General features: G+C 35.3%; 3 protein-coding genes across 3 annotated transcripts; 2 read left to right on the plus strand and 1 right to left on the minus strand.

Annotated features, from left to right (window-relative positions):
- The first annotated feature begins 18,726 nt into the window (after positions 1-18,726).
- On the plus strand, positions 18,727-21,070 carry LOC115227719 (leucine-rich repeat-containing protein 51-like). The gene is made up of 3 exons (XM_029798466.1): positions 18,727-18,762; positions 20,499-20,924; positions 20,957-21,070. The coding sequence occupies exons 1-3, from the start codon at positions 18,727-18,729 to the stop codon at positions 21,068-21,070; spliced, it is 576 nt and encodes a 191-aa protein (XP_029654326.1).
- Positions 21,071-25,167: 4,097 nt separating this feature from the next.
- On the plus strand, positions 25,168-26,290 carry LOC115227720 (kinesin-associated protein 3-like). The gene is made up of 2 exons (XM_036498717.1): positions 25,168-25,315; positions 26,073-26,290. Exons 1-2 carry the CDS (start codon positions 25,168-25,170, stop codon positions 26,288-26,290), a joined length of 366 nt encoding a protein of 121 aa, XP_036354610.1.
- A 5,013-nt stretch (positions 26,291-31,303) lies between these two features.
- Positions 31,304-32,729, minus strand: LOC115227721. The gene is made up of 3 exons (XM_029798467.1): positions 32,622-32,729; positions 32,175-32,590; positions 31,304-31,432 (listed from the first exon to the last, which is right to left on the minus strand). The coding sequence occupies exons 1-3, from the start codon at positions 32,677-32,679 to the stop codon at positions 31,304-31,306; spliced, it is 603 nt and encodes a 200-aa protein (XP_029654327.1). The 5' UTR covers positions 32,680-32,729.
- Positions 32,730-72,089: the final 39,360 nt, after the last annotated feature.

Consider the following 72,089-nt stretch of genomic DNA (forward strand, 5'->3'; position numbering starts at 1 on the left):
GGTGGTAAATTGTGTTAATGATTGTGCTAATGTGGTTTCAACTATCAAAGTGTTTTTCAAAATCTGTTAATTGCACACTCTATTCAAGGTCGGGCAATCTGTAATTGCACATTCTGTCAAAGTCAAATATGATAATAGCTTTAATTTTTATTCATGGTCGATAATGATATATGCATTTAATTTTAAAGAGAAAATCATAGGATGAATTGAATTTCTTTATCGCGAATAATTGGGAGTTCATCATTGTTAATATTCTCGCTGTCGTTTTCATCAAGGATATTCTTAATACGTGAGATTTTTGCCTCGAAGGTTTTAATGGACCTCATCATGAATGTCGAGGACATTAACGTTGTTCATTTTAATCAAATGCAGAAAATAATTTTTTGATTTTTTGGCGGGAAGGTTTTAAGGACCTCATCATGTAAGTCGAGGACATCGTAGTTGTTCATTTTAAACAAAATGCAGAAAATTTTTTTTTAATTTTTTTTGGGGGGAAGGTTTTAAGGACTTCATCATGTAAGTCGAGGACATTGTAGTTGTTCATTTTAACCAAAATGCAGAAAATTTTTTTTTAATTTTTTTTGGGGGGAAGGTTTTAAGGACTTCATCATGTAAGTCGAGGACATTGTAGTTGTTCATTTTAACCAAAATGCAGAAAATTTTTTTTTAATTTTTTTTGGGGGGAAGGTTTTAAGGACTTCATCATGTAAGTCGAGGACATTGTAGTTGTTCATTTTAAACAAAATGCAGAAAATTTTTTTTTAATTTTTTTGGGGGGAAGGTTTTAAGGACCTCATCATGTAAGTCGAGGACATTGTAGTTGTTCATTTTACCAAAATGCAGAAAATTTTTTTTTAATTTTTTTTGGGGGGAAGGTTTTAAGGACCTCATCATGTAAGTCGAGGACATCGTATTGCCAATTTGAAGTTGGTGTGCACACACAGACAGACAGACAGACACACACCATACCATTTTATTATTAAGATTTTGGTACATGACAATATATTTTTAGCATGTAATATATTTTTTTTAGAATTAATTTATTTAAGAATACAGTCCGACCCCAAAATGGGGCAGACCCCAGGGGTGGGGCACCCTCGGATTTTGGGGCACCCCCGCAATTTGGGGCACTTTATTCCAAAAGTACATTTTGGCAGAAAAAAAATAAAAATCGATAAAAAATTATGGAATTTTTGGGGCACCATAAAATCATTTATAAGGAATTAAAAATAAAATAAAATTATAATAAATTAATTATTTTTTGTTTTATTTTCAATTTGACACATTTAAAGCCGATAAAGATAAATTTGATGATCAAGTCTTTGAAATATTTCAAAGACTACGCGTAGATAAAATTCCGATTTCAGGCCCTATTTTGAAAAAAATTGCCTTAGTTACAGCTTCAAAAATTGGATTTACTTCTTTTAAAGCTTCCAATGGGTGGCTTGATAGATTTAAATTGCGGCATGAACTTCAATTCAAGTCAATATGTGGTGAAAAAGCTTCATGTGATTTATCTTATGTGAAAAATTATTTTGAAAAATATGACCAGAAAGTATTAAATATGGACCTGAGAATATATTTAATTGTGATGAAACTGCGCTTTTTATAAAAAGAACTCCTCAAAAATCATTTGTTGAACAAGGCGAACCGTGTTTTGGTTATAAACAAGGGAAAGAAAGACTCACTGTTCTTCTATGCTGCAGTTTAATCGGGGAAAAACTTAATCCATTGATTATTGGAAAATATAAAAAACCTCGGTGTCTAAAATATGGGAATAATCAAGATTTTTAAAGATTATTATTCCTCTTTCTTAATGGAATTTTTATGTTTTCAAGATTTCGAAAACGATTTTACACATTCTATTGGTAAATTAAATTTGCGTCAGGTTATGATGCTAATTTCAAAAGGATGGGAGAAAATAGATGCTAAAAGTATTGTTAATTGTTGGAAGAAAATCGACAGAACCGTGATTCTTATGCAACAAAAAACTGTCTAACAGATGAACATTTAGATCAAGTTGTTAACGAAACAATTGATGGAGAATGCGAAGACATGAACAATAATGTTTATGATACATATTCAGAAACCGAAAATAGTGAAAATGTCGTAGCAAAAACAAAAGATCTGCTTAACAATTTAGAAGAAAAAATTTCTAATGTTGCACCAAGTATGCTCCGAGATTTTTTTGATTTTCGGCTGAAATTGACGAACAATATCAGACAAAACTCTACAAATAAAAGAAAATAACTGAATATTTTAGTAAAAATGTTTTTTGATGTTTATTAATGGTTTAATTTTTAAAAAAATAACAAACCCTGTTTTTGGGGCACCCCCGCATTTTGGGGCACTTGGTGCCCCATTTGGGGGTCGGACTGTAGTTAGATAAGTCAATTTAGAAATTACATGCTAAAAATTAACACTTAAAAATTGATATAAGTAGAGATACAAATGATTTATTGATAAATTTTCCAATATTATAATGTTTTGGTACAGACTGTACAGTGGGCCCAAAAAGTCATTGCACCACTTAATAAATTTTAGTATTTTACGTTTTTACCCATAAAATATGAAGTATTTTGACTTTTAATTATTTTTTATTGATATTACGAAAACAGCCGTTTTTAGCACTACTTTATGGAAAATCGGAAGGAATATTCTTTTGAGCTAAAAAAGATGATCGTCAAGTCCCACCAAGAAAAAAAAAGTTACAACCAAATTTCCAGACAATTCAATATTCCGAAAAGTTCAGTAAGGAATATAATAGTCCGTTGGAAAGAACGAGGAAATGTTTGCAATAAATCGAGGTCTGGTGCACCTAAAAAGATATCGAGCCGTTCTCTTTCAATGATAAAAAGGAGTGTGGCAAATGATCCCAGAATTATTAGAAGCAAGCTGGTAGATGATTTAGAGACCGTGGGAATCAAAGTTGGTTGATCTACGATAACTAATACATTGCGCAAACAAGGAATTCATAAAAGGAGGGCACGACATATTCCTCTACTAAGAAAAGTCCATATATCAGCGCGACTAAAATTCGCTCAGAATTTTTTAAATAAAGATTCAAAGTCATTGTCGAATGAAACCAAAATTGAACTTTTTGGCCTCAGGAAAAAAAATCAAGAATATGACAAAAAATGAACCATACCGACAGTTAAGTACGGAGGAGGCAGCCTAGTGTTATGGGCGTGTTTTTCGTCTCAAGGAGTGGGTGAACTATTTTTCATAGATGGAATATTGAATGCCAAGATGTACGTCGAAATTTTGGAAAATTGTTTAGTTCCGTTCATCAATAAATTAAAGCTAAGAAGCAATTGGACGTTTCAACACGACAACGATCCCAAACATAAAGCTAAAATAACTACTGAATGGCTTAATAATAATGGAATAAATGTTCTGAAATGGCCTAGTCAATCTCCTGACTTAAACCCAATTGAAAATTTATGGAAAACATTGAAAATAAAGGTAGGAAACCGAAGACCTAGAAATATAGTGGAGTTTAAAGCATTCTGCCGTGAGGAGTGGAATAAAATTTCCAAAGAAGAATGCTTTAAATTAATAGATACATACAAAAGAAGATTAGAAGCAGTAATTGTTGCAAAAGGGAATGCAACAAAATATTAATAAGGCATCGTGCCAACACTTATTGACCCTTAAATAACGCTAAAAATTAAAAAAATGTTTTTCTTTGTCAATTATCGCTAATTTTAAAGATTTAAAAATATTTTCTAAATCAGAATCTTTTGAATTTTTCAAAAAAAATAATTAAAAGTCAAAATACTTCATATTTTATGGGTAAAAACGTAAAATACTAAAATTTATTAAGTGGTGCAATGACTTTTTGGGCCCACTGTAAATACCCTCAAATGCTCTCGCTGATTGTTTGTAAGGATAGTGTTGAGGAGAGTTGTGGAATAGTCCACAGAAAACATAATCGCATTATAATAAGAAAGTGGCATTATCCCTTTTCCTACTAATGTGCGGACTCTCACAAAATTGCAACGTGGAATGTAAGAGGACTTAGTACCGGGAAATTGGACATTGTAAAATCTGAAATGCGTCGTTTAAATTTTGACTTACTTGGCATAAGTGAAGTCCACTGGAAGAACAATGGTTGTTTCCAGTCTGATGATTTCGTGATCTATTATTCTGGCAATGAACATCTGAAAAGAAATGGTGTTGCTTTCATTACTTTGAAAAAATTTTCCCATTTCATTGAAAGTCATACAGTACCGCTCAAATGTTTCGGACCACCCTATTTTTCTCAATTTCCAAGTCAATCCTAAATTATTTTTATACGGTTCTTTAGAGAAACTTATTAGATAAGCTTAAATACATTTATTCTATTCTAAAATTTTCTTTAAATATTTTTGTTTGGCGCCAATTGAATATAATTGATTTTTGACTCGATCATATGTTCCGGACCAGTTGCAATCATATGTTTCGAACCAGTTAAATCTCTTTAAATTTAAATAATTTTTGATTCAATTAAAAACAAAAGACTAATAAATAACAAATGCCGCGTGTTTCACTGGTTGATCGGGTCGCTATCATCACTTTTTTTAAAGATGGAGCTTCACAAAGAGAAATTGCCGAAAAATTAAAAATATCCAAAACTGCTGTTCAAAGAACAATTTCCAGATATTCATCCGTTGGACTATATTCCGACAGACCCAAATCTGGTCGACCGAGATTGTTATCCCCAAGATCTGAACGCAAATTAGTGAGAATTTCGAAAGCAGACCCCACAAAAACGGCAAATCAAATTAAATTTGATATGAAATTAAATTCTATTGTAAGCACAAATACAATTAAAAGATGCCTACAAAGAAATAATTTGAATGGGCGAAAGCAATGCCCAAAACCAAGTCTTTCCATATGCCATAAAAAGGCTAGAAAAAATTGGTGCATTGAGAAATTAACTTGGAGCCAAAATGATTGGGGTAAAATTATTTTTAGTGATGAATGCAAAATAAATTTGCATTCAAACACAAAAAATTATGTTAGAAGGCCACCAAACTCTAGATTTGACTCAAAATATTGTTTAAAAACACGAAAATTTTCTCCTAGCATTATGGTCTGGGGAGCTATTGCTGCAAATGGATGGAGAAACATTGTCTTATGCATTAAAAATGTTGATTCCGCAGAGTATCAGAGAATTATAAATGTTGGACTCGAAAATTTTTATGATGAGACCATGTATCTCCAGCAAGACGGCGCTCCTTCCCATCGGTCCATGTCGACAATGAATTTTTTTCAAAGGAAACAAATAAAAATCTTAGAAACTTGGCCGAGCCAGTCACCCGAACTGAATATTATTGAAAATATGTGGTCGGTACTAAAACAAAAACTTTATGATCTGGAACCAAAAGATCTTCCAGAGCTCTGGAATTTGACCAAAAAAATTTGGTACGAGATTGATAATTCGTACATTGAAAAATTATACAATTCACTTCCAGAGCGAATAAATGCTGTTATAACGAACAACGGAGGAAATATTAATTATTAACTTTTTATAAGTTTAATAAATTTTCGGTTTTTTTTAAACTGGTCCGGAACATATGATCGAGTATAAAATCGATAATTTTAAAATTGCGCCAAACATGAATATCTGTCCAAGTTTTTAAAATAGAATAAATGTGTTTAAGCTTATCTAATAAGTTTCTCTAAAGAACCGTATAAAAATAATTTAGGATTGACTTGGAAATTGAGAAAAATAGGGTGGTCCGAAACATTTGAGCGGTACTGTACAATTATCCGCGATCGTATTATTCTTATCCACGTGCGTGGAAAACCACTGCATCTTACATTTATGCATATATTATTTATTTAAGGGACTTAATAATCGGCTATTTAAAAAGTTGTTAAACGAAACCAACAACGAGTATATTGATCTACTTCAATACAACAAAGTTCGCTGGCTTTCGAGAGGGAACGTTCTCAATCGGTTTGCTTCTTGTATACAATAAGTCAAACTTTTTTTAAAAGAGAAAAAAATTCATTATGACGAATTAAGTGATGACCAATGGCTGCAGAAATTCTATTTTATGGGTGACATAACACCAGAATTAAACAAACTTAATTAAGAATTGCAAAAGAGTGGAAATATTGCATTTTTCATGTATGAGAAAGTGATATTATCCTTCTCCCGTTCCGTCAATAAAAGAATTAATGATTCTGAACAACACGGAAAAAATCAAAAAACACTCCATCATGAAAAAAAATCAAACCTTAAACAATCTTTTTGACAGATTTTCTTAATAAATAGAATCTTACTTTAAGTCCTTTTGGTAAGATTATGTTCATAAATTTCAAAAGCCTTATAAACCGGATCTCTCTATAAACCGGCCGACTTTCATGGTCCCATTGGAGTCCGGTTTAGACAAGTTCCACTGTATATGATTATAACACAACGCATCATTCCACAACGAAAAATATTCCACTCAATGTTTTTATGGGAATAATAAAAAAACGAACCCATATTAGAAACAGAAATAGATTCCATGATTGCTTTCGAGGGAGGAGAAAATTCAGAAGAAAATGATAATTTCATAGATCAAAACAGAATTCAAAATATCAGAGAAATGAGAAAATAAGTGTTAGAGAATATAGAAAAAGCTGGAGAAAATATGAAGAGAAAAAGAACAATCGAAATTGACGAAGAAGAGACATCGGTGGTCAGATGATATTGAAACCTGACTTTGATACAAATGTATCCACCAGAAATGTACCAAACAAAATAAAACCTGTGACAATAATCAAGATTTCATTTTCATTATTAATAAAAATTTGGGCATTAAATCACCAATTTTTGTACTTGGTTTTACATATCTTAAAAATTTATTTTTAATGTGTGCCGTGAATTATTTTTTTAAGATTAGTGTGCCGCGAGAATTAATTTTTGAAAAGCTCTGATTTAGCCGTGGGAGAGAATGTCCTACACGATATTGATGCAAATCCGAATAATCGAAAATACCCCTTGTATGATTAGATCGATTCAACTATATACGAAATATCCCAAGTTGATAAAGACACGTGCACACTTAAAAAATGAATGACAATTCATTCGAACATGTACACAAAAAGTCGTTTAAAAAATGGTTCTTCACATACTCAAGGTATTGAGTCTTTATGGTCACGGCGAACTTTTCACTTCATACTTTGCTGAGTTTGTGTGGAAATGGATAAATGATACGTATGGTCATAAACAAGAAAACTTTTCAGAAATTTTTAATTGCTATAAACGAACAATATTCCTTTCAAGAATGCCATTTCAGTAATATCATATTTTTGTAAAATGTTAATAATTTATAAAAAGAATATAACTATAATAATTAAAATTCAAAATTTAGTAGAAATTGATCATTTTAGATTTTAGGGCGCTAAAATACAAGATCGCCCTAAAAAATGTATAATGTAATAAAATATGTTATTGATTCAAAAAATTGGTTATGTGGGTTTTGCCGACTCTTGGTAAAATTCATTCAATCAAAAAATTGATAAAAAATTGAATAAATCGACATAATTCCATTATCAAGTTAAAAAATTAATATAAAAATGTCAAGATAATAAAAGAGATTTTTTTTAAAGACCAAATAAAGTTTTAATTAATAAAACAGATTGACTTTGAAGGAATAAAATCAAACTAAATGATAAAAATGATAAAATTTCAAATTCTGTAATCAGAAAATGAAAGTTCATAATGATTTATTCCTTACAAATCAAATTAAATAAGAATGTAGCAAAATACATACAAAATACTAACCAACTAAGACAACCACGTGTATCAGCGTGTTATAATTTATTAGATTTATTTTTAAAAATAGGTTAACCGGAGTGTAATAATTTAATTTTAATAAATAAATATAAATTTTATTTATATTTTCCATAAGATTCTCCTACCAATGTCAGTGAGAAGTTGAGTCGCTGCCTTGCTAAAGATTCCTGAGATCTCTAAAAATTTTGAACTCTCACTGAATTGTCAATTTCGTGAAGAAACATTCCACAAAATGGAGAATTAAACTAACCCTTAACCAGAACGTAATCGGCGAGGTCAGAATGGAAAGAGGTATACTTCAGCGTGATTTCTTATTGCTCTAAATCTTTGCACTTGTTAAGGACCCTCTCAATGGAAGTCTGGACACAAGTACCCAAAAGTTATGATGGATAACCAAAATTATGGTTTATTACATATACAACAATGACCTAAAAATATTTTTTTAATAAGATACAATGATGATTATGATGAACGAGGTAAATAATTTCTTCCGAGCTGCCGGACTGGAAAAAAGTGTCGAAATATTCGCAACTAATCTGGCTGACCTTGAGCCGGAAGAAAAATCTTTTGATGGGATGGAGGTCACAGATACATTTGAGTGCTAAAAGATGACGCCACGTATTGAAAAGCAAAGTCTTTTTGGAATCAAAAAAAGACAAAATTAAACTCTTAAAAGTTATTTAAAGCCATTAATGTACACGAATTATCTCTCTATAGCTACAACACTGGGTTCGTTGATATTGAGTCACCAAAATTTGAACAAATTGAGAAAAATGTATGCAATATCGTTTTACATCAACGAATTCACTTGAAACCTGCAAACAAAGAAAGGCTTTACCTCCCAAGAAGCCAACTCCAAAGAAGATTTGTATCCACTTCCCATAAAGTGAACTGATACTTCTCCAAATTCTTCCTGATCTTGAGAAAAGTCTCGTTACTGCCTAAGGAAAAAATGGGATTCTGCTGGTAATTAATGCAAAGAAAACACACTTGGCAAAAAACTTCAGGGAAATATAATTAACATATTTTGCAACAAATCTGCAAAAGATCTTGAACATACAGCGGAAGCCTGCGAAGTCTATCTCCAGTTTTACTGAATGGCTTATAAAGACAACTCCCTTCAAAACGCTTGTGAGGACGACGGGGTCTGTGTTCCATGTTAAAACATGCTGGCAACAGCCCAGACCCTTGGATTCTCGTTCAATCAAAAAATGCGTCAGATCTTTGACTGAAGACAGAGAAAAGATGCGTAGATTGATTGGGAATGTCGGGATCACCTAATTATTTCTGGCGTTGACGGTGTTCTTGGTTTAAATAAATTAATAAATGCAGCTCAACCGCAGTATATTTACTTATATCCAATAATCCAACTATTATAGAATTTACGCCATATCTTCATTTTCTTTTATTAATCATTTTTCCCCGACAACAATTATGTTTGTGTAAGTAGTTATCCGTCGTTCACTTTTCATTGCCCGCCTGGTCTCTTTGGCCTACGGTCGCCCCAGTCTCCTTATCACTTGTCCTGCAACGGTGTCCAACAAGGCGACTCTGGGTCCTATTCTTTTTGTCCTGGCAATTGATCCCGTTGCCAGAAGTGTATCCTCCCTTTTTAATGCATGGTATTTGGACGATGCCACTATCGGAGGTACTTTCGAATTCTTTTTTGACGATCTGAGAATTTTAATCCCAGCATCACACGCAATTGGGCTCAAAATCAATTCCCCCAAAAATCTGAAATCTTTAACATCAGTTATGATGTTCGCCGTTTCTCTGTTTCCCGGTCCTGTTTTTATTGAGGAACTGTTTCGCCATTTCTAAATTATTGTTTACTTTTAGAAGCGCACCATGCTTTGCCAATCCAGAGAGCCTCTCCAGATTCGACCATGTCCTCAGGACTTGCCTCGAATCAATATGTAATGCCCATTTTGACGATCTTCGCTGGGAACAGGGAATACTCCCCATCAGTCATGGCGGCATCGATGTGCGCTCAGCCATTGACCTTTCTTTGTCAGCATTCCTTTCTTTTACACATGCAACGAGCACCCTTGTCCAAGAGATTCTCCAACTTGTTACCGAATCTTCTATGGACTCAGAGTCAGTCAGCGCGGAAAGTCACTGGCTTGGGTTGCCTCTTCTGCAAAATACACACGCATAGGACAAATGGAACAGGATCCTTAGTGACCAGAAAATGAATAACCTCAAGCCTAAGCTTAATCAACATCGCTTGGCTTATTTATTGATTGCTTCGTAACCATATTCGGGAGCTTGGTTGACTGCCATCCCAATGGGATCAATTGGAACCTTATTGGACGATGATTGGCTGAGGATCGACGTCTCATTGCGCCTGGGGCTAAACGTATGCCGGGAACACCGGTGCCGCTGCGGATCAACCGTTGACCTCTTTGGATTGCACCGATTATCGTGTCAGAGAAGCTCCCGACGTCTCCCTCGATATACTGCCCTGAACGACATAGTCAAGCGGACTCTCGAAACTGCCGGATTCCCATCACTGTTGGAACCGGTCGCCCTGGTTCGGGAGGATGGTAAACGTCCTGATGGCCTAACAACTTTTCCTTTGGAAAATGTCAAGTCTCTCATCTGGGACGCAACTTGCAAGGACACCTTCTCCTCCGGAAACATCTTTACGTCGGCCGCAGAGCCGGGCTCCGCAGCTAACCTGGCAGGAGCGCTAAAAGTCAAGAAATACAGTGCATTATCGCACCGTTATATCTTTGCCCCGATCGCATTGGAGACATCAGGAGTCTTTGGTCCCAGAACTAAAAAATTCCTTATAAAAATGGTGGACTTGGCAAGCAGAAGGAGAAACGATCATCGAGAACGGACATGACTTTTCCAACGCGTAACAATAGCCATCTTGCGTGGGAATTGCCATTTCATCTTATCCTCTGCTGCTAATTAGTTACTCGTTTTTCCTGCTTTTGAAATCAAAAAAAACTCAATTTATTAAACAAATTATAAATTTACTCGTTTTGCTTTATCTAAAGTGAACAAAGAGGCTAAACTATAATCGGGTAACACCCATATTATAAGTAGATATAGTAGTAAAGCAATCCCCCTTTTGATCAGGTAGTCAAAATTTGTAAAGAAAAAGTACAATCTATATCTATCATTGTTGTCAGGAGAAAATCATGCTTACCAGATTAGGAAATATCCAACTGGAATACAACCACAAAATACCATTGCTAATGAAGGACAGTTCATTCACAATGTCCTCCCTCCCCCAAGAAGGACGCTTTAACAAAATCACTAGATGGTGTTCTTAGACCACAATAATAGCTCAAAAAATGACGTAAAAGTTGAAAAAACCATATTTATTAATTATATATTAACTGACTATTTTTGGTTATTGTAATTAGGCGATGACTTTGATTTATAATTTATTAGAAGTTCTTGGTAGAAGGCACAGGTAGTTCGTGCATCAGTGCGAGATATAATATAGAAATACAATGCTGTCATAACCAGCAAGGGAAATAAGAAAGTTATCATAGGAACGGAGTAATGATTTTCAGGAAATACAAACTGCAAAACGACAAAAAGTCCCATTAATGCGACAATTACAGACACGTCTCGGAAATATAACTTTGGTTTCATATTTTCCTGAAATAACTGTTCGGCGTCTTCAATAGGGCCTTTATTGCAGCCAATATTTGTGTTTACATTTTCTAATTTCTCGTTAAAATCAATCAAAAATGTCGCATAATACCCCACGTGATCAGAATACCAATATTTAGTGGTTCCAATTTCCTTAAAAGTAGTCCCAAATCGCGTAACCGAACACTCTAACTTTACAAAAAATGAAATTACTGTAATTGGAATGGTAAAGCAAATAGTCTATGCGTGATCCGGGATTATTTCCCGAGTAAGGGTTACCCGGAAATCCAAATGTGACCAACTAACAACATTTTATAGTCAAATCCACCTTTGGATCAGAACAAGAATCGTGCAAATCGGTGAGAACATTTAACAATAAGAAATCTTCATTTTGAGAGGAAGAATTGAGGTCCCCCGCAAGAATGGCGACATCGGACGACTGGTGGCACTGATTTATAAAACAGGCCAGCTGATAGAACTGTGTCCTCCTGTCCACAGCAAAGGAATTTGTGTCCGAATAACTGGCAATAGTCTTGAAGTGTCATAAAACACAAAAACGTGGCAATTGAAGATATCAACGGTTTTTCCATAAAAATTGATTCTGACAACTCCGACACCCTTCCCGCCGTACCAATCTCCGTGTGTGATTTGGTGAGGATGTCCATTCATGGTAAATTTGTAAAAAGATATCCACAATATTTCATGTCGAGAAAACACGGCTAATCCTGACCCAGAAAAACCACTTAATGAATGACTAATTTTCCATACCTCCGAAAGTAGTGAGAATAACAAAACCTAGCAGTGTTAGCAATAAGGTGGTAGTCATTAATATCCCACAGCTATTATTAATCAATAATTAGAATACTTCTTGCAGGCAAACTACGTTATAAGGACAGTTTGCAAGTGTCTCCCCAATCGCCTCCATTCGTGTTTTTCTGTCCTTGGAGACGAAGGGTATCGGGATTCCCCTATTCGCTATAACGAATGGCTTTTAACCAAGTGTTGAGAGTGACCACATTTAAGTCCATTATGACCTATTAAATTAATATTTTATTTCCTAGCTAAATTAACAATTAAAAAAATCATTTTTCAAAATTTCAGCCAGTTAAATTTCGTTATCCTTAGTCACTTGCTGTCTGTCGATTTGGTCACCTTCTCGCGGTGGCAGATGATAGTTTTATACTACGAAAAGACCCCCAACTACTCCCCTGTCGGATCGATTCCGCAACGTCGGTGGCAGCAGAGCAGTCGTGAAGCCGTTTCTCCCAAGGACCTCTTTGCTTATCAAACTCGCCCTTCTCCTTTCCGGAGACATTGAACCAAATCCTGGCTCCAGCAAGAAGAACCCATTACGTAGCTTGCAAATCAACATGAATGGGATTGCTCATAAGACTGCTGAACTTTATTCTTTCTTGGAGAAGCACGGCGTGGATATTGCTTTGGTGCAAGAAACGAAGCTCTCGACTAAAAATCGTTTGCTTGATTTCTCGGGTTACTCATACGTCCGTTGGAAGGTCTTTTACGACCTAAATTCTGATCACAACCCGATTATTTTTGAGAATGCCCTAAAATCCAACATCGACATTCAACGGCGTTGTTATACAAATTACAAAAAAGCTTCCTGGGACGACTACCGTCTCGCTCTAGAAAAATCATTGAATGATTTCGATATCATCAACTTTCGTTCGACTGACGCAGCAGTCAATTATGTACTTATCATCTCCATCTCTAAAACATTCATTCTCAAGGAATTATACAAAATTTCTCCCAAAGTTACAGCCACGAAGTAAACGCCCTTATAAAGACCCGTAACAAACTGAAACGGGAAAATCTGCTGTGTCCTTTATAAAACTGAGGAATCTAAACAAACAAATCACTGCTGCCATAAATCGGCATATTGACTCGAAGTGGAGTCAATTTATTGGTTCTATTGATTATAGATCCAATTCCTCCAAAATTTGGTTAACCCTTAAAGGGATGAATGAACTAATGTTCAAAAAGCAAAAATCGCATAAGTCTGTTGTTTCTCGTCCCCGTTCAGATATGTCACTCAATCCGGTTAAACACACTAATGAAATATTGCACTTCATTAAGTCACAAAAAATCTAACAAAAACGACCGGAAAGTAACCAAAGAAGACTTCCCGTCAAAGATTCTATACCGACTTTCACTGCGGAGAAAGTCTCGCAATGCATTAAAAACTTCAAAAACTCCCCTGCAACTGGCCCTGACAACATTTCAATCTATCATCTCAAAAGACTATGCCCTAATGCTATAAAAGCAATAGTCTCTATTTTCAACAATTCTGTTGCGAAAAACGAAATACCATCCCTCTGGGAGAAATCATGTATCATTCCATTGGTCAAACTAAACAAACCGGCTGGCATTCCAAGTTCCTACCGCCCAATATCTCTTCTGTGTACGCTAGCTAAAATCCTTGAAAGACTAATACTCAACATGGTTTTAAACCACTGCACTCAACAACTACTCACTTAAACACTTTCGCAATCTGTCCTGGACGGCTTCAATGAGAAGAGACCCCCAAAACGAACAGTTTCGATCGATGTCTCAAAGGCGTTTGACTCGGTGTGGACTCATCAACAAAATTTTAGACAGACCTAAACCCAAACCTCAAAACCTGGCTTGCAAACTTCTTATCGGGTCGAATGGGATACGTCTCCCTTATGGACCACTGTTAAAAACAACACTATCTTCCAAATGGGGTACCGCAGGGTTCTGTGTTGTCCCCTTCCCTGTTCAACTTATATTTACATGACTTTCTTACGCAGGTGACATTATCATTGCTTCTAAACACGCAGGTTACATATCAGCCTCTCTCAACATCCAGCAAAAACTATACTCCACTGAGAATTGGTTCATTGAAAACAGACTCGAGGCTTCGCCCTCGAAATCATCGGTCACCTTATTTTCTTTCGAGAGAAGACAATCAAACCTTTACCCGAAGTTATCTCTCTTTGGTTCTGACCTCCCACTATGCAAAAACCCTACTATCCTCGGACTTACTTTTGATCCAGCTATGTCCTTCAACAAGCATGTCTCTAACATTTCTGACAAGGCAAACAGACGCAAAAACATACTAAAAGCAATAAGTGGTGACATTACAGGCCCCAAAAAGCCACTCCTCAAACAAGATTACAAACAATACATACGCCCGTACTAAGTTATGCGAGTCCAAGCTGGGCGCCCTGCCTATCAATAAACTCGACAATGACACTTCAATCAGTACAAAACAACGCACAATATCTGGGTGTCTGAAATCAACCCCCATTGATAACCTCCACTGTGAAACAAACCTTTTGCCAATTGAAGATCATCTAAATATGAGAGGAGCGCAATTTTTATTTGCATCTCGAATTCCCTATCATCCATGTTCTGCTCTAGATTTGCTAATTCTCGTTCAGAGAAGAACACTATATTTCCGGATCATTGCTAAAATTGATGGCTTGCACCAATGTCCATATCCAATGAAGAGAATTCACGATTTGATATCTACGTCAGCTATTCTTAAGCTGACGCCTAACTCTGTACTCAATAAACCTCCTCCTGACGTTCTGAATTGGTTCTCGACCGTTCGGCTCAGACAAACTTGGCTCGTTTCCGTTATGGTCATCACTCCTCATTAAACCACTATGCACACAAAATGGACATCTCGATCTCCCCCTTTTGTCCCATTTGCCGTGCTGACGAGCACACAACTGCCCGTCTATTCGTCTTGGTCTTTTTTGGCTCCGTAAAAAATTTGCCATTCACTTCCCGGAGGTCTTATGGGAGCAACCTGGGAGGGCGCTGTTGTTTCTGCAAGCTGCTGGTCTCATAACTTAATGTGAGATCGGGGTTATGCAACAACAACTTCCGTTGCTCTAGCTGTTGTAATTTCCATTATATTTGACAAAGAGAACAGACAGGCGAAACTCATATAAAGTTGGAACACTCCTAGGAGATAACATTACCAGGAGAAAGATGTCGTCGACTATTGCAGTCAAAAGACCACATGAGTACGAAACCGCAAAGTTGGAACACCCCTACGTGCCAAGTTAACAATACTTTTGTTAAGCCTGACCGCAAGGCAGGGACAGAAGAGCATTTGAGTCTGAACTAAAGTCCCTCGACACGACTAGAATTTGGCATTTCACACAAATATAGAAGTCCAAAGGGAAAGTTGATTTAAGTAACGCAAAATAATACGCGTAATTACAGAAACTAAAAAACTCTGATTCCTTAACATTAATTCACATGGCAGTAGTGCTGTTGCATCGCAATTAAAAATATATTAAAAACAAAAACTAAACAGGTCTTAGTCTAAACAATCGAAAATTAGTGGGGGCCAAGCCCATGGAGGTCTCAATGCTGCCAATAACGCAGCGAAGATAATCCTCGACACAACTAAGCAAATTCGACCGACAATCATCCATGATTTCACTAACACTGGACAAATCACACAAAATACAAACTCGACCGTCCCAACTTGAAACTGCAGGCTAAAAGAATCAAAAAACTCATCAGAATCCGGACAAAAATTCAGAACAAGCTTCACCACATTTGTGCGATCATAATCAACAAAAATAACAAAAACTCTAAACATGAGACCAGTAATACTACTCCATAGCATCCGCACAAATGACATTATAGTTAACACCAATATCGATCAGATCGTACAGCAAATGCAGCGCGTAGTTTGCACGCACACAAACTTTGTAGAAAAACTAATAATTACGAGGACAAAACAACCTCATTCATTCGTGACAGTTTTGCAGGCCACGAAATATGCCGACACGAATTAATCAGTAAATTTTGGACAAATATCTCATAATCACAGGGCTCATATTCTACGACGGAATAATCACACCATATACCAAACTGATACCCAAATTCGACCCCTCGGACCTCTGCATTCTTGAACTCCTTCATGTTCTCGTAACAAATCTCGACGGAGAGTGCAATTCGGACAGTCAGGCGTGTGTCGACTAACAATACTGTTAGACTATAGTCAGCCAAATCCACCACCACACAATTATTGACACTGAATATTACAAGCTCTATCACACCTCAGAATTAGTTTAATCCGATCTTTCAGCTCATTTAAATGCCCAGAACACAAAACACGACTTTGTTCCTTCAAATCGGCCAATTCGACGCCGAGCATTTCGTTTTCGGCAATCAAAGTTTGTTCCGCGGAAAGACTCGAATTCACAAGCCTACAAAATCTAATAACAAAAAACTTATCAAGTTCTTCAACTTTTTTCCCCAATTCACAATTTTCTAGAATTTGTTTGAAAACACAAAACCCTTCTCCAACTCGGAATTTCTCTTCTCCCTTTCCTGCAACTGTTTTTGCTCTGATTTTTTTAAATTAACAAAAAGGAACCCTCGGCTTGTTTCTTCATAAAAGCCTTCTCACACTCATCTGCTTTCCTGACAAGGATTTCGAACTATTCCCTCAAAACGATTCCACTAACCTGTTCCCGGTGTAATTTAGCCTGGTCCGCCATTTTCTTTTTATCTACCAGTCTTTGGAGACAGAATTGGCCTCCCCCGCTGTAAATCATTCCAAACAACTTTTTCAGTTTTTTCTAAATATCCCAAGTTTTGACAACCATCGTGGCGGTTCCATAAACACGATACAGCGGCATCACCTCCAACTTCAACACACGTGGAAACCCGTCGAATTCCCTAAAATAATAAAAACACGCCAAAACAAACAAATCCTCCTTGGTTGTCTTTGGCATTTTACCAAAGTGGAGAAAATAGGCAAAACGATCCACAAATTGATTCTACTGGCTAAATCATGACACTCCACCGTAATTTGAACTCCGTGATGATTTCCCAACTGGTCATCAATCTCTCTTAGGTTGAACAAATCGACTAGTTTGTCCACGGAGACATACTCATCCTAACATGTTAGAACACCACCCACCTCTTCTAATAATTTTTTCCAAAATATACGACTTTCTGTCATTGTTTCCACCGGCACTGGATCTGGACATGTTTTGTAAATTTTATCAAACAAGCCTATTTGTTGACGATGGAAAAATACTTTGAATTCGGATTTGTGTTTTTCTTTTATTTCTCTTAGCCAGTTCTTGCCTGGTTACTTCTTTGGTTAAGATATCTGTGGGTTAAGACTGGACATACCTTTTATATCCTCCTCAATTTCCTCTTCTATATTATCAATAAAGTCCAATAACCTTTCCGCATTGCGAGATCTACCAAAATACTCCCCGTTTTCCCAAAATTCCCAAAAGTTGTGGTATCTAGCACTTCTAAACACGGCAAAACCTCCAATCGTTCTATTTCGTCGAAAAATATCGCTGGTTTGATCAATGCTTGCTCGCGTGCTGAACACACGCCTACTCAGTGTCCTCGAATTGTCACCATATGAACAATAATTGCCATATTTAGACACATTTTGAGTGTAATCTCCAATCTTTAGAACATCACATCAAACCATAAATTCGAGTCAAATCCACGTGACCAAAACTCGAGGAATCTGACTAATTCAATAACACAACCACAAACCGACTCTTTTCGAGATTTCAACCTCTTCACTCAATTGCCGGGACATGGAAACCACTGTTTGGTCTTAGAAATGAGAGAATCTACAAAACCACTATTCCGTCCTTCCTCATGGTCTCCTCTTGAGAAATCGAATCTACAAATACCACAATTTGTCGTTTTAAACTGTTTAAATAACTTTGATGTGACTGAATGAGTTCTTTCAGTTATTAAAACGTTAATACCAGAATTCATAGAAGCGATTCTGTCCAATTCCTCAATCAAAACTACGACAAGTTTTGAATCAAAACAAACCACTGGAAGGTGAATCCTCGTCCATAGAAATGTCTGAAATAACTACATTCCGACACATACCCATATCCTCCTGGAAATCCGGCATCACTGGGCTCTTGGTCTGTCCAGTCCTCGCTGTGTCTGAATTTAATATACAAATATAACCAGAGGATGTTGCAGTTCTCATTATCGCAGTATCTCCATAGTCTAAAGTTATAAAAATGTAAAAACTGATAGTTCCACCGTAAGATAGACCGGGATATGTTTTTTTACTGTTAGAATTCTCCTGTTGATTCGCTGTAGACTTGAGACCTTGGAATAAGAAGATGACATACCCCGTCCTTCCGTGGATGAACCATATTCCCCCATTAGGATTGTATTGTTGGACAATTTGTTATTTGATGAAGTCTCGTCAGGGTCACTTCTGTTGTCCTTACTCGAGAGGATAGTGGATGGCATATATTTTGAAGAGTGACTGTTGTTTATTAGGCAATAAAGCACCTCAATTGGTCTTTTACAGGCGTGGAATGTTCATGTTCGGTGAAGTTGAGATCAATTGTTTGGTAGGTGAAGGGTAGTAGATTATTAAAGTCTTTTCTTTCGGGAGATTCCTTAGTGTCGGGATGGAAACTCACTCTTCTTTCAGATTTAAGTACTTTGGTTTTATTTAAATTTTTCTTAAAAATTATTTTAAGTATTTAAACTTGGGTTTCTTTATTCGGATTCATAACAAGAGACTAGTTAACAACAAATAGCGCGTAATTATAATTTATTTTATTAGTAAATTAAATTTATTAATTTTAAAATCACATTATTATAATTAAAGCTCCAAACAATTTAATTTTAATACTATATAAAAAATCAAGAGTCACAAATAGCGTATTCGACAAGTGCAGTAGAGTGATCACCTTCCAGTCTTTGTTTAGACAAATTAAAATGTTCAACAAGACAATAGAATTAATAAAACTTTAATTATTTAAAATAAAAATATTATTAAATATTAAAAAAATAATTAAACACGTTTAAATAATAAATGGTTTGTGGTGCATTTCTATTATATCATAGTCCCTAGTAATCACAGAAGACTTCCAGCACATAATTCGTTTGTGCAACTCAAACATCCAAGGAAAGAGGAAGATCGTCCACGCCCTAATCGGAATAAAAGTACCCCAACCACTCACTCCCAGGGAGTCGGACGTAGAATTGCCTACGCAGTCTGTAGACTGGCCAAAGTGGACATGACTAAGCGTGCAGGGGAAATGAATCCCGACGAGGTCCCCGAACTGGCTGATTCCGTAGCTCAAGAACATAGCCGACATTCTGAGTGACCCCGTGAAGTATGGCCTCCCCGAATGGATGTGCAATCGGAGGAAAGACCCCAAGGACGGCACCACAAGCCAGGCGTTGGCCGATAAGCTGGAAATCAAATTCCGGGAGGATTGTGAGGTTATGAGGAGGTCGGGCTGTCATCGATCCTTCCGTCACCGTTTTGGGTCCTTCTGCTCTCCTCACTCTCTAGACTCCGAATGCGTGGTCAGCAGACCAGGACAACTGGCAGGAAGGGTCGCACTGTCGGTGTTATAAGGAAGAAATAATTTGTTTTGGTTTTTTTTAGTCAAAAATGATGTTTTAATAGGAAATTAGTGAATTATTGAATTTAAGGGTTCTGCACGGAGGGTTAGTTGAGGGTCGAGTTCTTCGTCTACTCCGGCGACGATGGCACTGGGAAATGAGTTGGGACTTACACATTGTCCCCGCGGATTATGTAGAGTCCCAGAATTACTTCTTCTATGTCTTTTTCAGAGCTGAATATGCGTTCGTAGCTGTCGTTTAGGACTAGATTTATTGTTTGGTCGTAGCCTATGAGGATTCCCTGGGTAATGAGCGGGGGGGTTAACCATTATTATTCGGCCGTCTGAGGTTACTACACATACTTTCTCTATTACAAATTTATGTAAATAAAATATACGATTTTTGTATTTCTCAAGGGTAGACGACATAACAAGAAAACTCGTGTTTAAAAATGTTTATTTAATTATTCTTATTAAAAATATATATAATATATTTAAATAAAGAAAACATTTTTTAATTTATTATGATATTACTCATAAGTTTTGGATTACTCACTAATAATATTAGATTTCTATATAAACAGCTCAAAAAATAAATAGCTCAGAATAAATTTTATATTATTAAAAATTTTAATTTTATTATTTAATTTAAATCAATAAATAGTATTCTCTATGGCAACAATGACTTCAACATTGCAGTCTGCTTCTCGCCTTGACTATTCATTCAGAGATTTTGCATCCCTTTCTGGTTTTATACACGTAAAAAAGCCAAAATAGACAGCACAAAAAATGACCCAAGAACACCCCCAGGAGCAAAAAAAATCTTGAAAACTGAGGGAAAATGGGTCTCCAAGTCAGTCTCCTTCAGCAACAACTGCATCTCCACCATGGAAGAACTCCCCTCAGTCATATCCCAACTTCTGGCATATCCCAGCGAACTAACATGGCTGGATCTTTCCTTCAACCGAATATCGTCAATCTTGCCTGTTTTATTCCCAAATGTTCATTTCCAGTTATTTTCTGATTTTCCGAATTTGTATATTTTGTATCTTCACGGAAACGAGTTGTCGAGTGAATCCGACCTGAAACACCTCAGTGACATCAGGTCTCTTCGAAATTTAACTTTGCACGGAAACAAGATCTGTGAGTTGGAGGTATGTGGGCTGTTTCACCGTTTTAGGGGTATCGAGAAAAGGTTTTGTGCAGACTACCGCAGCTGAAAAAGTTGGATTTTACGACTATTACTTCAAAAGAGCGACAAAATGCTGAAATTTGGATAAAATTGAATTCTAAAAAATAAATATTAAAAAATCGATTAAAATTTATTTAATAATAAAATTGTGACCTTTTCTAGTCCATTGCTATTTTTTTACCCCGAGAGTGACAGTTGGATATTTTTAAAAGCTATTCAAGTCGGGATTTATAAATAACATCTCTTAGTAAGATCGTATGGAAGCGAATTACTATTCCTGGCTATTGAAGACGACTGCTTGTTCATGTCGGATTAAAAGTGTCTTTTATTTTTGTTTGATGAATAAATTTTATGATGAAATTTTACATTCTGATTTAGGAGATATTATATGAATAGTTCATTATTTGATTAATTTAAAAGACAAGTTCATTTGTTATAATTAAGAACATATATTAATTGTAATTAATAGGTTTTAGTATTTACATCTATTTGATCGGGAATTAAGCTATCAGGTTTTCGATTTCGACAATGACAAAATATTGCTGTGATTAATTTAATAGCAAAGAGGACAGTTCCACTCGCCAGAATTGCGATCTGCAGATTGTACTGCTCAGGCCACGTTCCAGCGTAGTACCGAGGACATTCTAAAAGTAGGGCGGATCCGACAAAAACTACACAAAGGTAGTGTGAAATAGAATTTTTGAAGAAGCGACTCAAAAATATCATTTCAATCAAAAAAACGATGTAAATCCACGTTAAATACGAGACTGCGAAAATAATTGCAGATTTTTCTGAATACTGACTTTGCCGTTGCTGCAGAGCTGCAGCAAGACATGTTAGTCCAAGAAAAGTCGTCCAAGATGTGAGAAAAGCCATTCCATTTATCCCAAATACTCGTAAAAACCAAACGTCTTGATTTCTGTCAATATCAACAAGTGTTTGTCTGCATTTTTCAGTACGAAAGGCAATGAGAGAATAATTAATAATAGCAAGAACGGCGATCAAAAATGCAAGTACTGACAATACAAGATACTCCTCAAACCGGGAAAACCAAAAAAAATAATCGTCAAAACACATTTCAGAATTATCAAACAATAGTTGATTAAACTCAAAAAACCACATTTTGTGTATCGGTACAAAAAAATTTGTTTCTCAACGTTCACAGTCCTGTAGAAAGTAGAAAAGTCAAATCCTAGAAAGAGGGTTAACCAAACGCAGCTGATGACCCACATGTAATCTATCCAACTTTGAGGCGCATATAAATTCTGTTTTGTACATTTTCTATTAGCTTCAGCAATCGCCTTTGAGATATTTGGTTTATAAATGATAAAAAAGACACAGGCGATTACGATCAAAACCACCGCAATTGATCCGAGTATTTCTAAATGGGTTGACCTTATTCTTTTTTTCTGATATTTGAGAAAAGTATGGTTACCTTTTCAAACACCTCCATTTCCAGCGAAACAGTGTAGGACTAATTTAAAGAGAGTTAACCGCCGTTAAATTCTTGATAGTTGTCATTTTATCAACTAATTTTATTTAATCAGAAACAATTAGAACCACTGACTTAATCATTTTCTCCCCAAACCTAAAAGTCTTAATTGTAGTAGTGACATCGAAGACACTTGTTTTACAAACAACAATTGATTTTTAATTAAATAAACCATGAAAACTCCTTGGTATTTGTGGTCTAATTTAATTGTCATTAATAAATGTATCACCAAATCCATTTGCTTCGGTTATTTTTAAAGCCGGAAAAATATTTCAAATAAAGTTTGAAAATTAAATTTGTACTCAGAAAGCTTTGATTTTAACCAACAGTAAATGAAAATATTTTAATTTAGTTAGTTAAAAGCTCTTTCTAGTTTCCCTAGAAATGTTTTGCTTGAGCCATGCTTAGAGCCATCCTCCCTGGCATCTTCGCCCACGCTCTTTTGTTTCTGGAATTTATTAATAATTAAGATAATTAAAAATTCACATATTAATTAATTAAACTTCTCTTTCTGGTCGCTACATCCTCTATTCGCAAAGTGATTCAGGTAAGCAAGTCCGCCTCTTTCCCTTCGAGGTACAGACAGGCACTGTTGATGTTGAAGACACACTTATTTTGTAATAAATCTCGTTTATTCTTTTGTCCAGTTCAAGCGTTCTGTTTTTATAAGAAACAATCGTGCTCTCAAGGGTTTTCTTTATGATGAGTGATCCAATGTATACCTGCGTTCTTTCACTGATGTTAAGCGAACGTGCATATTGTAGGAATTTTTAAGTAACCAGCCATTCCCATGTACTATTTTCACTCTCGCATGATAGATTAATTCCAGCTCTTTGGATAGGAGGTCATATTTTCTAATTTTTTCGATCTCAACTTGCTTGGGAAGATGTTATCCCAACTTCTACCAACAAAATTTGATTCTTTATATTGTCGAAAACAAACAAATTGGGTTTTTTATGTTGATGTCGGTCTTTATAAATGTGTTCACTATTATTTTAACCAAATGAGTTTTTTCCTGCACTTTGGCCTGAAGAATCGAAAACCTTTTTTTTACAGATACCACTTCGGTTTTTTAAGTCCGTAAGGAATCCAAAAAGCATCCGTTCACTTAGAAGAGAAATTGAGCTCAATCCTCTTCCAAAATTGTTACGGGGGAGGTATAATCTCTGTTTGTTCGCCAGTCGAAGGTGTATCTTGTATTCTATTAATTGTGCCCGGATCGTATTTCCACCATTTTATATTCAAATGGCTCAATATCGACTAATCCAATGTAACAGGAAATTGTTTGAGTAATATTTCAATAGTCCAGTCAGATTCAACTTTGATCTCTGGAGAAGTACGTCAACTCCAAAATTATCCCTAAAGATTTCCCGAACTATTCCTATTTGAGGACCTCGCTAAGGCAATCATGCAAAAGTGACTTGTTTAATATGAATTGGATAATCAATTTACAAAAATGTTATACATTATTTAATGAATAAATATTTAAATTAAAAAATGTTACCAGGATACAAAAATGGACGAAGCAAGGCTCATTAAGAGGTTTGGAAAAATTAGTAATATTTTAAGGAGAGTGATCGCTGGGGATATCGATGCACATCCTACAGAAAAAGCTTTGATTGTCAACTACGAGATCGAAGCAATTATTTTAGGAGAAGACAATCAACCTATGGTTGGAGAACAAAAATCATATCAAAAAAAGTACTAAAAATTCAAATGATTCTAAAAATAGAATTAAAGTCGAAAATTTGGATTCAAATACAAACATCCGTCAACTCGCAAAAGAAATTATTGAAAAAACTTCCGTGATTCATGTCTCGAAATTCCCTGAAATCGAACAACTTCTTTTCTACCTTCAGAACAGGCGAGAAAGTCGAGTAGTTTCATGTTGGGTTCTGCGATCATTTTTAAGACATTCCCGAAGATACTCAAAAAGTTTTGAAAGCACATGGCTCTGAAGATGAGGATAAAATAACTTCAAACATCGCCGAAATTGACGATTATTTGGAAATGTTATACGATGATGTCGAAAGCAGAATTCGCGGGACAAATCTTATTCTTCAATTGGCAAGAGTTCCTGATAATTTAAGCGAACTGTTTACAAATGGTGATTTAAAATTGTTTATTTGCTTATAGAAACTGTAATTTCTGCAATGGCCAGAGTTTTGAGGGAAGATTGGCAAACAAACATTAAAATCGCAACAAATGTTTTATATTTTTTCTTTTGTTTTTCTGTTTATTCTGAGTTTCATTCTCTGATATTACATTTCCGAATTGGAGCTTTTTCAATGCAAATCATTCAACATGAAATGGATATTTACGATAGAGAACTATCCAAAGTAACAAAATTAAAACAAAGTTAATATCCACATTCATTTTTAGACAGGACGAAAGAATCTGAGCAACTTGAAGAGGCCTTAAAAAAACTGGATACGCTCGCCAAAAATCAAGAGAAGTTGTTAAGAAGTATATTTTATTATAATGTATTAGTTTCTTTTTTTATGTTATTAAATTTGTCTGAAGATTTAAAAGTAGAAATGAAAATGCACAGCAAAAAAATAGTCAATTTGCTTATCCGGGCACTGAATAGATCCGGAACCGAACTCCTCGTCATGGTTGTTTCATTCCTCAAGAAACTGAGCGTTTTTACAGACGGAATAACCGACATGGTTGAACCCTTTAGAAAAAACATTTTTAGAGAGCATCGCCAATAATGAAAAACTTGAGTTCTATATTTCCATGCACAAGCGAAGATTTAATGTCTCTAATTCTTCGACTTCTTCTAAACCTTTCATTTGATGGACAGCTTTGTCGGCAAATGGTAGAAGCTGGACTTGTCCCAAAATTAATGGCTTGTATAAGTAATGATTAAATTTCTTATTTCCAGAGACTCAAACAGATAAGAAAACAATTTTGTGTATATTTGCACATATCACAGTGGATACTAAACTATGTGTGGCTTTTGCCCATCAGGAATATATATTTACAGTTATATTAATGTTTTAGTATTTGATAGATTCTAAAATATTTGGCTTCGAATCGGGAAAGTCCTCCTGATTCCGAACTGCTTGCGTTGTGCATCAATCTTTCGGCAAACATTCAATGTGCCTCACTCATGTGCACAAAAAATGGATTTGTCGCTATTTTAAGACGGGCTTTAAAATATAAAGACCACAACATTATAAAAATTGGTCGAAATATATCCCAACATGAAGGACCTCTCAAAGAACTTTTTATTGTTTGCCAAAAAATCAATTTTTAGGAGTTCTTAGGAGACATTGCAAATTTTATCACAAAAAACCGAAATTCTGAAGACCAATTTGTGACGCAATGCATTGGAATTTTAGCCAACATGACTATTCCGGACATTGACTTTGAACTGATTGTGACAGAGTATCACCTAATCGACTGGATTGATCATCAGCTGACATTAAATAGTTTTATTTTTGGCATAAATCCCAAAAAGTATCAGATGACAACCTTTATCTCACTATTGGATTACTCTCCACTCTCTGCCACGACAGGCCTGTGGCCGAAATGGTAGTCGAGAAGTCTCATATTATTTCGATATTATTAAATATTCTGAATGGTTTGTTTTGTTAATCATTCGCAATTTAGATAAGCAGGAAATTGACGAGATTGTGATGCAGATTATATACGTCTTTTACAGGTTACTTTGCCATCCAAAAAGCTCCGATTACATCATCAACGACTCAGGTGAACTAAATGTACTCAATTCAGATGTACCAACTTATCTCATGGATTTAATGCACGATAAAAATATCAATATTCGAAATTTGTGCAATTATACTCTCGATATCATTTCTGTATATTAAAACGTATGAAAAGGCAGGAAAACAACGAGGAGTGGGCTGACAAAATTAAGAAAGAACATTTTGTGTGGTATAACTCGCAGTGGCTAGAGATGGTGGATGATCCCATAAAAATGGACAGACTCGACAGAATAATCCCCGATAAACCAGAAGGGCTGAACACGTATGTTTATGGAGCAGAATTGCTTGGAGATTCGAATGATGGTAAAATTTATAAATTGTAGTTTTTGAGAATTTTTAGATTCGAATTCATTACATTTTAGTGAAGGGATGTATCTGGATGAACCGGAAAATTACTTTTATTAATCATCCTGGATAATTTAATAGATTGTTTACAGTTTATAATTTTTAAACAAAATATTAAAAATTTCACTCTTTCATTCTACCAGTAAATTAAAATAGAGCAATCAATCACGGATATAATGATTGAACATTTTTACAAAGTTAAGAAAAAAATATGCTTTTTAATGCTTTATCAATTCTTTTTCAGTGGCTTACATAAATTCTGTCATTGACTATTGCTTTATTTTAACTTATCAGAAAGAAACTTCGACGTTAAAAATATGTGGTTTTCTATCAGTCCTTAACTTGATAAATTTTGAATATGCAGAAACTATTTCATTTTAAGAAGGATCGCTAATTCAAATCAATGAAAATCCTTGAACAAATAAAATTCGATAGTATCTGTTTTAATATAGTAAATCTAATATCGAAACATATTTTTAATTTCAAAAGAAACACATAAAATAGGTTTATACAAAAATATTACCCATATGAAAAATTTATCATTTTAACAGATACTACAAATTAATGTATTCAATAAAGTCAATTTTTGAAAAAATTGGGGTCTTTGGTGATTTTGGTCATCAGAGTATTAGTCCATTGCTTGAATCTTTCTATCGGAATGTAGCCGTTAAAGTCGACAAAAGAATAAATATAATTCTCCAAATGAGTCAGCAACTTCTGTGCCACTCCCTGAATGTCGTTGATTGTAGGACATGTGTTGATAGCCACACTGGGAGTAAAATTGACTACCTCGTTAATCTTGGAGACCGTGATTTGAAGTCGTGCGACTTTTGGAAAATGAGGATTTTCCTTGGAGTAAATAAGTTTCGACAAATTGAAAATATTGCTTGGATGATGGTTAGCAATTGCTCCCAAAAAGTGCTGGTTCAGGCCCTCTACGTCGGGCAGGATTAAATAAATTGATCCACAGAGTCCTTCGGGAAATAGTACTTGGCCGGTCATGAAGACAACAAGTTGTTCAGCCAAATGAATTCCATCAATTTCGGTCAAAAAATTATTGGGATCGATTTGTTCAAAATTCACAAATAACTAGAAAGAATAACTTTTATTATATACCTGTCGACCTGGAATTATATATCCGAACATTAACAACACGTTATAAATAATAATTTTTTAAAATATAATAAAATTTGAATTTTTATAAATATTTGATATTTTCCGAACTAATAAATATTCAAGATTAAAATTTGGAGTGACTTTAGTCTATTCTTTATAATGGTGTATGCGAGCATTATCTATCATCATAAATAATAGATTATTTCAACGGTAGTATCAATATTTTCCCTTGGTATATTTGCACAATTTGTTTCAGTGTATAGTAAAAGTCTTTAAGATATCTTTAATTGTATCAGACTGATCCAATATTGAGAAAACAACCCGTCTTTTAACTTAATCGACCAAACCAAAAATGTTTTGCTTGTGTAAATAATTTCGAGGTTTGCTCTCAAAATCTTTGGATTTCCTCCATTGACAAAGGATTCTGTTTATTGAGGCATATTTAGATAGTCACTTATTTCTTTGTTAGATTTTCCATTAATTGAATGTTCAACAATAAGTTTTTTAATTGAAAGGGATGTTGTATTTCGTTTTTTCTATATTTAGCTCTTACTTTAACAGAGTTTTTCACAAAACGTTAAAGCTTGCTTATATGCAGTTTAAGAATTATGCTTGAAGAATCAACACTAACGTTAAAGCTCGGAAAATCCTATAAGTAAAATTTAAAATACTGACAAATATTAATCTTAACGTCATCAATTCTTGGAGATTATTTAAGAAACGTATTCAGTTGTCGATTAAGTCAGTCACCTGTCAGTCAGGAGTTTATTCCTTAACTGTATTGATAAAATCCTTAAAGTATAAATCTATAAACAAAGTTCATCAAACTATGCAAGCATTTGCTTAGTGTTAAAAATTATTTAAAAATATTGAGTGTTATTAATTGGTCAATTTAGGTGTTAAGATCTTGAAGTAATTCTATAAAAGTTGCCATACTCCAAGCTTGTATCCGACAACTTGGGGCACAAAACTTGGAAAAATAATAATTAACATTTTACAGTTCCATTCTCATTAGTTAACTCGTCCAAACCACACCAATCGGATTCATTCAATGCGTTGTAATGATTTAGAATATATTTTTTAATACTTTCCTGAGTAGCCCTGACGATTCCAGGATTTTTAGTCTCCATCATTTTAGCCACGGTCATTTTTGCCCGTAAAAAAACTCCACAAATCCAAATCCACTCCTAAATAAAATATAATCCACGAGATATAACAGGTCCCTGATGGTAATTAAATCCACAAGACAGTTTCGGGTCTGTAGAAACGTCAGAATTATATATTCCATTATAATTCCAATCCCTAAACACGGAATATCACACTTTAAAAACTCGGGGTCCAATGTCTTTATTCCAAGAGAGCTCAATAATTTATCTTCTACAATTTGCAGGGCATTCCAGGCATTGAGAGGTTCAAATAGTTCAGGAGCCTATTTTTATAATCAAAACATATTCAAACATGAACTATAGACAAACAAAAATTTGGACGAAGCTGATAGTCTGGCCAACATTGGACACTCCCGAGACAGTCTTTGTAAATGCCGCGTCTGAAAACGTGGACTGAGTCGTCCACGGAGTCTGGCGAAATATAAAACGATTTTTCAAAATTTTCCTTAATTTTCTGAGCCCAGTCAGACCAAGACCAGACAAGTTTAGTGTCTAAATAATCTGACACATCCAAACCACTATCAACGTCCATCTCGACTCCACTGTAAGGATATTTTCCGTGAGAATAAAGCGTGGCCAACCAATTTACAGTCGAAAAACACAATCCCACTAATTCAACTGCCGACCCATCTCTCAAAAACTCAAACTAAAAAGTACCGAGGACTGGCTGGAATTCCTTTATTGCCAGATAGCTCACATGAGCCCATTTTATCCATCCACGTGCCACAGTTGAAGGAATTGCCTCCAAACACAAAACCAGTCGATTTTGATATTCCGGCGGTAACATTGAATCCTAGAAAAATCCACAAACTAAACATACCCTCAGAACTCATATTCTCGTCAATTTTCGGTCCCGCGTTTAATTCACGGAAGGAAATCCCAACAAAATGTCGAGTCAGTGTTTCTTGTATTGTGTCACAGAGACGTTGAATCTTTTCAAATCATGATTATATAATTACTTGTGGTTCCTGGCCTTGTTCGTCTAAAGGATAAAGTCGAAGAACGGGATCGTATAGAATATCGAGTCCCACGTCTTTCCGTGAACGAATGTAGTCCTGAATGGCCTGTAGCCAATACCAAACCGCATCCCGAGCATTATATCGACAGCACACACCCTCTCCAAGTAAATTTGGAATTAGTCCATGGCGAAGTGTCCCTGCATATCCAAGGATAGTAGCTCTACCGTTTAATACTATTAAAAACCTAGCTTCTTCAAACCTCCCAGTAAGGAGTAGTAGTCCCCGCAAAGATATAAACGTGTCCCGTCCCCAATTTCGAAATATCCCATTAGAAAAATGCGGAAAACCTTGAGATTTCGATAACAGTCGAAAAAACCTGCCGCCAAACTTGGCCGATTATCCAAGGAAACGGCGAGTGGGGGAAGACCCGAGCCTTCGACCTCCCCAAAAAGAGCAATGGAGCCCAACTTTAGCATCTTCATGAACTCCCCATCATGTGGCCCGTTATAACTAGTAAGAAATACGTAACTAGTCCAAACCATTTCAGCATAATGTGACACCGCCTTATAATAAGTCCATAAAGACCTGATATGACGTAGAAATACCTCGAAGGTACCGCGGATCTTGGGAATTCTGAGATCACATCAATCACCCTCTTCAACCAATCAGCAATCTAATATGTATGTTGCAGGAACAAACCACTGTGAACCCCAGGTTAGAGAGTCTATTAACGGTGTGGTACATAAGCCAATTTCCATGTCTCAGATTACAGCAAAGAGGGTGTGTTTGGTCGTTAGAAAGCACGATTTTATTAATCAAACTGATTTGGCCTAAAGATTCAAGCTGCATTAAAATGCCTTGGAGTCCGTTATAGACGAAGGGCCCGTAATTTGGAATATCGTAGGAATTTGAACAAATTTCTTCAGAGCGATATCGGAATAGAATTTTATTCATGTCCAAAAGAGACAAAGTGGCAATATAATTCTCCAATTCAGCAGTTTTGGAAAATAAAAAATCCTTTGAAGTCCCAAAAATTTTTGTTTGCAGATTCAAAAGGTCGGCTGGCATGTCGACTCTATAAACTGTTAGATTTGCAAATTATTACTTACCGAAACACGACGACAGAACCTTGTCTGAAATTAGAACTCAATTTAATCGAGTTTTGTCCTTCAAACATAGAAATTTCCAACATTTTTGAATCATCGGGAGAGATGTCTGTTGCACAGGCTACACTGATGTTAGCAAGTCCATTAATATAAGACTCGTTCTGAACAAAAGTATAGTTATCCTTAAAATCCTCAGACACCGACGCCTCCAAAAGTATTTTTGACACATTTCCTAACAAAAACTGCCAATTTGTGAACCTTGAACGAGCAAAGGCGCATTCGGTAATTCATGTCGGTCTCTCCGATCGAATGAGTTATAAGCTATCATTATGACAGTGTTCAGGCTTTTAGAGGACCGACGTGTAATGGCGACAATATCACAAGTCATGCTATCCACAAAAATCTAAAAACAATTTAAAATGATTAAACTTCGTCATAGCCTTCAATGCTAAGGAAATTGTGAAGAAAATTTAATATTCGTCGACATCGGTAGAGATTTGACGTATTGCCACAACCAACGTCATAAAGTCGCTTTTCTGAAACAATGTCAATCTTGAAAATAAAATAGAAAATCAACTTGATGTGGAACATATTCATCATAACAACGCGTAGACCCGATAGCACAACCCCCCATTGATATGATTGCAGTCGTCGGGAGCAAATATCGCACCGAACGTTCTTTTACAGGCGAAGGATTGTCGTGAGTGATGTCCATGAGCATGGCATGTGGAAGGGAAGGGACCAAATTGTTGGAAAATGGAAGATAGAATGAACCAATGGGGGTCCCTCCGAACTTATAAAGCAGTCTCCCAAGCTCGTGTGGATCCCAAGCATTGTACGCCTCTACAATATTTGCAATTACTTGACCTCGGACGAGAGAAGTGATTCCTAGAGAATTGGAGAAAAGACTGTCGATCTGTTCAGAGCCCGTGAACAATTCTGCCACAATGTACAAATTTGGATTTATCCGTCTCATCAAGTCGACCATGTGCTAATTTGTCAAATTTTATAAAATGCCTGAGCCACGTGAAGAGGAGTGCTATGACAGTTGTCAAGTCTGATTCCGTGGAACGTCCGTGCTACTGTGGACACATAGTCTTCGATTCTGTTCCACAAATAAGGCGAATCGGTTTGACAGGTCCCATATCGAAGTTTCACAGAGTCACCCCAAACAACCAGTTCTCGTCTGAGATAGACATTCGAGTCTAAATACGCTTTGATTGAAATAATGCAAACCTGGGCCTGCAAAGTCTCTGAGGGGGTCCCAACCCATGACCCAGCCATTTAGGGATACCACAAATTTGGAATTTTCCGAAAAAATGTTGGCTTCCTCTTCAATTAGAGACATTTTTGAGTTTTGAATGTTCATAAAATAACTGTCATTATTAGTCGGAAATAACAACAATCTCATTATCGGGGTTTCTTCGCTTATTTTTGTCCATTTCATTCCGTTCTTGGCAACAAAATTGTAGCGAGCGTTTGCTACGCAGTTACAAATGGCATGTTCTAAATGATCCCTGACTTGACTGGTCTTTTCCTCGTTTAGTTTCTCCAATTTGGCTCTCAGCCCAGCAAGGTCGGGATTCTTTCGCAACTCAGTTGGTCCATACAGCATAATGGCCAGGGAAATATTGACTTTGCTTCTGTTGCGACGGAATTCTTGGTCCTGGATTATATTTAGTGTCCCTTCGGCATTTTGAGGGACAAAACCTAAAACATCAAATTGGTATAAAAAGGTCACCGTCAGAAATTAAGGTAGAAAACTCGTCGAGTGTTCTTTCTACGTCACAGCAAAACATTTCATGAATTTTTAGAGGAAGTATAATTTTATTCCTCAAAATATTCTCCAGAATTGCCAAATGAGCTTCTGTTTTTATTTCTGGGCCAAGTCCCTCACATTTCCAACTCCCCGCCCCAATTTGCTCATTAAAATGAAAAATAGCTCGATCTAGTAAATACGCAGGTCGAAGATATGGACATGTCTTTAAATTATAACTAAATAAGTTGAAAAGACAACAAGGAACCAGCTTTCTGGGTGCTCTGCAATCCAAGGAGAACACACAGAGGCATGATTTAGAACAATGTCACTTATAGTAAGAATATTCCACTCTTGGCGAATAAATTCGACCAAATTAGCAAGTTCTTGGAAGTTTTTGCAATCAAGGGTTGAATTGAGAACAAAATAGTCACGAATGCTGTAACTCGAGTTGGAAACACCGAGTTGTTGCACAGGAGTTAGATGAATCATGTTGAATCCACACATCTTTGCGATTTGCAATCTGAAAAGCTATAAAATTGCAAATATTTACCTAGATAACCAATCCTTGATTGGTCCGAGGGATTTTACGATATATGTCTGGGAAGATACCTCCTCGGGCCTGATCCGGATGTTTGACTGAGGTCCCACCAAAAGCTCAGGGTCCACCACAAAACAGCCCTCCGTTAGCAATTTCGAGCTATAAATAGTCAAGAAAATATATAACCTGGAAAGGTCAGAAATCTTAAAGTTAAAGGCTCCGGGAAGACGTAAAAAAATAGAATAAGTATTATCTTTTCGTGGGACTTTGTAATATTTATTTCGAGTAAATCCTTCAATTTTTTCAGTCATTGGCATATTTGTTTCGACTTTGAGTTCTTTTAATGCAAGACTTTGGCCTAAATGCAAGCGAAGTACAGTTCCTTTGGAAATTCTGTAGTGCTTGGTCCTACAATCCCCGTCACTGTGCACAATCAGGTCGTATACTTCACAACCAAGACTCATAACTACTACAGAATTAGAATTGATTGGAATAATATGAAATTCTAATCAATGTACTATAATAAACGTTTAAAATAAATATATTATTAATAATATTGAAAATTTTGGAGAATAAAATTTATTAATACAATTTGAATTTAACTATGGAGTTTATAGCTCATTAAATAATAATACTATTTAATCTGAATAATCAATTATACGTACTACTGTTTTATAAAGTTGAATAATCAATTTATAATACGCAGAAATAATTTAAATATCCATTTTCTGGCCAATAAAGTCAATATTTTTTCGATAAGACCACTCCAATTGGAAAGACAAGTAGAAATAATTTATTTATATAAAAAAATCTTGTTTAGCAATGATCTTAGAGATTAATGAATTCTGAATTACAATCCTCTTTAAAGAAATGGATATAAAATTATTTTTATTATTTTTTATTTTAATATTATTTAAATAAATGCCTTGTAGATTAATTAAATTTGATACATTTAAAATAATTCACCAAAGTTTGTTTTGTAGTCTGGTTAACCTAACCAAATCAAATTTAATTTTTAGCACAAAAAGATGTCAGATACTCAAATGTCAGATACCCAAACAGAAGTCGACAGACTCAAAGCTCTAGTCCGAAGACTAGGAATAAAAGATACCTCCTCCGATTCATCTCGTCATTCCACAAATAAATCACACCCTGACATAGAATCACTTTCAGACCCAAATTTGCCATTTCTAAACATCCCCGGAATCCCTGATTTGACCGAAAACTCAGTAGAAGACCCCTCACTATCATCCCTTTCAGACCCCGAAACTTGGTTACCCATTTTGTGATTATTTTGCAGGCTGACGACGACTGTCATGCCTCCTTCTATTCACGACTCGGGATTTGACTGGGCTGTGTCCTTCCTGGATGACCCCTCTCCCAGAGTGAGAACTATAATTTCAAACTTCAAAGAAAATATTTCTCAAAGTGTCTTTTTATCAACAATTTTATAGATCATGGCAATTCTAATGTTTCAAAGAGTTCTCAATCTACCAAAAAACACAGTAAAAATTGAATAAATTTTTTTAGCTTTAAAATCTCCTACCAAATCGGCCGTAGAAGTAACCAGAGAACTAAAAAGAGAATCGGCCCCCACAAGTACGCCGAAAGTGCAGATTCCTCGACGTTTTTTGTAATTTTTGTATTTTTAGAAACGTCGGTGTCTTCTTCACTGAACACAACCAGACTTGCTGTTAGTCCTGTGGAGGTCCCATCCCAGGTTTCGAACGTTGGGAATAACACGGCTTATCGGCCAAAGATTAATAAAACTCTTTCGTCTGCGGCGTCGATTAGTTCACTTAAGTACGTAATGGGCATGTAATGACTAGTGTTCCTGGTAATCCTTACAAATTGAAACCACCCAGTCGGTTTAGACTGCAAAGACCGTCTTCTCTTTCGAGGTTTCCTTGATTGAGGGGTCGATTGTTTTGTTTCTATGTTTTCCTGATTTGTAGTTTAAATATTAGAGTTTAATGATTTGTTGATTGTAGATTGCGCAACTTTTTGGGTATTTTGATTAATATTTTGGGTGGTTTATATTTGTTTATTTACTCTTAAAACGGTTTTTGTTAGCTGAGAATTAAAGTTTTTTGTTTTTTTACTGTTAAGAAATTCGCCGTTTCCGAAGATTGTAAACATGCCCATATTACAACTGGTGAGTTAGGATTGATAATCGATGCTGGTTTTGTAATTAAAAATAAGTAGATTGGACAGTTAAAATCAAATAAAATTTAGTTAGTTTATGAAAATTCTGATTGATTTATCCCATCAAAAATTGTTTAATATTCTAGTTTTCAGATCAAATTGATGTTTAAAATTGTCGAGATTAAAATTATAAATTTCGGTTTTTAATATTTTTTACTTTTAATTCGTGTTATTCTAAAACATTTAGGAAAATTTATAACAAAAATTAGAAGCTCAAAATTTTATTAAAAGCAATGGTGGTTATTGAAACAATATTCGGATAATGAGTTATGTTTTGAATTTCTCTGAATATTCGACTTTTATTTAAATTTGTTAAATCAAAAAAATGTTGGTTTTATACAAAATTGATTACATCAAAGTACGCATAGCAACAAAAATGTCCCATTGGTTAGTCGTTGTATCATAATAAACAAGTTACTATAACGATCAATGGTCAAAAGCACAATCAGAACTCAGAGACACCTTGCATGACGAGACGAATTTCAAAAAACATAACGTCATTTTTTATGTTGTTTTATTCGTTTAGACGCACGAAAGTCTGTTTGGCAGCATAGCTTCTCTGTACATAAAATATATCCAAATTTACACAAAATTAAATGAATGTCACGATCAGATAGTTCATCCCCAGAAACGAATACTACTCAAGTTATAATCTCATTTAAAGTCAAGACACGTGATTGAAGGGACAATAGGAAGAATCCTTGACTTGAAAAATGATCTTGTAAGACTGAACATGTCCGAATTCCATTTCATGGAAGACATTTTGTGCGACATGAAATTGACACCTGTTACGTTGATAAAAGTCATTTTTAGGATCAAATTGAGCTGCCGATTCCGAAATATTTTGTGAGGGAACGAAGAGTCGAATTAGACAGCAGAAATAGAATTTTGGATAAAATTCTCTCCAAAATTGGTCCTCAAAAAATTCCGGTTGTTATTTATTTTTTATGCTCAGGATGAATTCGAAATTGAACTAAGCATTGAAGACGCTGTAAAAATAATTCAGACCAACGAACGAGCCCGCCAAGCTAGAATTCGCGCTAAATTCATGATCGAAATAAAAAAACAAGAAAGACAAGAAGCCTTTGCCAGAAAGACTACAAATAAAATATTTTCACTAAATCAGGCGGGCTCGATTATTCAGAAAGTACAATATTCATGTCTAATTAGATTTGGAGGGGATACATAACTCGCAAAAAAGTGATCGAAAGTCAAAATAAAGAGGAGATCTTTCTTGGAATGGTAATATTTATAACTCTACAATTTCAGGTCAAAACCGAGCTTGAAGACAAGGAACAAAAAAGGGCTTTGGAAGTCGAGGAAATTCGAAGAACTGTTCAGGATGCCAATGAACAGCAATATCAAGAAGCTCTGATTAAAATAAAGGACATTTTGGTAAATACTGAAGGTTCAGAACTCAAAGAAAGCATGCAAGACAGCATTCGGCAGTGGTTTATTGAAGTCAGGTAAGTAGTTGATGACATTTCTAGAGATGCTGTTGGGAGATTTCCCGACTATCCGTCGGTCGAGGAAGGAGGGTCGTTAAAAATCTTTACGACCAACTCTCCCGATGAAGTTGAAGAACAACTGAATAATAAAGTTGGTTTTAAAATTCATATTTTAGCCAGAAAAAGGAAAAGCCGAGAAAAAACCAAAAGAAAATAAAAAAGAAAAGGACAAAAAACAAAAAGTGAATTACTCGAACTAAGTTTGATAGAAAAACGAAGATTCTTTTGAAATGACAGATTCTAAATTTTTGAACACGTTAAAAGAAACTTCTCTAGAATACGACAGTGAGAACTAATTTTTATATAACGCAGATGTTTGGCTTGACAAAAACGAGGATTACAACATCAATCAGCAATATGACATTGAAATGGTCAAAAAATCAAAATGGAAAGAAATGGAGGAAGAAATTCGACTTCAGGTGGATGAACTCATGCGAGAAGAACTTTCGAATTTAAAAGAGGTTTGCCATTTAAAAATTATTCAGGCCGTCGACAGGCAAAGAGCTGGTAAGAAAAAAAACAAAAAACCCAAAAAACGAAAAAAAGGTGGAAAAAAAGGTCGTAAAGGAAAGGATTTGACCGCCAATCGGTTCCAAATCTGTAAGTATTTTTAGAGAAATTTCTGATCTTTACGAAGAGCTCATCACCCAGGGAATAATAAAGAAGCCCTTAAACTGTCGAATCAGTGACTACATTGGTGATTTCAACTATTTGGGAATGACTTTGAGAAATTTCAATTTCGAGCCAATGCCCTCACTAAGCGACGTTCGTAGAATAGTAACAGAATACGCGATTTTGTCAATGGGTAAATTCATATCGATATAGGAAGGATCTGCCTCAATTAGAGCTTCCGCCCCTTTGATAAGATCAATGATGTTGGCTGGTCCAAAAGGAACAGGAAAAAAAATGTTGGTTCATGCAATTTGCAACGAACTTGGAGCCAATTTATTTGACCTGACTGCCAGCAACATTGCAGGAAAATACCAGGGAAAAAATGGATTGAAAATGTTGATGCATTTGATTGACAAAGTGGGAAGGGCAATGCAGCCATCAATCATTTTTATTGACGAATGTGAAAAAATGTTCAAGAAAAAAATACCAAAAACTGATACTGTTCATTGAATGCTTAATTCGACATAGACTGAACCGAAACGACTCAAAAAAGATATGATCAAGTTTTTTAAAGGAATCAAAGGGGCTGATCGCGTAATGATCATAGGGACGTCTAGTTGTCCGTGGGATGGCGAAATCAAAGCATTGACAGGATTTTATCAAAAGTTGATTTTGATTCCGAGACCTGATTTCCCGTCGAGACAAAGTAGCGTTTAGAACTGAATTTTAGTGATTTGGGAAAATAGTATTAAAAAACTGAACGGATCAGTGACTCGGCATTTTGATTTGTGTTTACTTGGAAAAATAAGCGACGGATTTTCTCCAAAAAGTATTGTCAAGGCTTGTGAGCAAGTATTAATAACACATATAATTATCGAGGTATTGGTGGAGAGTAGAGTGGCCCAATTGCAAAGAAAGCCTCTTAAAGCCAATGAGTTTATCGAACCACTGTCTACAAGTGAGCCAATATATAAGGAGGAAGAGGACATGTTCAAGGTTGGGGGTCATTAATCATTCAGGAATGGCACAAGAAAACACCAATTGGAAAGAGAAGAAATGCTCTTGAAAAAATCTAGATTTCAAAAAATCACTAATAATGTAATTCTAGTTATTGGTGTTTGATCATAAATAACACACTTAATTATTTTTGTTTTTGATAGAAATAAGGTAAGTAATTTGATTCACCTATTAAAAATTAAATAAGTAAGCGATTATTCCAAAATATATTTTTGAAAATCTCGATGTTAAGTAAATATTACCAAGTTTTAGATTCCCTGTGAAAATAATATAGGGGAACCCACAAATATTAAACATGCCTAGAAACCAAGTTAATACTCGACAAAACTATTAAGAAATCTAAAATAATGATAGAAAACATAATCAACTGAATGAAAAATAAAATAAAAATATAAAGTCAGTGAGGACTACTTTTGAGAACAAAGACAGAATCGAGAGATGTGACGAGTTGTTCAGCATTATCACTCCCACATATGGAGGACAACTTCATGACATCAAAATGATCAAACAAAGCAATCACCCCACCACTCCCCCCAACCATCCCACAAAACTCGACATAAAACTGAGGATATGTGGGGAGTGAGTAGAACACCACCGAGTCCACTCCCCGCAATTTATACCTAACTAACACAACAACAACCAACCGGTGATAAAAGTGGAACCTCTCCGTGACCACCAACAACTGTACTTTACGGTTAAAAAACATATCCCTCGACTTGTGGACACGTTCTTCACTCGAATATCTACACCTCAAACACACAAATCACTCAGAAATGAAGGCACAACTCGTCTTCTCCCCCACACAGTAATTCCTAACACGAGTATAGTCGAAATATGAGGCAACAAACACCACAAACTGCTCCCCCGAACGAAGACACAAAGAAGGCAATATTTGGTCAGTAAAACACCCAAATCTATTCTCCGCCGATTCCATCAACGACCCCTTCTTCAGGCGTTGAAAAACATGTTTCAAATCACCTGCCGTCTGCCCAACCACCCCTCCTCTCCTGGGCACACGCACAGCAACACTCCCCTCATAATCTACCAATTCATCCCCACAACCAACTGGTCGAAAACTGAGCAAACAAAGTGGTCAGTTCGAGGAATGGCTGAGCCGACAACACCACGAGTTGTCTGTACTGGCGGTTTCTACTGATATGAGTGGAGTACTACAGCTGGTTGAGTTGCCACTCGTGGATCCTCATTATATCGACTCCGTGGAGGTCCTCGACCTGGCAATTCGTCTTATTCAACACATTCTCGAATATATAAGGGATATATACCAGGAGATGTGCCCAATTCTGCATGTACATCACATCCGCCTGGTCAACCACCACAATCTCCACCGACGACAGGAAATCGACCGACCCCTTCCGACTAAACACGTGTTTCCAGACACACAGACCCTTCCGCGATGAGGGTGACCAGTCCGAGGGGGGATGCCACCAAAATGTCCGCGGAATTGTAATCAACGTACAATTTTAGTTTGTTCTTCCCCACACAAACTCCCACTCGGAAATGATCGTCACAATTTCCCTCAAAAATGGCGCGAAAATCCTCTAAAAGTGACTAAATAGGCAAACCTGGCTTATTTTTCCCGCCATTACATTTGGCGCCAAATTCCTCATCAAATCTTCTTTTCCCGATTTTGTAGGCCTAAAAATATATTTTAAACAAACTTGATTAGCAGGGGCTATTAGCAACTCGAATAGATTTATTATATGGAGAGCAGAGTTGCGAAATGGGAGGAGAATGAGAGCTCGTGTTCTCGTAAAGCCTTGATCCCTCTCCTCAGTGTCCCCATTAGCAGTCATTATGGAATGGGCCCTTCAATAAATGGCGGGAAATACTTGGTGATGTGGTTAAGAATGTGCATGCAATAGCATGTCTGAAGAGACGCCACTTTAGTCCCACATCGATCAACATATAAAAAATCCTATATTTATTTAAATAAAAAATATATTTTATAATACAATATAATTTTGAAATATTGAAAGTAAACTCCGCTCAAAATCTCCAAACTGTCCATTCTCTATCAATGAAGCACAAAATATACTGAAGGGAGTGTTGCACACGACTGGAAACACGTTTGAAAGAGTTTCTGAGAATTCTTCAGTCACATTCAGATTTGTATTTGCCAACAAGTCCTCAAAATCTGTGCTTTTCTGGGTCTGGGAGGAAACCAGTGCGTCTCCAATGTGAGCAATCTACACTGTATGGCGGGAAAAACGTTAATGTCATGTGCTGTCTTGTTATTGGCCATTTTCTCTGGGTTGATTAGTCTCATGTAGTGTTCACGGTAGGTTTCTGTGGGTAAATAAGACGAGGGTTACCGACTGTCCCATAGAGAGCGTTGGGTTCTGGTTTGTTTGTTATTTCTGACTCATTTTTATGTGATGTTTCTATTTTTCTTTTTCTTTTGGTTAATAATTAGTTTTTACAGGGGTTTTGGATGATTTGTTTGGGTCAACATGAACTTGAATTGAACAGACAAATCACGTTTTTAAATTACTGTTTTTAATAAATTTAATTATTTTTAAAAATAATTAAAATAATTTTTAATTGGTTTCATGAATTATCTCTTAAAAAAATTTGTTGATTATCTTGTCTACTATTTTTAATAATTTCTTGTTTAATTTGTGTCAATTAATAAAAGATTTTATGATATTTAATTATAATATTATTTATTATTTAAAAATTCATTAAAAATTTTTAAAATTATAATAGTAGTTTTTATTTCATTTATCGAATTGTTTATTGTGATGCTCGTTCCTATCGAACAAGAACTTGATTCAACCGTGAAATTTATTGAAACAAATTTGAAAAATCGGTTAAAAAAACATATTTTAAATAATTTTACAAAAAATCTAAGAGCCATTCTTTATGAAAAGTTCACAACCATTTGGAACCCAAACAACCCATATCTTGGAAGTGCATTTCGCTGTATCCGAAGCACCCGCCTACAACAAGACGAATCTATCCTACAGGCTTGTGAAAGAGTCCAAATGTCTAAAAAAGACCAGAAAATAATATCAGAATCCCTCGGCGAGATCTCTATTTGGACAGACCCCAATTCCGTCGTGTTCCTCAACGTGGAGGGCAAGCAAGTGAATATATACAAGCCGATAGAAATGCCATATTACGTCCCCTATTGTGTGTATTCTCAGGACGTGTATTCCTATGAAGACTACTATAATTTGTACGGATATCCTACTTGGGATGCTGTCGATGTCTGATTAGATTATTTAATAATTTTGCTGTTTTGAATTGTTTTTAATTATCATTGATTTTTTATTGTGTTTATCTTAATAATAAAATGGTATGGTGTGTGTCTGTCTGTGTGTCTGTCTGTCTGTGCACACCCACATTCAATTGTTACAAACCAGATCAATAAAAAATTATTTTCTGCGTTTTTGTTAAAATGAACAACAAGAAAGTCCTCGACTCACATGATGTGGTCCCCCAAAACTTCAAGCCAAAAAATTAAAAAAAATTATTTTCTGCGTTTTTGTTAAAATGAACAACAAGAAAGTCCTCGACTCACATGATGTGGTCCCCCAAAACTTTCAAGCCAAAAAATTAAAAAAATTATTTTCTGCGTTTTTGTTAAAATGAACAACAAGAAAGTCCTCGACTCACATGATGTGGTCCCCCAAAACTTTCAAGCCAAAAAATTAAAAAAATTATTTTCTGCGTTTTTGTTAAAATGAACAACAAGAAAGTCCTCGACTCACATGATGTGGTCCCCCAAAACTTTCAAGCCAAAAAATTAAAAAAATTATTTTCTGCGTTTTTGTTAAAATGAACAACAAGAAAGTCCTCGACTCACATGATGTGGTCCCCCAAAACTTTCAAGCCAAAAAATTAAAAAAAATTATTTTCTGCGTTTTTGTTAAAATGAACAACAAGAAAGTCCTCGACTCACATGATGTGGTCCCCCAAAACTTTCAAGCCAAAAAATAAAAAAAATTATTTTCTGCGTTTTTGTTAAAATAAACAACAGAAAGTCCTCGACTCACATGATGTGGTCCCCCAAAACCTTCAAGCCAAAAAATAAAAAAAAAATTATTTTCTGCGTTTTTGTTAAAATGAACAACAAGAAAGTCCTCGACTCACATGATGTGGTCCCCCAAAACCTTCAAGCCAAAAAATTTAAAAAAATTATTTTCTGCGTTTTTGTTAAAATGAACAACAAGAAAGTCCTCGACTCACATGATGTGGTCCCCCAAAACCTTCAAGCAAAAAATTAAAAAAAATTATTTTCTGCGTTTTTGTTAAAATGAACAACAAGAAAGTCCTCGACTCACATGATGTGGTCCCCCAAAACCTTCAAGCCAAAAAATTAAAAAAATTATTTTCTGCGTTTTTGTTAAAATGAACAACAAGAAAGTCCTCGACTCACATGATGTGGTCCCCCAAAACCTTCAAGCCAAAAAATTAAAAAAAATTTTTCTGCGTTTTTGTTAAAATGAACAACAAGAAAGTCCTCGACTCACATGATGTGGTCCCCCAAAACCTTCAAGCCAAAAAATTAAAAAAAATTATTTTCTGCGTTTTTGTTAAAATGAACAACAAGAAAGTCCTCGACTCACATGATGTGGTCCCCCAAAACCTTCAAGCCAAAAAATTAAAAAAAATTATTTTCTGCGTTTTTGTTAAAATGAACAACAAGAAAGTCCTCGACTCACATGATGTGGTCCCCCAAAACCTTCAAGCCAAAAAATTAAAAAAATTATTTTCTGCGTTTTTGTTAAAATGAACAACAAGAAAGTCCTCGACTCACATGATGTGGTCCCCCAAAACCTTCAAGCCAAAAAATTAAAAAAATTATTTTCTGCGTTTTTGTTAAAATGAACAACAAGAAAGTCCTCGACTCACATGATGTGGTCCCTCAAAACCTTCAAGCCAAAAAATTAAAAAAATTATTTTCTGCGTTTTTGTTAAAATGAACAACAAGAAAGTCCTCGACTCACATGATGTGGTCCCTCAAAACTTCAAGCCAAAAAATTAAAAAAAATTATTTTCTGCGTTTTTGTTAAATGAACAACAAGAAAGTCCTCGACTCACATGATGTGGTCCCCCAAAACCTTCAAGCCAAAAATTAAAAAAAAATATTTTCTGCGTTTTTGTTAAAATGAACGACAAGAAAGTCCTCGACTCACATGATGAGGTCCTCCACAACCTTCAAGCCTCGTGAGGCCATTAATTAGCTTAGCTATCTTTTTTCGATGACATAAATTCTTTTTTGTTAAATTTTCGTTAAAAAAATAAAATAAAAGCTCTAATTGTTATCGACCATGAATAGACTGTGCAATTATCAGATTTTGAAAACCACTAAAAAGGAAAAAGCAAAAATTATTAGAGATTTACATAATTGATTCTTTTTAACTGCCGAAACTGACAAATTCGATTATGCTACTGTTTAGATTTCTTAAAAGATAGAGGCAAATAAAATTTAAATTAGTCATGTAAATTTCAATTTGCCTATATTTAAATCTCCTTGATTTAACAGGCTTTAATTTTTTTCCTTATAATACTACAAAGATGAAGCTGATTATCATTTTCTTTACCGAAACAGACAAGTTCGATTATGCTAAAGTTTCAATTCCTTTAAACATAGAGGCAATTAAGTATAATGGCTTTGATTGGATAATACACTTTACATAAATTTCACTAAATAAATTTACGTAGAAAATTTAATATAAATTACTGATTCGCGTTTACAAAATCATAAGCATGTCCTATAAAGAGAGATCTGAGAATGTTAACAAACAAGAGAATATGAACCATATAACAAAAAAAGAGAAACGAGGGAAGATGTGCTTAAATGGTGAGGGAACTTAGACAACAGCTGAACAAGGTCAGGACTGCTGTTAGACTCAACTACGGGTAATAGAATTATGCATTCTAGGTTAATTGTTTGGGATGAATGTACGATGGCTCATAAAGGCGCATTCAAGCAGTTGACCGAACATATAGAGATATCAAGAATTGTAGCGACCATTTGTTTGGGGGAGCATTAGTTGTATTGGCAGGTGATTTTAGACAGACGCTGCCAATTATTCAAAGAGGAACGCCTGCGGATGAATTGAATGCCTGCCTCAAATCGTCATATTTGTGGACACACGTGAAAAAGGTAAGCTTAGATGTAAATGTACATGCACATTTACAAGGCGTTAATAGCATATTCCCACAAATCCCTCTAGATATTGGAAATGGGGCAATCACTTCAGAAATGCACGACCAGAAAATTAGGCTACCGGAAGAATTATGTATTTTCGTAGAAACAGCAGAAGAATTATTGAATGCCGTCTATTCCGAACTATCTGAACACTACGTGAATTTCGACTGGCTGCGTGAACGAGCTATATTAGCTCCACTTAATGATGAGGTACTTAATATAAATTTAGATTTATTAATGAAAATCCCTGGCAGAGAAAGAATATATAAATCGGTCGACGTTATTATGGACCATGAAGGGCCTGCGATAGATTTAAGAGACTACAATTTCCGCTGAAGATAAGTTTTGCTATGACAATAAACAAGGCCCAGGGACAGTCTTTAAAGGTAGTAGGCTTATTTTTAGAGAACGAGTGCTTTTCACATGGCCAGCTGTATGTGGGGTGCTCAAGGGTAGGTAGAAGAGAAATTTATTTATATTTGCCAAGGATGGACGGACTGCAAACATCGTTTATCCACAGGCCTTAGAATAAGGTTATATCAAAGCAGGTCGCATTTATATATCTACATAAATTTATAGTTATTTAAGGAAACTGCGAGCGTAGCGAGCAGGGCCTCCGCAGGAGCTAGCTCGCAGTGAGCGAAGCGAACTGCTGAGCTAGTTGTTGATAAACATTGAGTGTGGAGATGGTCGGGTCAGCTGTATTGGACTATTATGGAGTTTTAGGGTTTGTATTTGTATAATTCTTTTTACTAAGTTTGTGATTTAAACAGGTATTTTTGAGTAAGTTTTAGGTTGGGCTTTTTGGAAATAAATGCGGATTTTGACATGTATTTATAATTTGTGGTTTTCTATTCTGATAAATGCAGTCATTGGTGATTATAAAGCATTTTGAGTTTTTGATTGATCTATTAATTAATGGGCTGTCAATGCGGCAGCTTTTCTGGAGCCTCAAAAGGCCGAGGAAGCCAAACGGAGGAAGTACGCGTCCCTTCCTGACGGATACAACTTTGTTCCATTTGCTGTGTACACAAAGGTGTGATTAGATCCCCTTAAAGATTCTGTCAATAATTAGGAAACTCATCGGAAAGACTTTTGACCACCAGGAAACCAATTAGAGAATATTTAGTTTGCTATCCGCAGTGCAGCCATTTGCAAATCCTAATTGTTTTCCCCTTAGGAATAATGTTTATTTGTCTCTATTATTTATTAAAAATAATAAACAATACATTTATTTTGTTTTCGATCAATGTGTGACAATTCCTCATTTAGTGAAGCTACAATGAGTAGCGTGGAACTAAATAACTTTGTAACATATTTAACTTAAAATTAAAAGATAGTCGCCTCCAGACCTATTGCTAAACGTGCCAAAAACTTTTCCGTCATGAAAATCGGCAGAAAAATCAAAACTCTCAAAGAAAAGTACCAATTCCCTATATCAACCCAGACCTGGATCTTCTCCCACAAAAATCGCATATTTCCAGGCTCTCATTCGCGCCATTAAAGTCATCATAAATTATCGATTTTTAGTCATTGGAATGCGATTCTCTGATTGGTCAATTACTGTCCAATGAGTACAGTACCCCAAACTCCTCAGTCGAGACGAGAGAGACACTCCAGAGAGCTGCCTTGGCCGTTATTTGCAGAGAAAAAACTCTTCAGGACTTTAAAAAGGAGTTTGAGAAGAACCACCCCGACCACCAGTCACTCGGAAATTTTTTGTGTTCCCGCCTTCGGGGAAGAAGAATGACTAAATCAGCCAAGGCCAGTCGGAATAGGAATGTGAAGAGTCGTCGGTCTATGAGGACCCTTAGAAGGGCGAGACAGCGGGTGGAGGAGAGGGAGGATGTGTCCTTTGTGGGTGGGGATAATCCTACTGCTTATGTTGGCCGTGTGTGTATGGAAAGTGATGAAATGGTTGTCCCGAAGTGTCCTCTTCAAGAGGAAGGGCTTTCTGTTGAGAATTGTTTGGATGATGATTTTTTTGTAAATTAATTGAATTTGATAAAGAATTTATTATAGTAAATTGACTAATGTGATTTATAAGTGGCTGTATTTTGAGAGAGAATTTTCCTAAAGAAATTGGATTTAAAATATTTGAGATTATTTTTGAACATTTAAAATATTTAATAAATTATTTTATCTAAGTGATCGAACCTCATCTTCTGGACAAACTGTATTTATTGAATTGTAACTTTCATCAGAACTATTAATATATAAATTTATTAACCTTGAATTTGTTACGCTATAACTCTTGCTCGGATCTAGCATTGTATACATGAGTTCTCGGAATTGCTCATTTTCTGCGAATTAAGGACCAATTAAGAGAACCAGTCATTTTCTGACATTCTATCGACAGTTCTAACTGTTTCTCAATACTTTGTATTTTCTCTTCCTCACTGTCCCCCTCGTCGTCTGCCATGTGGTCTATAGTCATTGTTTGTACTCTCATCACCATTTTCAGAACTGAATTGTGCAGAGTCCACACTCTTAAAGACGTCGATATTTATTTGTTCTAAATTCTAAAATACTTTTTTAAAATTACATCATTCGACAGACCCTCAAGCGAAAATGAAAACGTGGTGATATCCCTGGACTTTTTTTCACATAACGAATTTTCTGCAACCTGATTTGTTTCTTCAGTTTGTTCAATAAAGTCAGTTTTAATTTCCATCGTTTTGTCACGTGACCATGACTTTGGGGACAGTTTATAAACTAGTCACTCAAATAAAGTAGTAGTTACATGAATAAGACAATTTTTTAGCCACGGCCTGAGATGTTGGATTTGGTTTGGCAGTGTTGGAATAAAATTTCGAGAGGTTAGACAGCCTGTATTTGCACACGTAGTTATAGTCAATGTCGGGAGTGATATTTGCTAATTGGTTCTGAGAATTTCTGCAATTTAGTTTATTTGAGGAAACTGAAACCCCGTCGGATTTTTGGTTTTAGTTTGACGATTTTTTGATTGAAATGACTTGACCGAACAGTTTGAATTTTCTCGTGTAAAATTAATCCTATTTTGAATTTTCTGTTCACAGTAGTTTTCAATAAAAATTTCATTTTTTGCCATATCAGTTTGGTTTGTAGATTTGAAGCTTTTGACAGGTGGATCTGGCATTGTGGGAAAATTTAAAAGTGATTTGCAAAACTTGACTGATTCGTCATCGCTTAAATCGTCGATCAAAGTTTCTTCAGTCTCTGCTGCAGGTGTTGGGTGGTATTTTGGAAGAGTTTTGAAATCAGATTTTTTTAGATTTTGAAGCAACATTTTTTGTGCGTATGTCAGTCCGTTCATTTTGAAATCAAAATTCAGTTTTTCCGGATCCTCACATTGTTTGGTTTCCGTACTTTTGTCCTCGATTTCAATTTCAGCCGTCGAGAACGAACAATCAATTTTGACTGGATTGCTCGTTTCCTTTTCTTGTTGACAATTTTTAACTTGTCTTAAAAATTAGGAAACTTTGACTAACTTTGTTGCATGATTCTAATTACTAAGTATACTAAATGTACCTCCAATGAAGTAGCCGAGTGTTTGAGCATGTTGCCTTTTGAGTGCATCGAGGAAAAACACGCATTACAAAAATACTCAAAACATTCATTACAAATCTGTTTCTGCTTACAGAAATAAAACCATTCGAGCTGAATTTGAAGAACATTGTCCGCAAAGAATTGTTTCCCGGGGTTTTTCGATTATTTTTGGGAGTTTGCTGTAAGGCTCAAATGGGGTTTCGACTATATTTGGATTGGTTTTGAGCTTGTTGGTTTTTGAATCACGGAGGAGTTTTATTTTTGCGTTCTTTTATGATAGAAATGTCGGCTTACTTTGAAGTTGACGGGTGTTCTTTCGGGAAGTTTTTGTTTGGTTGTGTCAATCCATTTTGTGAACGAATTAGATGTTGGTTCATATTTAATTTGTTTTTTATAGTCGTCCAAAATGTTTTGCAGTTTTTGAGTATCTTTTTCTATCAACGTTAAATCGTCGATTCGATTTTTTGTTCTATTTGTAAATTAGAATAAATAAACATTTCATGCTGGTTGTGAGGTCCTTTAAACATTTGCTACTATGGAGTTATAATATTTTAGATTTAATTTTTTAAATATTTATATAAATTAATATTTTTATTAAAACATTTTTTCATACACAAACTCATGAAATCTTTACAAAACTGGCCCAAGATGCTAATTCTGAAGTCATGGGACTCACTATTCATACCTCCAATGGAATTATTACTATTGGAAACTTATATATTCCCACACCGGGGTCATGCACCAAGGGATTTACTGTTGATCTGTCTAGCCTTGATAATGTGGGCAACTTACTGCTTTCCGGAGATTTTAATGCCAAAAACCCTCTGTGGTTTCAGAAACAACCGGCGGATGCGAGAGGAAACCTCATTATTTTCCAATTCAAAAGACTGTCCATTATGAACGATCCAAAGAAAAATACAAGAACGCCATATAACGGAAAAAAATCGACCACATCCCCAGACTTGTTCCCCGAAATTAGCACCAATTATTTTTTGGACGGTAAACTATGACCTACAGAGTGATCACAATCCAATCATCATACGGATAAACTGTTCTCCAATGACCCGAGAGAAACATGATTCCTACTACGATTACAATAATGCAAAATGGTCGGCTTATAAGAAATACGTCGATACAAAACTTTCCACATTCTATCCGGGACCCAATTCCCTCAATAGGGCAGCCCAATACTTCAATAAAGTGATACTGAGGGAAGGAAATTATATGTCCATAAACGTTTCCGGAAAATATCAAAAAGAAAACAAAACCCAGAAATTACCAAACTGATAAAGGAAAGAAACTTCCTCAAACGCAAAAAATTTCTAACCAAAAAAACAACTAAGAGAATAAGGACACTGAATATGGCGATCCGGAGCAAGGTAGACAATCAAGCAAGAAGCTGGGGAGGACATCATCAGCTATGAAAAAAAATAGTCCACTGTCTAGGATGTAAAAGATGCTACGTCAATTTCGGGACTACGATGCACAGACAGGTGTGGAACCTGGTGACTCACTGAATTTAAACAAATTTATGAAGCACTGTGTCTCAATCAGCTACAAACCATATCAGAAACACAATAGGCCACCAAATTCTGGGCCCTGTAGCTATCACGGCATTAACGGCCATCTACAGCCAGACAGTAAATGAAAACAGTATTCCAAATATATGGAAACAATCCAAAATCCATCCAATCTCAAAACCTGGGAAGGAGAGGAACGAACCAGGATCATACAGGCCAATATCTCTATTATCTGCCCCCTCGAGAATTCTTAAAAAGTTGATTCTTGGCCGTATTCGAAATTTTATTCTTCAACATGGCTTCAAGAAAGGACTGTCAACTTCTTCTCATTTACTGTTCCTGAAACAAATTATTACAAAAGGGTTGGAAAGGAAACCTGAACAGGAAAAAACGATTGTATGCTCAATTGATATCCACAAGGCTTTGTCGATAAATGTGACCATGGAAGAGAAATCAATTCCTCAAAATAAAACTCTAAAGATACTAGAGATCACCTTTGACACCTTTCTAACCTTTACTCCCCATACGGAAAACGTGTTGACGAAATGCAATAAGAAACTCAACTTTCTTAAAGCATTTCTTGGAAACTTGGAAGACGCCAAAAGAACTTACGGATTAGAGTCTCTATACACTTAATACATTAAACCGACAATTGGTTACGGATGTACAGTATGGGGAAGCAATCTAGGATATACAAATGTCAAAAAAATCGACAATATTTAAATGGAGATTGTGAACCTCCTAGCAAATATCACGGGGAACAAAATTCAACCAAAGGGAATAAAAGAAATCGTGAAAGAAAACAGTGGAGACCTCAGGAAAAAAGTCCATGTTCGGGATCCCCGATCTCTTAGACAATGCGCTGTAGAACAAAAAGAAAAGATGCGAAGGAAGGTTTCTAAAAGAGGCTAGTACCACGTGGTCATCCTTGTTGTTCATTGACGGGATAAATCCGTGATTTTTCATTGTTCATTTTTGTTATTAATCTGATCGTTCACTTTAAAAGTTTGGAATATAGCCCTTTATTTCACCGTATCGTCCTCCCTACATATCGGTGGTCTTTAACTCGAGGCAGTCAAGTTTGGTCCTAAATTAGTTCAGTTTCCGCTAGAAAATTGCTTTATTAATTGAAAAATTTATTTATTTAATATATTTTGAGAGTTTACTCTGAGTGTCCACTTGTTATTTCAAGTTTGGCCAAACCTGAATTAACTTTACAATAAATTTTGTCCCAAATGAGATTATTCAATTTGGTGAGGACTCTTATATAACGAATGTACAATTCTATCAGAGCCATCGAGATCTTCCCACATATATATTTTAGTTTTTTCAAAGTTTTTAGTTTTTCAATTTTGTTCTTCAAGTCGATCATTTGTTTATAATCAGACTACAATAAACATGTACAATTAGATCACCATTTTGTTACGAAATAATATTTTATTTATTTTATCAAGCACTAAACAATTTAAAAATCACCTATGACAATCTAATATAACATTACCCTTTTATTCATTAGTGGTCATGCCAAACAAAAAAAATCTAATACAGTGAATACCCCCAAATTCGCCTTTTTTTAAAAAATTATAGTTTCAATGGAAATTCACCAATTCTGAAATTTGTCACAATTTTTTAAAATTTTTAAATAAAAAAATATTGATAAATGGCGCAACGTGGATTTAGTACTAATTACAGGCGACTTACAATACAACAAAAAATTGAAATTTTGCGATATAAGGATGAAAATAAACAATTATCCTGTCAGAGAATTGCTGATAGAATTTCTCATTTGTTTAAAGTAAAGATTTCGAGGAGGAAAATTAACCATATCTCGAAGATGCGTAAAAGGATTTTCGCACAATCTAAAAGCGTCAATTCTTCTACAAAAACTTTAAAACAGCTGAAATATCCGGAACTTGATGAAAAGCTTGTTGAGTGGATGGATCTTATGGAATCGAAAGGTATTTTTAATATTTTAAAGTTTTAAAGTGCATTACTAAATGATGCCTTAATATCCAGCAAGACCGAAATTTTTGCTCGATATCTTTCTCTCGATAATTTTAAGAACTCTGCCGGATTCTTGTTCAAGTTTAAAATAAGACATGAATTCCGTCTGAGAAAATTGCATGGGCAGATGAAAACTGATAAAAAAAAAGTTGACACCGAAGGATTTTTAAATGAATTTCAAAATTTATCCAAATCTGTTTTTTTATAAAAAATGGCTTGGGAAGACATATGCTTGAAAACTATTGAAAATTGCTTCAAAAAACTGAAAAAAATAGATTTTGATGAACAATCTACAGATAAAAATTTTCCTTCAAATGAACAAACAATAGTTCATCTCACTAGAAATGATATTGGTGTAAAATTAAGAGAAATTGAGAAGTCATTAATCGAAATTGTCGAAAACGAAGATGTGCGTCTAATTACTTCAATTCGAAGATTCGAAGAAAAAAATCAAAATATAAAAAGACAAGAAATGGGACTGGAATATTACTTTGATAAAAAAGTATAATTATTTGTTAAAATAAAATTAATTTTTTCAATTACGTCAATTTTGGCTATTTTCGAATTATTAAACAGTTCTACTCACATTCAAAAATTATTGATTATATTCTGAAATTCGCCATTTCTCAAATTTGCCGCAAAAAATGACGGTACCAAAAATCCGCCAGATTTTGCCGATCCCCGAAATTGGCGAATTCGAGAGACTTTACTGTATTTACTGTATATCGCGCCCCACGCTGGCGACCAAAGCGACCTTCATTGTTGACAGGGTTGACAGAGTGACCTACATTTCGTGAAAAATGACATTGAATACCAAAATCTTATAAATGTACTACTCCAAAAACCCATGCAAACCACATCTAAATACAAAAATACAAACTTATAAAAAAAGAGAATCAATTTATGATAATTGATGATCGGTATACTTTCAATTTCTAATTCATAGTCTTTCTCTAAAGGACAATACAGTATAACCTCCATTTGGTAAAAACATTTAAACATGTTTTACACCAATTTTATTGATAGTTAGAGTATGTTTTAAGTAGACAAATTTTTTTATTTTATTACACGAAAATAACCTGTTATTTTATTTCCTGTTGCAGATTTCTTCATATTTATGCCCAATATTTTTCTGAAATTGTAATAGTCTTTTAACACATGGGGAAACAAACAGTGAATATTCTCTTCAAGGTTATTCATTGCTGTTATTGTGTCCAAGTGTGAACAGTTACATTCAGTTCGGTCATATATTGACTTGTCATCATTTTCTTCTCCATTTTTAGCAATTACGCCGTGTCCAAATTTTTTTTTTCACTGTCAGCTAACAAATTCATTCCCCTGGCTTTTGAGACCAGTGGGATAATTGGACCCAAAGCCCTCAAACTCCTCTTAGAGATTGGTTTAATCATCTCGAGGAGGAGTCACGACAGTCGTGAAACGAGCTGGCTTTTTCAGCGGATATCGTTCGCGATATTACGTGGAAATTGCCTGTCCATCCGCTCGGCGACTCATCTAAATTAGTTAACTTCTCTTCTCTATTTTTCTTGTTTAAAAAAAAACTAACAAATTTGAACTAGGAATCTGTTGCCGACAGTTATTAATTGTTTCCCAACAATTCGGTATTGTTTCAGGATTTAAATTTTGCCATGTTTTTCCAACAATTATTATGACATGACGAAGATTTATTTTTTTAATTAACCATTTTTAACTCAGCGTCCTCAGAATAAAGAGTAAAATCCAATAAAGCGTTAAGATAATTGGACTTGAAAGATTTAATAATACCCATGTCTAACGGTTAAATTAATGAGGTTGTATTTTTGGGAGAAAAAACAATTCAATGTTGGAAAGATGGATATATTTGTGACATCAAGTAACGAAACAATTTTTCTCTTTTGCTTAATCATTTGTTCATTTTTAATGGTGAGCCATATAATAAATATTTCTGATGTCATCCAACTGTTTTCAGATGATAAATATAAAACTCCATGTTCTTCAGGGTTAAAGTTTTTCATATAACCCAGTTTCGTCGCAATTAAAAATATTTTAAAGACCATATTTTTTTACGTATTCATCATACTTGGAAAAAAACATATCAAGCAATAAACATCTGAAGAGTTTTTCTCTCCACTAATTGTCTTAAATTACAATTGATGTCTTCTTAAATTTTTCCAAACAGCCATTGGAGCCTTTGAACGCCGAATAATTCAGCATCCTTGCTACTTTGGAAGGAATATTATTTAAAAGAGGACCGCACACATGAATAAATTCTTCCCTTGTCTTGGTGAAAGTCTCAAAAACAATTTTATCTAATTTTTAGATAAAGTATGAGGAGAGCGTTAAATATTTCTGGGAAAATCTGTTTGAACAGCCCCAGTATTGACAAAAATTGAGATATTTTTTTAATAGCGTGTCAGTTGGAAAATTCTCTTACCTTCCGGTCTTAGCGTGGCGTTATGGGGTCCACCATGTCAGTTGGAAAATTCCAATCGGATATGGCAACGCTCAGGAGGCATTTAATGCCTACTGAAAAAGGACTTCTAGCTCTCAGACCCTGGGACATCGTCGTCTCAGGCCGATCATGCGGGCAGGATCGAACCTTTCAGAAGGATCTCCCTCGTTTGGATCGGCAATCACGGGAATAACTATAATTAACTGGCTTTGCCCGTGTTTGGTCTTTAATAAATAAATAAAATAAATACGTGACACAGCGCCTAAAAACTTACATTAATAAACAAACTTTACTAATTTTGTACTTATCTAATATCTCGTTCAGTAAGATGTTTATTTTCACTTAATTCCTTTGCCATTTTGATCATTAACTCAAGACTAACTTACGACCCACCGCTATCGGCACCACAAAAAACTCATCCGAAAGGGCAGAATATTTGGTTATCTTTAAATCTAGCCCTCTTAGCAGCAGATTTAGCCTTCTGAGCACATGAAGTTAGATGTGAAGCAGAAAAAGTATCCCAGCAGGTTGCGTCCCATACGAGGCCTTTTCCGCCCTCAAAAGGTGAAAAAGGTCACCGCGGTCAAGACCCGGTGGTTCGAGGACCGAAGGAAATCTCGCCGAGTCAAGGGCCCTCCGTATGATGTCATTCATAAAATCACTGTCTCAACCATTAACTAACACGTTCAGGTGATTTCGACACTTCTCAACAGTCGAGCCATCTTTTTACGATGTTCAGACCGTGACCCCACACACTTTCTGTATGTACGGTGAAATTTTTGTGGTCCATCTCCACGATCCCCCCCATTTGCCTCTACGAGAGACTCCAGTGTTCTATGGACAATTTCCCTATCGGTATGGTCCTTCAGTAGATTGATAGATTTTTCTTGGATTTTTTCGATTTTTTAGCTGGTTCGTTGCCGTCAGGTTACAGCCCCAAGCAGCACATGCATAGCCTATTGTTGGCTCGATATACTGCTTGTAAAGGGTCTCTACCCCTGGCGGATAAGTTCTCCCACAGTTCCAAAGGAAGGCTTTTACAAAATTGATCTTCTTTATACAGGTTGACACGATCGATTCTACGTGAGGTGAAAAACAGAGGAAAGTGTCAAACGTTACTCCCAATATCTTCTGTGTTTTGTTTTGTGGTATTGGGACTCCATTCAGCGTGACTTCAATAGTTTTCGTCCCCATCTTCCTATTTTTCGTGAATAGAGTGACTGCTGACTTTTCAGAACATGCATGTAGTCTGTTTTCATATAGCCATCCATATAAGTCGTCCAGTATTCTTTGTAGTCTTTCCTTCGCGTATTCGACATTTACATCCCTGGATGCGACAACTATGTCATCGGCATAGGAGAGTAGTATGTCATTATTATCCATAGGAACCGGGAGATCATTCAGAAACAAGTTGAAGAGGGTCGGGGATAAAGGAGAACCCTGGGGTACACCATTGGACAATAATCGTGATCTTGAACTCTCGTTCCCGACGCACACGTTCCCGACGCGACCACGACGTCCGCTCAAAAAATTCGCTATCCATAGCTTCATAGGTGTACAAATTTGTGTACCAAATATCTTTTGAATTAGGATCTTCCTTGGGACGGAGTCAAACGCTTTGCCAATATCCAATTTGAAATTTTTTTAATTTATTTCCAACTTCTAGAAGTAAATTTTAAGTTTTACAGATTTATTCTTTAAGGATTTTCAGACTACGAATTTGTTGTAACAATAAAATTAATTAAAAAAACTATGTACAATTTTCAAAAATGTTTTAATCTTCTATTTTTATCATTAAAACTCTAAAATACAAACCGGACTACAGCCGGATGATTCAATGCGAATATTTTCCCCTATACGCCTTCGGAAACGGATCATTTGTAACAATGGCACAATTATTTCATAATTAAGTAAATATGGAACAAAAAAACACAGAACCAACTCCATAAATATTATCAGTTAAAGTTTTTTTACTCTGCTAATATGTATCATTTGGTCTTTTTCATCGTCTTCATTAATTATCGTTACGAGTTCTTGATCCCTATTTTTCACAATATATTTTTGTGCAGATATTTCGTCGTATAATGGGTATTTTCTATAACCCGGGTTTGCATCCCCATCATGGCGTATTAAAATTTCATCGCCACTTTTCACTTCATCATATTTCCATTTTCAAAGCCACCATACATTGTGAGTGTCAATAAACTGTACAACCTATCACGTCCAAAGTGATTAAGATTGTGTTGAACCTAATTTAAATAGACAAATATACTACTTCAATGAATTTTAACTTAAGTTCAGCGTCTTCAACTTTGAGCCATTTTTATTAATTTAGATTTTGTTTTCCTTGAAAGTGGATTTTTTGGCATATATTTGTATTCGTGCCCTTTCTTTCGAACTCATAGAATCATTCAAGTGGCCTGCTTCTAAATATTCCCTAATTTTTTTCAGGGGATCAGTTTGAAATATTTCTGGATAATATGCGCTTTTTACAGGTCGTCTAAATCTTTTTTATATACTCTATTCTGGCATTTTAAAATTTTCAGCAAGATTTGCTTAATTATAAAGATTCCTACTCAGTTCTCCACGTGTGTGATATCAATCGAGCTCATTTTTTCAGGGGATCAGTTTGAAATATTTCTGGATAATATGCGCTTTTTACAGCTCGTCTAAATCCTTTTTATATACTCTATTCTGGCGTTTTAAAATTTTCAGCAAGATTTGCGTAATTAAAAGATCCCTTCTCAGTTCTCCACGTGTGTGATATCAATCGAGCTAATTTTTTCAGGGGATCAGTTTGAAATATTTCTGGATAATATGCGCTTTTTACAGCTCGTCTAAATCTTTTTTATATACTCTATTCTGGCTTTTTAAAATTTTCAGCAAGATTTGCGTAATTAAAAGATCCCTTCTCAGTTCTCCACGTGTGTGATATCAATCGAGCTAATTTTTTCAGGGGATCAGTTTGAAATATTTCTGGATAATATGCGCTTTTTACAGCTCGTCTAAATCTTTTTTATATACTCTATTCTGGCTTTTTAAAATTTTCAGCAAGATTTGCGTAATTAAAAGATCCCTTCTCAGTTCTCCACGTGTGTGATATCAATCGAGCTAATTTTTTCAGGGGATCAGTTTGAAATATTTCTGGATAATATGCGCTTTTTACAGCTCGTCTAAATCTTTTTTATATACTCTATTCTGGCTTTTTAAAATTTTCAGCAAGATTTGCGTAATTATAAAGATCCCTACTCAGTTCTCCACGTGTGTGATATCAATCGAGCTCATTATTTCAGGGGATCAGTTTGAAATATTTCTGGATAATATGCGCTTTTTACAGCTCGTCTAAATCCTTTTTATATACTCTATTCTGGCGTTTTAAAATTTTCAGCAAGATTTGCGTAATTAAAAGATCCCTTCTCAGTTCTCCACGTGTGTGATATCAATCGAGCTCATTTTTTCAGGGGATCAGTTTGAAATATTTCTGGATAATATGCGCTTTTTACAGCTCGTCTAAATCTTTTTTATATACTCTATTCTGGCTTTTTAAAATTTTCAGCAAGATTTGCGTAATTAAAAGATCCCTTCTCAGTTCTCCACGTGTGTGATATCAATCGAGCTAATTTTTTCAGGGGATCAGTTTGAAATATTTCTGGATAATATGCGCTTTTTACAGCTCGTCTAAATCTTTTTTATATACTCTATTCTGGCTTTTTAAAATTTTCAGCAAGATTTGCGTAATTAAAAGATCCCTTCTCAGTTCTCCACGTGTGTGATATCAATCGAGCTAATTTTTTCAGGGGATCAGTTTGAAATATTTCTGGATAATATGCGCTTTTTACAGCTCGTCTAAATCTTTTTTATATACTCTATTCTGGCTTTTTAAAATTTTCAGCAAGATTTGCGTAATTATAAAGATCCCTACTCAGTTCTCCACGTGTGTGATATCAATCGAGCTCATTATTTCAGGGGATCAGTTTGAAATATTTCTGGATAATATGCGCTTTTTACAGCTCGTCTAAATCCTTTTTATATACTCTATTCTGGCGTTTTAAAATTTTCAGCAAGATTTGCGTAATTAAAAGATCCCTTCTCAGTTCTCCACGTGTGTGATATCAATCGAGCTCATTTTTTCAGGGGATCAGTTTGAAATATTTCTGGATAATATGCGCTTTTTACAGCTCGTCTAAATCCTTTTTATATACTCTATTCTGGCTTTTTAAAATTTTCAGCAAGATTTGCGTAATTAAAAGATCCCTTCTCAGTTCTCCACGTGTGTGATATCAATCGAGCTAATTTTTTCAGGGGATCAGTTTGAAATATTTCTGGATAATATGCGCTTTTTACAGCTCGTCTAAATCCTTTTTATATACTCTATTCTGACGTTTTAAAATTTTCAGCAAGATTTGCGTAATTAAAAGATCCCTTCTCAGTTCTCCACGTGTGTGATATCAATCGAGCTAATTTTTTCAGGGGATCAGTTTGAAATATTTCTGGATAATATGCGCTTTTTACAGCTCGTCTAAATCTTTTTTATATACTCTATTCTGGCTTTTTAAAATTTTCAGCAAGATTTGCGTAATTATAAAGATCCCTACTCAGTTCTCCACGTGTGTGATATCAATCGAGCTCATTTTTTCAGGGGATCAGTTTGAAATATTTCTGGATAATATGCGCTTTTTACAGCTCGTCTAAATCCTTTTTATATACTCTATTCTGGCGTTTTAAAATTTTCAGCAAGATTTGCGTAATTAAAAGATCCCTACTCAGTTCTCCACGTGTGTGATATCAATCGAGCTCATTATTTCAGGGGATCAGTTTGAAATATTTCTGGATAATATGCGCTTTTTATAGCTCGTCTAAATCTTTTTTATATACTCTATTCTGGCGTTTTAAAATTTTCAGCAAGATTTGCGTAATTATAAAGATCCCTACTCAGTTCTCCACGTGTGTGATATCAATCGAGCTAATTTTTTCAGGGGATCAGTTTGAAATATTTCTGGATAATATGCGCTTTTTACAGCTCGTCTAAATCTTTTTTATATACTCTATTCTGGCTTTTTAAAATTTTCAGCAAGATTTGCGTAATTAAAAGATCCCTTCTCAGTTCTCCACGTGTGTGATATCAATCGAGCTAATTTTTTCAGGGGATCAGTTTGAAATATTTCTGGATAATATGCGCTTTTTACAGCTCGTCTAAATCTTTTTTATATACTCTATTCTGGCTTTTTAAAATTTTCAGCAAGATTTGCGTAATTAAAAGATCCCGTCTTAGTTCTCCACGTGTGTGATATCAATCGAGCTCATTTTTTCAGGGGATCAGTTTGAAATATTTCTGGATAATATGCGTTTTTTACAGCTCGTCTAAATTTTTTTATATACTCTATTCTGGCGTTTTAAAATTTTCAGCATTAACTAAATAGTTTACTTTCAGGATCATGATAGAGATCCTCTGAAACACCATAGCGTCACTTTTCTCTCCACTGTAAGTTTTGAAATCATGCTTCTGATTTTCTTAAAAAGTGCATTCTTCATCCAGATGACACCACTTGTCTCAAACTCAAGTGGAACAAATTCTAAACTGTTAAGAAAAAGTGGGTACTCCCGCCAGGAACCTAATGATCTAAAACAAATAATAAATTTATTTTGTTTCTCTTTTTAATATTTAATTTTATTTAGTTTTAATTTTGTATTCAAAAATACAAGTATTATGTCGCGAGCGCAGCGCGCGACCGAGCGCTAGACGCGACTTTGACACCTAACAAGCCTATCATCAACAAATATATTTATTAAATTATTTAAAATTTAACATGATTTAAAATTAAAATTGAAATAACTTAAGTTTTCCATTGAATCCCATAAAATAATTTATAAGTAGACCTTAATAGAAAAAGTAAAATCAATGAATACTGAACGCTAATTTGGTTTAGGTTGTGAGGGGGGTAATAATTTGACAGATCTCATTGCTATTTTTTCGTTTTAATCTCTAAAATTAGGTCTTCTAATCAAAAATGAACTGTGCAGACAGGCTTGCTCCTTCAGAAGATTCTTGTTTTGACATTTTTATAAATTATGAAGCATTTAGATTTTTTCTCATTATTCTAAAATATCAATTATAAATTTTAAAATATTATTTTTATTTATGAAATCGGTTTTAAAGCTCATTCTGCTTTGGCATCGATTTTAATTTTTGTTATCGAATATATTTAATCCCAAATACAACCTGGGTATTTGTCAATTTATAGATTTTTTGATTGATCGGATCTAGAAATTGAGTGGTCGCTCGCTGCGCTCGGTCGCTCGCTGCGCTCGCGACATATTATGTTAAAATAGTATTTAGTTGTTGTGGTAGTTTCTAAATTTGGAAATTACCGTATAAAAATTATATCTTTTTCAAACTACCCCAAAAATAGAGGTTTTCCAAAAATAGAGGTTCCTCAAGCCAGAGGTCTGCCCCAAATGAAGATTATACTGTAATAACCAAAAACAGCTTGGAAAATGAAATGGAGATGAAGAAACTGGCATTTGTTATTCACCAAGAACGCCAGTTGGGAATACTAAAGCTTAATAAGAAGAGCAGTGAATTTTATTTTACTGTGAAACGCCTTATTATCAAACAAATTAAAAAAGACTGAGATATTTGTAAATTTGCTTGGCTATTAAAGGTATTTTGGAATAAATATCCGATTCTAATTACCATGTAACGGCAGAAGTCTTATTGATGTTAGAAGATATAAAGATTTTAACGATGTTGGATATTAACGATTATTGACATTTACAACAAATTCGTAGTCCGAAAATCCTTAAAGAATAAATCTGTAAAACTTAAAATTTACTTCTAGAAGTTTGAAATAAATTAAAAAAAATTTCAAATTGGATATTGGCAAATTTTGCAAACAGACGACGGATTGGAATTCCAAAATCAACTGATGGATTAACTATGGGAAGAAAATAAAATCACACATATTTGTGGAAGACCAAACCATCCTCACAAGTTTATAAATTTGAAATAAATTAGGGTATATTTGAGTTCATTAATCAAACATTGACACGGAGTATGGTAAAACTGATTGATAAAGAAGAAACTAAAAATTGCAAACAATTTTTAAACAAAGTTATCAAAATGTTTTAGAACAATTTATTTCAGCCACTCAAATTATGTTCCGCGATCCAATTTTTTAGACATAAAATAGTCTCCCAGTTACTTTGCAGTTGACTACGGTTACTTTGCATGATATTTTTCCCGATTGTTAATGACTAACCCACAAGAACACAAATAACAAAAATAATAAATCATATCATTGCTTTCCGTGCCACTACTAGATTATTTATAGCACTTTTATTTTATAAATTGTGGAACTGGTTCGCCACTGAGGACATAATTTATCGCATCAATTAAAATATTCAAAATAAAATTTATTTAATTATTTTTTTATTAAAAATTAAATTTTTAAATTTATTGTTGATGTTTGTGATATAATGAACAGAAGAAAAGTCGGCGTCTCTGCAGTCAAAAGCAACGATTTATTAAAAGTAATTTAAAAATAAAATTTCTGAAAAAATTCCAAGAAAAAAGCACGGAATTCCACGAGAATGAACTCCAGGAGGTAAATTCCACGGAATTAACCAAAAGCTCACAAAACAGACCGAAAAGTTCAAAGAAAACCTCGAAATTTACGCGAAAAAACACGGAAACGAAATCAAAAAGAATCCCCAACTGAGAAATGAATTCCAAAAAATGTGTGCCTCAATCGGCGTCGATCCTCTCGCATGTTTCTCAGCCAATAAAATACAAAATTATAGCCTCCAAGGGTTTTTGGTCAGAGATTTTGGGTGTTGGGGACTTTTACTATGAACTGGCGGTACAAATCATTGAAATCTGCCTGGCAACTCAGAAATTTAATGGGGGTTTGTATTTTTAGATATTTGAAGGAATTTTGAGTCTTGGTGAACTGATAAACAAACTCCACGTGAACAGGGGACGACATCAGGATCAAATAAATGAGTTTATATTAAATTTAAAAAATTATTAATTTTAAAAATATATAACTTATAGAAATGATGTTCGAATTGCAATTTCAAAAATTTCTGTTCTGGGAAATGGTTTCTCTCTGATTGAGTCAAAGGGCGTGACATTTGTCCGGTCTGTTTGTGTCGAGTTGTCAAATGACCACAATTTGGTACTTTCCCAAGCAAATGTTGATTATTTGAACTCCCGATTGCCTAGGAACGCGGATATTTGACAAAATCTGATTTGCTTATTTCAACCGGGTGGAATGAAGAGAGAGTGCTCAATATATTGGTTTATATTTTGTGTTCTGGAATTGAAAGAATTCATTCGTAGAAGGTGGAATGGTGTGGATCGATGAACAAGGGGATGAGGTCCAATATTGGTTTCCTGGCTTGACTAGACTCAAAAATGATTAATTTTTTGTTTTATTAACTTTTGATAATCCACTCTTCTCCCTTTAATTTATTTTGTCGATAAAATTTGTTTTATAATATGGGAAAGATATCAATTAAAAATGAGAAATAATATTTTATTTTCCAAATGGAACAAATAAAGTCACGTGACCCCGACACGGTTTAGGAGGGTCTGTGAGTTTTCTCAAGTGCGTCCCAAGGCTCTAATTGAATCGGTATTCTTTCCACTGGATTGTACAACATACTTTAATTTGACCATTGGTTTGAGTTTGCTATCAACATAACTGAGTTTTAGTTAATTTTTCCATTCTTAATTTCCTAGTTAAAACACATTTTGAAATCAGCACTATTACCGAATTTCAGTCGATTTATGCCATCTTATGTCCTAATTGAGAAACACATTTTTGATTCAGAATTATCGGGTTGCAGTTTTTAAAAGCAAGACGTAATTTTTGCTTATGTGACAATGACTAAATGATAGAATTATGCAGTTTTAGGCTTTAATTTCGGGGAAAAATCCATCCTATAGATTTTTCTGTGGACTTTTGAGAATAGTGATAATATTTTTTACTAGTTCATTTGAGTATTCGTTTTGTAGAAGGTCGGTAAGACTTGTTCTAACACACTCTTAAAATTTAATCTTCTTAGGTTCATTCCAAATGAGTTCTCCAGTGGCGAGCCATTTCTTTATTTAAACTGACTTGTTATAACAGCGATATTTAATATTTCCTCTGTAGAAATACATCCTCTACATAAACGTACGTCAATAAGTAGTTGCTATAGGGGGCATAGAAAATAGTCAATCATATTGTATATTGTAGTTACATCTCCATTTTCATTCTTTCTTGATCCAGTCTTGATCGTTTTGTGCCTTGTAGAATGTTAAAGCAGTGTTGCACAATAATAACTTTCTGTTCTAATTAAACTGACGGTCTTGGAAAATCAAAGTCCAAATGTTTTTAAAATACATCAATTTTATGGCAGGTAGTAATCAAGTGTGGGTGTTCTCGTTTAATTTTAATATACCTAAATAAAAAAACACATTCAAACATAAATAAAAACCAATTTTAAACTTTCCTATACAATCGTACAATCAAAATGAAAAAAGAAATTATTTGGTTAACCACAAATGATAAAATTCCAATAGAAATTAATATTTCGGATTAAATGTCATTCATTTTCCCCAAGTACTCTTCGAAGGAAAATTCGAGATTTTTCACCTCCTCTCTTTTTTCGGCCAAATAGGCTACATATGAACTACACAGACATACATTCACCCTCAGAGATCTTGTCCTCCAACGAAATGTTCTCTCTTTCTAATTTTTCTATTCTTTCATCCAACTGAAATTAGTTCAGCACTCTCTAACCTCCTCATTTTTTGCGCATAAATTTTCCAAGGTATCCGAAAGTCTAGTTTCGTTACAATTCATCTAAATTCCGATCAATCACTTCACCTGTTCGCATTTGGCTCGCAGACTTGATTTCTCCTGCAGACAAGTATCCATTTTATCCGTCAACTGTCGAAGAGTCCTTACAGTTAGTTCTTAAAAAAACGTGGCCAAGCAATTAACTTCGTCCTCTGATCTCGAAATGGTCTCATCTAAGGTCGTGTTTCTCTGAATTGACTATGTTATGTGTTTTTGGTATATTTTACGAGATTATAGGCTTGTTCGCCGGATTCAATTTTTTGTGTCAATTCGGCAATTTCTTGACTCATTTGCTCGTTTTTTTGAGACAAAAATTCATTTTTTACATTATAAATTGATATTTTTCTAACAAGTGGATTTTATAAAAGAACCTGCTGGCCTCTTCAATCTCGTTTTCTTTATCAGAATATAAGTTTTTTGTCGCCCGTATTTCGTTCATCAGTTCGTCATTGGAATTTTCTAATTCGTTTATTTTGGACTCGAATTGGGCAAATTCTTGTTTTTTTGATTCATTTTCAGCTATAAGACTATCGCAGTCAGACTTTTGTTTGGCATATGCTAATTCAAGTTCCTGTTTTTCCGACCGCAAACATTCTATTTTTTGGCGTAGTTTTTCCACAATTGCCGACGAACCAATGGCACTGAGCATTTCGATTCAAAAACCAAACTTTTATTTTTTATAAAAATTTTTAAAAATTTAAAATTATTAATTAATAAATAATAATTTTTCTATAGATTAAATAATTTATAATTGATAGATTTTGTCAATCATCTTAATGAACACTTTGTCCTTTTAATTACACTAATTACACGTCTCAAGTATTTTGTCGTGCTAACAACGGTTGCTTATTACTACGCTTGTAGCCAATTAGTCAATTAAATTAAAAATTTTAAATTGATTATTTTGAACAATTTCGTCAATTTATTCGATTTTTTGATTAGGATACATCAAAGTCGTCAAAAGAAGCAGTCTAAGATCACGAGAATGCACAAGTCGACGACTTTATTTGACACAAGGAGCAAAAAAACAACAAATAATAGTCTATCCTGAGTTTTTCAAAAAGAGCTATTTTATAAAGAGCTATCCTGAGCTTGTCAAAAAGAGAAAATGTGAAGAATGTTTAGCATTATTAGCTCAATTATGTGTGGTGTATTTCGAATGATAAATTATTAACATTAACCACAACTATTTAAATAATATTTTCAATAACTTAGCCTTATCGCTTGAAGGTTGGAGACTTTGATTGTTCGAAAATAAATCATCCAAATTGTTAAACTAACATTTTTGATATAACAGTGGAAGTCGGACCAGGCCTCATCTGGGTCCGGAAACGTACATCTACTTGTACAGAACCTATGTACAGACAGTCCTCATATGGCTACGAGGGCTGGTTCTGTACGAAGGAGAATGACTACCCTATCAAACAGTTGGAAAAGAGAAGACGTTTCTCATTGAAACTTGCTTATGGAATACAACTTTACGGAAGACTTAGAAGAATCCTCTGTGCCGGATGGAGAAAAGTTATAATAAGTAATTGGGGTTAGCATGGAAAGAGACACTTCGGTGCCTTGACCCCGTTAATGACATTTCCTTGTTTGTTCCTTTTCCTAAAACAAAAAAAACTATTCAATCCAATAATTCCCGGAAATATTAATGTACTTATTTATACATTAACAACATTCCAAACAAAGCAAAAAAACAGTAGTTAAAATATAATCGACAAAAAAGGAAATAAATTAGTAAACTAAATCAAGGCACCAAACCAGTCAACAGTCCCGAACGACCCTTCGAAGCCAACTCGTCCTTAGCCCGATACATGGAAGCCCCCATCATCCGATAATTCCTATGCACCTACCCAATCAAACCACCCAACCCACCTTAATAATCGTATAAATCTGCACGGCAGCCATCAAAGTCAACAAAAGTGCACAAATCAAAGCCCCCACTCCAATCGACTGCGATTTTGCGAGAATGCTAATTCCGTTGATCCACCCACTGCGAATAACCACCGAAAACACCTCGAGGCACCCCCAGGAATCCCCAAGGCCATAATCGCCGTCACCACAATCTGCGAACCGTACACAAAAAAGAAGAAAAAAAAGGAAAGGGAAGAATCCACTCGGAATGCCTTATAGAGTGGCCGATACCACAAGAATATGGACATGACGGGCAGTCCAATGGCCACAATTATCGAAAGCCCAAAAGAAATGGAAGTCTGACTGTTTTTGACATCAACAGCGAGCATGGCCAAACATATAATCGCATTATATATCAAAATCAGGAAGTAGACTGTTCTAAAATAAATAAACCAATCATCAACCTAACATTCCGTAGTACACCAGACGCACAGTCGCCTGGAATTGAGGGGAAATGTCCCCCGAAATGTTGTGGTAGAAACATTTTGGACAGAAAGGGAGAGGAGGCCAGTTGTTGAGGGGTGTCCCGCCTCCCATTTTCTGTTCGAGTTCCTGTTCCTTTGCCTGCAGTTGGGCTGCCTTCTTTTCCAGTTCGATGTATCGGAGTTTGTTCTCAATGTCGGGCTGTGGTTTTGTGGGGACGGAATTGAATTCCTGGAAGGCGAATGGACTGGACGAAGGCTGGGTCATTGGCTGGAATGGAACTGGGTTTGTGGACACAGGCTCGATTTCTGGACTGACTGGGTCGGTTGTGGCTTTATTGGCCAGTTCTTTCTAATTTGGTTAAGAATTGTGTTTGATACAGCCATTGGAATTGGATCAGCGAAAGGATTGAAATCACCCATTAAACACAACTAATCAATTAATTTAAAATAATATATATTTGTAAATTATTAAATAAATAATTTTAAAAATATAATAATTATATTTAAATTCATTCAAATGATAGTTGTGATAATATCATGTCTCGGAATCGCAATCCTAGCCACTGCTGCAATAATCTCCATAAGTAACATAACCTATCACAGTCCTAGTCATAACTCTGAGCTACGCCACTGACTTTGCAGAGGAAAACATATCCCAAACCCGTCGTCTGACTCTCCTACTACTCACAGTATAGTCCTAGACACACTCTAGACATCCACTATTTGTGTCCTAATGCTACTCATTTCCAGAGATATGCCACTTTTCTCAGGATTTGTAGGCCTGTTGACTAATTTGTGTTATTATTTGGTGATCAAGTCCCCCAACTACCCAGTCGTCCAGGTCTCCTCAGTGAAGACAGTGTCCACGATTGGTTAGTGTTGACTGAGATGGTCTAGTTTTGAGTCTGATTAATTTTTTCTGTCATATTTCGAGTTCGTCTTATCAAGAAGGGGTTTTCCAGGTAGACTTGTGGTATTGGAGTGTTAGTTTGTGGGGGTGTTGGTTATTATTTGTTGGATGGTCCCTTTGGTGTTGATTGTGTCCGTCATTTTGGAATCGGACTGTCTCCCTCTGACTAACGCTCAAAAACCTGCCACGTTTAGTGCACGGGATGCCCTGGATTGGATTATCCGAAAATTCTGATTATTTTTTTAATATTTCTGTGTTTTTAAAATGTCTTAATTACTCACAATTTAACAGTTTTTAACTGAATTTACATTTTAGGAACTTTTTTTGGAAATACATTTTTCCTATTCTGGGAAATAACTTGCATAAGCTTGGCTAAAAAATAATTTATGATTCACAAAATAATCACAGAATTTATTATTGTGGCAGAATCTATAGATAATCGAATCTTGAATTTGAATAATGTTTAATTTATAACTCAATAAAGTTACTTATTAGCCCCGAATTTACAGTCATGACAATATTAGAAAACATGCTACACTTTCCAGAGAGATTTCTGATGTTGAAAATGGATGTTTTAACAAGAAGTAAAATGAAGGACGCCATATTTGAGAAAGTTACATTTTAGGCAAATCGGATTACCATAATGAGCATGTTTGGAAATGTAGGTTCTTAAAGGTTTATCTACAATTTCCACGGAAGATTTATCAATCGGGGTGATTGATATCTTGGGGCATCACTTTGGCTAATTGGAAAAGCACATAATGCACTCGCCATAAGTCGATATCATTTTTAGTTTGTTTTCATAACTGTTCGGCTGTCCCAAGATGAGATGATTCTGGAGAGTTAGCGAGGAACTGAAAGGATTGTTGACTTTCAGTGAAAGTGGTCTCTGGGGGTTGATTGTAGAGATCCATCCATGTTTTCTGGAGGCTGGTTATTGTGGATAGCTTGCTGGCGTTTATTTAGAATACTTCTTCAAGAATTGTATTCTCGTAACCTTTTGATGTGACCCACATTGATTATTATTAGCACTTTCACAAGAGCCATAATATTTATAACTCTGCATGTGCAGCAAAAAATATTAGAGAACGAATTAAGTCCTCAGACCACAAGTCAAAGAGAAACCCCCCTGTTAGCCAGACCAAGTGAAGGCGGTCGAGGAACGTGAGCCTGAAGAGGACAACTTTATTTGGCGTGACCCACTCGTATTGTCGGACGACACAACGAGGTTAGGGTGTCTGTCCACGTTTAGGGAGGAAGAGTTTGATGACTTTTTTGCTGACATGCTTGTGTGAGCTTTAATATGGTTTGTACGCTTCGTGTTATAAGTACATTCAAAGATAGCAGCGGATTATATTGCGATTGTTAAACATGTAGTGTAGTGTATATGCTTTGACTAGCCCCATAATTGATCCTGTTTCATCAATTTCATGTCATTGCCATTATTGTAAGTCTTTATTAGGGAACGTTTAGTTAGTTAGTTAGTTGATCCCCGGTTTCGATATTTTTAAAAAACCAACAGCAAGTAAAGGTCTTGAAGCCCGACGAGACAATTGGAATGGCTTATGGAAGAGAAAGGTCTCGGGGAGTAATTCGAAAACTTCAATAATCCGAATTTTTTTAATTGAAATTGTAAATTTTCTAACATTTCTTTCCAAATTTGATTCAATTCTCCGAAAATTATATAGTCCGCATCCGAATGCTAGGATTGATATAATTTCGGATTATTTGTTTATTATTATAAAAAATTTCAAATTAATTAACAGCACGCTTTTCGTAATTCTATGGCTAGAAAAAGGACTGAAGTCAAAATTCATCTAAAAGACAGATTTGTAAAATTAAGGATTCGAGGAAAATGTCGCCGAATGAATTGTTTAATTGTCAGAAGAGATTAAACCTGGACCTAAAATTCTACTTTATCTGAAATTTTGAAAAATACAGAACAGTGGAAAAATAGTGAGAGCTCAAACACTTTCTATAGACAAGCTTCTAAAATCATTATCTGTTTGAGAATCATTGATAGAATGAATATCTCGAATGGATGCGATTAACGGTTACCTGACTGATGAAATTATTATTACTAAAGCATAGGAATTTGGACAAAAGCTAAATATTGAAGATATGCAATTTAGCAAAGGATGACTATATAAATTCAAAAATCGTTCAATTTGAATTGAAAGTTTCTTTATGGAGACAAATTCAATGAATAAAACACTATACAAAGACTTATTCGATTTTTTCAATAATAATTTTGATTATAAACAATTAGTAATTGGATCACTAATTTAAGCATTTATCTAACAATCATATCAATTTAGATTCCTTCATTAGTCGATTTGAATTTTTCGGATTAACGAGGGTTGACTGTAATTAGATTGCTCCAAGCTCTCTTGTTCTTAGCTAGATTCCTTAGAGAGACCAGATCGTCACCAGATGCCAATTTCTTTACGGTTTTCAGATTGTTTTGTAAAACAAGGGTAGTTCTCGGTCTTCCACGAAAGCATCCTACATTAGAAGAGGGGTAGTAATCCTCCATTTACATGTTCGGGGAGGATGTCGGGTTTAACCTCAGAATGTTTCTAAAAAGTCTCAAACTAATGATCTCACGACTTATTGGCGTACAGTCACAAATATTGTACAGTCCACTTCGCAAAATCCTGGATGGCCACGACATTGCAGTTATGTTTCTTAGATGATTCTTGTGAAACAAATCGAGCCTCTCCAATTCCTCTTTTGTGTGCCCCAATTCCAGAGTTGTATAGAGGATTGGTTTGATAAATGTGTCGAATAGCATTATCCATTGTTTTATGTTATTCCCTTTCTGTTTTAGGTTATTCAGTCTGTCTAATGCCGCGTTTGCCAGGGTTTTCTTCGTATGATATCTTCACTGTCTCCTAACAGGAAATCTCCGGGAGGAGTGTCTGTGTTTATTTCAAATTTCCTTTAGCAGGTTTTTCCAACTCTCGCAAGGAGCTCTGTGTTAGACAGAAGGATTTGGGCCATTTTTAGACTCGATTCGTCAATAATCCCTTCCAGCAGTGTCATCAGTTTGACCGAGTCAGAATGCGGGTGGCATTGCAATATCTTTGGTCTGTCGCATATCTCCATCTGTTACTGCATCAGCTGTTGATCTTCCTCCACATTGATATTAAGTTAATTAATTAAAAAGTTTTAAATAATAAACTTATAAAATTACTTTAAAATATAATATATAATTTAAATATATTATTTTTGAAAATTTCACGTACAGAAAAATCATTTTCTAATTTTCTCATCTCCGGGGCAGTCAGCGGGTTTCTAACCCGTTTTGCAACTCAACCCTTTGATGTCCTAAAAATCAGATTTCAGGTCCCTTTCTCTAATCACAGCAGCTCCAACATGAGCCAATATCAAAGAATTGCCCGTCCGCTCACTACCGCGACATAATCCAGGCAACCAAACTTATCCTCAAAATCGAGGGAATCCGCGGATTCTGGAAAGGACACGTCCCCGCTCAGTTCCTCCATGTGGCCTATAACTCAACACAAGTACTCCAGTCGTAGTAATTCGATAGTTTTGTGTCGTCGGGTGTCTACAAAATAACCAAAATTGTGAGAATTGCCCTGCAAAACACTTTTTGTTTGGAGCCGTGGCTGGGATTTGTTCTTCGGCGATATCTCAGCCATTCGACATTTTAAGAACTCGGATTGTGAGTCAGCACAGACATAAGGTGGGGATAGTCAATATATCCCAGCACTACAAATCTCTATTTTCTGGTTTTTGTGATATTTGGAGGCTGGAAGGCTACCGAGGGTTTTATCGGGGGTTCCTCATGTCCCTCACTTCCAACGTCCCCTCCTCGATGCTCCATTTCGGGATCTTTGAACTTTTAGTCAAAGCCTTGTCTGGTCATTCCCCGCAGAATTTGAGGATTGTGGGGATAAGCGGGGCTGTGGCTGGTCTTTCTGCTAAACTGATTCTCTATCCTGTTGATATGCTTAAAAAACGAATGCAAATTCAAAACTTTTCGGTTCTTTCACGTGTGGAGTCTGGGAGGGTATATCACTACGGTGGGTTGGTGGATGCTGTTGTGAGTATCGTCCGACAAGAAGGGTTGCTGGCCTTCTATAAGGGGCTGGCCCCAAGTCTTCTGAAAGCTGGGGTTGTTTCGTGTATTCAATTTGTTTCATACAACTTTTTTTTGAATGTTTTTTCGAATGTTTATTTTATTTTTATGGACGAACGTGAGATGAAAAGGTTATCTTTTCTTTGCCTATTCCGGATGATATTGTAGTTAGAAATTTTGTGAGTATTTGTTAATCAGATTTTATTATTCTTTGGGTCATTCTAGTGGATGGGTTATATGTCTAGAAAGCAGTCTTTACTTTGGAAGTACGACTTCATTATGTCCAGGGGCGATAGGATATATTTAACTGGTCCCCAGGCATTTAGATTTACACGTAGTCTGCAAGTTGTTGGTGTTGGACTAGTTTTATTTTGTATGTTTCTGTACTATTATGACACATTCCGTAGGTACATAAACAAAGTTATAATCCCACTCGTGTGATAAGCGAGGAAATCTATGAACCATCCAGCCCCCTCTGTTATGAGCGAGAGCCAGTAAAGAATTCTGGTCATCACCGTTTTCTAAGTTCTTGCCAAAAAAAGTTAAGATCTTTTCTCAAAACTCCCGGGAGAGTAAATCTCGGTCGTCCAAAATATTTATAGCCATATTCTAGAAGTATTTTTCCACTGCGGGATGAGCGGAAGTGGCTGTGTCCACTGCGGGCAGCCGTGTAGCGTGTTTAT

This window comes from Octopus sinensis, unplaced genomic scaffold (genome assembly GCF_006345805.1).
Source record: "Octopus sinensis unplaced genomic scaffold, ASM634580v1 Contig07101, whole genome shotgun sequence".
Taxonomy (NCBI): domain Eukaryota; kingdom Metazoa; phylum Mollusca; class Cephalopoda; order Octopoda; family Octopodidae; genus Octopus; species Octopus sinensis.

Bases quoted from the DNA above. Each gene is read 5' to 3' on its own strand.
- LOC115227719 (XM_029798466.1), top strand. From the start codon at position 18,727: ATGTTCATGTTCGGTGAAGTTGAGATCAATTGTTTG. The intron at 18,763-20,498 runs GTAGGTGAAGGG...CTATTCATTCAG, and splicing joins AAGTTGAGATCAATTGTTTG to AGATTTTGCATCCCTTTCTG. The intron at 20,925-20,956 runs GTATGTGGGCTG...TTTTAGGGGTAT, and splicing joins ACAAGATCTGTGAGTTGGAG to CGAGAAAAGGTTTTGTGCAG.
- LOC115227720 (XM_036498717.1), top strand. From the start codon at position 25,168: ATGAAAAACTTGAGTTCTATATTTCCATGCACAAGCGAAGATTTAATG. The intron at 25,316-26,072 runs GTAATGATTAAA...TTCGCAATTTAG, and splicing joins AAAATTAATGGCTTGTATAA to ATAAGCAGGAAATTGACGAG.
- LOC115227721 (XM_029798467.1), bottom strand. From the start codon at position 32,679: ATGTTTTGCTGTGACGTAGAAAGAACACTCGACGAGTTTTCTACCTTA. The intron at 32,591-32,621 runs GTGACCTTTTTA...TTGATGTTTTAG, and splicing joins TTCTACCTTAATTTCTGACG to GTTTTGTCCCTCAAAATGCC. The intron at 31,433-32,174 runs GTATCCCTAAAT...TTTATTTTCAAG, and splicing joins CGGAAAATTCCAAATTTGTG to ATTGACATTGTTTCAGAAAA.